Below are 72,089 nucleotides of genomic sequence, written 5' to 3'. Positions count from 1 at the left end.
AATGCGATCCTGGATACCAGTGTGGGGGTAGAGAGATAAGTCTTGCTCCAGCAGTAAGTCACCATCAATGAGCACTGCGGATGGCTAGAAGGCAGAGCTTCCCTCTGCCTTGGACTCTGACTTCACCTCTGGCGGAGGACTTTGGAAAATCAACTCTCCCAACAGAAGTCCAAGGAATTCTTCCTCAGGGTTTTGCTAAAGAGTGAATCAAAGAATGAGTGGGAGACTCCTTGTTTGATATACAAACGTCCACAGATGATTGTACTAAAGCACACATGCTTTAAGGGGTCCAGTCCCTGTCCTTGAGGCAAGTGGTTTTTGCCTTCTGACATCATACCCAAAATGTGTTGGGTTAACGGAAGTGGAAGAGACAGGAAGGAAGAGAAAATATAGAGAGAAACAAGATGGTGGAAACTTCCTCCAACTATGCTGTGATCCTTCTGTCTACACTAACTCCACCCCTTCCTTTGTCAATAGAATCAAAGGCAATTTTGGTATGCATCATACAAACCACATACACAGCATATGTTTCATGTGAGGCTAGTCCTTTTGGGATGGGTGTGCCCTTTCATTCATGTTTCCCAAGAAAGCTCCTGCTGCAGAGCGGTGTTACCAGACCTCACAAAGGGCCAAAAAGAGGACCACCAATTCAGTCTCTTGCCATCCAAGTGGCAGGGCCAGGATGTCTGACCAGAATACACACAATCGTTTCACAACTGGCCTGGGCTCATAGTGATGAGACATGTATTATATGTATTTGATGTGGATCCGTATAGTTATGTGAAGTATTATCCACCAAGCCCTAAACCCAGGTTTGGCTTTGTGTTTAAAGATTAAATTGCCGGACGGGCGTGGCGAGGCATGTCATCAGCAAAATGGCTCCCTAAGAGCCTCCAGTGAAGTGGGGGCGAGAACTGCAGCGCGCCCCTCTCCCGTCACCCCGACTTGACAAGTAAATGCATATATGAGCAGCGCATAGACTAGCGCTCCATGTGGTTCCTTTTCCGACCTTTGTCGATGACAGCAATCCTTAGATTGAGCCCATTGATGTCCGGGGCGCTCATCCAAAATGGCACAGCTTCTACATGTGCGGTGGGACGTGCCCTGCACTCCTCCTCCTCTATATTTCCTGACTTCCTGTCTGCTATTTGGGTCTTAATGCCAGTAAGACCGAGATCCTTCCTATTGGGACATATGCTCCCCGTTTACCTCCTGCACACTGGCTGCCCTCTATGGGCTCACCTCCCTCTCCTTCCACTGAGGCCAAAAACCATGGGGTCATCTTCGACCCCTTTCACTCCTTTACTCCTCACATCTTGAACCTTGCCAAGAAAGGCCACTTTCAACTTCACCTCCTTAGAGGCATTCTCCCTTTCCTCACCTTCCCCCAGAAGCTTAATGTCTCTAGAGCTCTGGTCCTCTCCAGGCTTCCAGGCTAGATTACTGTAATAGCCTCTTCCTCAACCTGCTTCTTTCTTCGCTCTGTCCTCTTCAACTAATACAAAATAGGGCTGCAAGACTTATCCTTGACCTCAAGCCCTGGGACCATGTCTCTCCAGCTCTAAAACCTCCCCACTGGCTCCCGATTGTTGCAAAGATCCAATTCAAGACCCTTTGCATCATCCACAAGGCAGTATGTGGCCTGTGACCACGCTACCTGCAACTCTTTCTCACTAAATACTCTCCTTCCAGATCCCTTCAATCTTCTTGCTCCAACTCTCTGCTGATCAAACGCTTCTCCAAGCAGAGAGCTGGGGGTAGATCTCTCCCCTCAGCTGGCTCCTTCCTATGGAACAGTCTCCCTCTCTCTCTCTCCATCTTGAACCGGACCACCTCAAGTTCTGCAAACAACTCAAGACCTTTCTTTTCTCTTCCTCCTTCCCTCTTCTCCTCCCATGCTAACCATCCCCTCTGTCAATGCGATTGGCAGCTACTTCCCTCAAGAGTTCAATAGGGTCCTGGCCTTCTGCCCAATCGCCCCCAGCACTCCCCTGAACTGCCCTTTGGGCCCACACACGCCTGTCGGGTGGCTTGCCTCTCCCTGCACTTACTTGTCAGGGCAGTAGACCGTCTTCTAAACCTGGGATGTCTCCGCCCTTGCACTTACCTGTGGCCTCCCCCCAACAGGCACCCCCGGTACTTACTTCCCTAGGGAACCCTAATAGCACTTACCCCCACACCCCTTTTTTCATTTTTCTTTTCACTGCACTTGCACACGCAGAAATGCGCAAGGCTTAGTAGGACAGCTGTTCTTTTCTATTTTATTTCACTGTCATTCTCATTGTTTATGTGCTCCCTTGTTCCCTTCCCTTGTGCCTTGTGGAACACTGTCTTGTTGTATAAGCGCCTAATAAATATCCAATAAATAAATAAAATACCAGCATTCAGCCTACTGTGGAACCCATTACCAGAAGGCTGTAACGCACCGGCTTCACCAGGGTTGCGTGGTTCCATTCTTTGTCTCCCCTAGCGCTTAAATTGCCTGATTGAGGGATACTGGGTCGTGCTTTGCCAGTATCAGGCACAAGACCCTCCTGCCTGCTGTTTTACACCTCTGGAGCCTCGTTCGTCATGACAACCTCACTGCAGCAATTCTTTGGGGGCTTCCTGGGAAATAAGCCTTGGTGTGTAACGGCTTGGTGTTGTGGGGGTCTGTGCTCTTTTTGATATTGGCGCTCTACTATTGCAAGCAGCTACTATGTTGCGGGCGGTTTTCTGCTGCTCAACTATGGCTGAGCCCTGTTGTGGGGTGTCTTCAGAGCTGGTGGCCTAAGCCACAGCTGTGGGGACGGAGCACATTGTGTGGGGCTCCTGAAGATTCCTTCCTGGATTCTACGGACTCCTGTAGGTACTATGGCTAAAACATCCCAAGGTGAAAGCAAGCGGCCATTTCCGCTATGCTGCAACCAACTGCCAAGAATAGGCACAGCAAGGTGGTGACAGCTCAGGTCCATGGTCTGATCCACTTTCAACTAACCTCACGCAGATGTCCCCAAGACGGATTTGCAAGAATTATAAGCAGAAATTCAGAAAGAAACTCACAGAAGTACAGAGGAGCTCTTCCACAAGATCTTGGCATTAGATAAAAGTCTTGGAAACGGAGCAGCGGGTCTCTGAGGCGGAGGACACGCTAATGTAACCGTTGTATGCAGTGGGGGAATGCTCCAACAGGTTAGAAGCTCTAGAGCAAGGTTGTCCAACATGCGGCCCGAGGGCCGGAATGCGGCCCTCCAAGCCATTTTATGTGGCCCTCGAAGCCCAAGAGCACAGACAAAGCATTAGGATTACTTTTGTACGTTTTGTGTTTATTTTATACGCCGCGAGCGTTGTGGCTGCAGTTTCAGGGTAGGAATTTTAGTCCACACGCATTACGATTTCCATTGGCTGAGAAACTGGTTACCATGCAAGGCACGTTGTAGTAGTGGAAATAAATAAAATAAATAACTGCCTTGAATGGTCACAGTATTTCCATTGGTTGTTTCTCAGTCAATGGAAATCATAATCATGTAATGTGTGTGGGTGGAGTGACGGAAACACAGCTCCACCTTCACACATCTGCATTGCCGAGCCCAGGGCAGAACCTGCGTGAGCCAGCAGCTCAGCCCAGCCCAGGTTCACAGTGCTACGTGCTGTGCATACCGAGGTCTAGTTCTCCTTGCCTCCAGCAGTGGGAAGTACTGCCGGACATATTTTCCAATGCATGTTTGCGGCATGCAGTGCTTTTGAGCCTCCGAGCCTCCGAGATACTGCTGGCCAGATGCACCAAAATACAATTATCTGACCAGCAGTATCTCGGAGGCTCAAAAGCAGCGTGGGCTACCTTAATGCTTGAACATTCCGCCTCGGGAGGGAGGGTACAATTTGCATCACTTTTTGAAAAAAAACTCCCCCTTGGGTACTTTTCAAATTGCGTCACAAAAGTAATGAATTCCCACATGATTTTACTGCATGTGCAAATTAATTCCTTGCCAAAATGGCTAGGCAACACAATCACGCCATACACACAAAAGCAGAACAGCAGGTAAAATGCCTGGGGCTCTATCCAGTTTTTGTTTTTGCAACTGACAAGTGCTAACCTGGCGAGGCAAAACAGCCCTTGGGAGGTGTCTGTGCCCCTGTCAGAGGAAGGCCAGCTGCAGGAGTACATTTTCAGAGCGCATAACACCGTAGCCCACCAGATCCAAGACACTGTGGGCTTTACAGCAGACACCATGAGGTCAATTCTCTCCCCGGTTCCTACAACATGGCCCTCAGCTCAGCTGGAGTGATCTGAGTACCGGTGCACCAGCCACCCCTGGGCGGTGGGAGAGGAGGGCACCCGGCCATGTCTAGTTCTTCATACTCTCCCTCACTTTGAATTAATGTTCAAAATCTTTAATTCTCCTCATGCAATCTCATTCCTAATCATCTACCGCCCCCTGGCCCTGTCGGCTCCTTCTATGAGGACATTGGCTATCTCCTCAGCCTCATTTCCCCCAGCCCCACTCCACTACTTGTACTTGCTGACTTTAATCTCCATCTCTCTTCTAACCCTCCCTCCTCTCCTCTCGTATCCATCCTTGACTCCTACCTTCTCTCTCCCCTCCCATCCCCTCCTACTCATCAATCTGGCTCCACTATTGACCTAATCTTTACCTCCTCTTTCACCGCCTCTCCTATTTCCACTTTACCCAACTACCTCTCTGATCACTGTTTACTCTCTTTTTCCCTCACCTTCTTCTTCCAGTGTGACCTATGCAGCTTTATCCCTTATCTATTCCTTGCATCCTGCTCCTCCTCCCTCCCCCCATCCCACTTCTCCTCCCTCTCAGCCTCCGACGCCTCCTCCATCTTAACTTTCTCTCTCTTCTACTCTCGATCTTCTTTACCCCCTCTCTTCATTTCGCCCTTCTCGCCGACCTGCTCAACCTTGGCTTTCATCTCATCTCTCCTCCATGTGCCGCCTCCTTAGGCGCCTTGAATGTCTCTGGCTCAAACACTCCACCCCCTCTAACCAATCTGCATACTTCTCCTATCATACCCACTACGACTCCTGCCTCAACTCCGCTAAACGCACCTACTTCTCTGACCTTCTCCAGTCTCAGTCCTCCCACCCTCGCCGCATCTTTCAAACCTTATCCCGACTTCTCTCTCCTGCTACCCCTGATCCTTACATCACCTCTCCTCTCTCTGCTACTGATCTTGCCTCCTTCTTTTCTAACAAAGTCCTCAATCCCCACCAAACTATCCTCTCCTCCCCCTCTTACTCTCCTCCTCCACCTCCTCCTCTTCCCCCATCCTCTTCCATGTCCTCTTTTACTCCTGTCACTCATTCCAAAGTTACCCTCCTTCTAACCAAAACTCATCCTACTGCTTCTCCCGCTGACCCCATTCCTACCCCCCTCATCCCTAAAATCTACCCCCTCCTCATACCCCATCTCACCTCCTTTTTTAACATCTGCCTCTCGACTTCCACTTTTCCTACTCCTTTTAAACACGCGACCATATTCTCAAAAAATCTCCTGCTAATCCCCACCTTGCATACAATTATCGCCCCATCTCTCTCCTACCCTTCCTCTCCAAACTTCTCGAATGTATTGTCTATTCTCAACTCTCTTCCTTCATCTCTAACCACTCCCTCCTTCCCTCTGCCCAATCCGGCTTCCGCCCTCTACACTCCACTGAAACTGCACTCATCTCTGTTCTTCACTCTCTCCTTTCTGCACACTACTCTAATAACTCCTACATTCTTATTCTCCTTGACCTCTCCACTGCTTTTGATACTGTTGACCATCCTCTTCTCCTCAACTCCCTCTCCTCATTTGGCCTCAAAGCCTCTGTCCTTAACTGGCTCTCCTCTTATCTTTCTAACCGCACCTTTTCTGTCTCCTGGGGTGGCTCCACCTCTGCCACATATCCTCTCAACCATGGCATCCCCCAAGGTTCTGTCCTTGGCCCCTTTCTTTTCTCACTCTATACTTCCTTCTTAGCTCCTATCATCTCCTCATTTGGTATCTCGCACCATTTGTATGCTGATGATACCCAGCTTTACCTCTCCTTCTCCACCTTCACTCAAGACATTCACGATAAACTCTCTTCTTGCCTTTCTGCTATTAAATCCTGGATGTCCTCTCACTTCCTTCTCTTAATGCTGAAAAAACTGACCTCCTTTTCTTCACTGCCAACACTCTTCCTCCTCCCTCTCCTCCCCCTTTCATTCTCTTTCCCCCTCCCAACTCTCCTTCTCTCCCCATGCCCTTAACCTTGGTCTTCATATTGACCCTTACCTCTCTCTATCTCACCACATTTCTCTTACTGCCAAGTCTTGTCGCTTTCACCTTTACAACATTTGTAAAATTCGACCCCTCCTAACCTGTCATGCTATTAAACTCTTCATTACCTCCCTCATCTTCTCCAGACTTTTCTACTGTTCCTCCAATTTCTTTGGACTCCCCTCCTCTCACCTCTCCCCACTCAAATCTCTCTACCATTCCGCCATCCGCTCCCTCTGCCTTCTCTCACCTCTTGATTCATCTCCTCTTCTCTCACCTCCTTAGCCTGGCTCTCATTTCACTTCCAGCTCAAATTAAGTTCCTCTGTCTTGTCTTCAAATCACTCTATGGTCTTGCCCCCCCACCTACCTTTCCTCCCTTCTTTCTATACCCCTTCTCGTTCTCTCCACTCTGCTGATCTTTTCCTACTCTCTACTCCACCACCCTGCGCCCCCTCCCGTTTCGGCTCTTTCCAACTCCTCGCTCTTCTCTAAAATCTTATCTTTTCCATTCCCTTCCCTAACACCTTTCGCTTCCTCTCCTATTTCTCCCACCACCTCATCACTCACCTCCTACTCCCTCTTACTTCTGTACTTCATCACCCTCTCCTTCCTCTCTACTCCCTCCTACCGTATCTCCTGCTTTCCACTCTTCTCCCTCACACCTTCTAGCCTCCCCTCTTACTTCTGCTTCTAACTCCACTCATACCTCCCATTCCCTCTCACACCTCTGTCCCTCTCCACTCTCTCCTTACCTCAGCAATAATGTAAATTGGTCCTTGTACTGTTTTCTAGTTGTGATTCAATTGCCATTTTATGCTTGTTGTATATTTCTTGTTACTCATGTAAAGCACTTTGGATTAAAGTGCTATATAAATTCAATCAAATACAAATACTTTAAGATTGTGCTCACTTTTCATTTCTTCAAATAGGTTCACCTTTGGGTGATCGCTTTTCCCCATTTTATCTGTTGAATGGGATTCTGCTTCTTTCCTTAACACAGAAGTAATGAATGTGTGTTACAGAGATAAGCTGCCATATGTATTGGGCACAACACTGCACCGGAAGCATCAATCATTACCACAGAAGTAATGAATGTGTATTACAGAGATAAGCTGGCATATGTATTAGGCACACTGCACAGGCAGCATCAATCATTAACACAGAAGTAATGAATGTGTATTACAGAGATAAGCTGCCATATGTATTAGGCACACTGCACAGGCAGCATCAATCATTAACACAGAAGTAATGAATGTGTATTACAGAGATAAGCTGGCATATGTATTGGGCACAACACTGCACCGGAAGCATCAATCATTTACACAGAAGTAAGGAATGTGTATTACAGAGATAAGCTGCCATATGTATTGGGCACAACACTGCACCGGAAGCATCAATCATTTACACAGAAGTAAGGAATGTGTATTACAGCGGTAAGCTGGCATATGTATTGGGCACACTGCACATGCTCAGGCAGCATCAATCATGCTTTGTAAAGGACAATGTGGGCCTACATTGGGAACAGCTAGGATAGACATGTTGCTACAGAGGCATATTTTGGGCACAACAAGCAGGACAGTGCTGTCTTACACTGTGGACACATATATCATTAAAATGCGCACAACAAGCAGGACAGTGCTGTTTTACACTGTGGACACATATATCATTAAAATGTGTTGTGTTGTAAAATGTTCTTGTCTGCTGTTGGTGACATGGAATTTTCATGTTCCCCTTTAGATCTGATTATGAAATTATGGCTTTTGGTCAGTTTTTCTGGTGTAAAATGCACCGTTTCAACCCCATATTTGAAAATAAATTCTTGGAGAGGGAACCCCCCAAACCCTCTCTAGATCCTTATAGCTCCCTCGGTCACCCCCACGATTTCAGGAAAATATGAACACATACACACTGAAAGAAATCACAAGCACCTGACCTTGTATCATTTGATGGAGGGGCTCCCTAAAATACTCACTGCCCCTGACACCAAAAGCTATTTTTGGGACTGCATTGCCGCATCACTGCCTGCTATTGCGTCAAAGGTCACACAATATCGCTTTTTAATAAACTGCTTTCGGTGAGGTTGTTGACATTTGGCTCGCCGGCCCACTGGGTGACAAAAAATTAATGCTTCGGCCCCACAGTCAAAAACGTTGGACAAGCCAGCTCTAGAGGCACGCTGTGATGCCTTGGAAGATAAACAGGAGGATGGGGAGAATCGCTCGCGCAGGAACAACATTCTGATCTGAGGTATCTCTTCAACTGTACGGGATGATGAACTACCAGACTTCGTGGTGGACCCTTATCACTTCATCTTGACTCTTCCTGAAGACTTGGCTATCGAATTGGACAGGACTCATCCGACAAGGTCCCGAAAGTCCTCGTCCCAGGACAGGCCTCCAGACGTGCTCTCCCGAATACACTTCTTTAAGTTAAAGGAACGCATAATGACTGCAGCTAGGCCCTTGCCGGCCATTGCCTTCCATAACATGTCCCTTTCCTTATACCAGGACTTGGCCTCCACCACTTTGGCGAAACGGAGGGCACTGCGCCCATTGGCAGAATGGCTACGGAGCAAGTAGGTGAACTATAGGTGGGGGTATCCTACTGCACTCTGCTTCTCGTACTAAGGCAGGAGAAGGGCCGTTCAGATGCTAAAGGAAGGGCAGTGCATGTTGAGGTATCGGGAAGCGGCTGGAAGGGAGTCTGAGGCAGAAGTGATGAATTTGGGCCTTAGCCAGGAGGCTCACAGAAATGGCTGAAGGTGGGCAGAGGGAGGAAAGTGAAGTATCTGGTCTGGAAGACCTGAGGAGAGTTGAAGCCAGCATCGCTGGTGGTAAAGGTTATGGTTGATTTTGCAGCTGGGTTCTTTTGGTTCATTTTGTGGGTGGGCTTTCTTGGCTGATGGTGGGTGTTGATGCTGGGTGATTTGGGCCTAATAGATGGGGTAGCTGGGAGGGTTGTACGATTTGAAGGTGCTTGAGTTGCCTTACAAGTCGGGATCCCATACCAGTTATCTGGTTGGTGATTTTATTCTTTCAGCTGAGAAATATTTATTGTTTGTATGGGGTATGGAGAGGGGCAGTGGTTGTGGGGGCAAGTTGCAAAGGGTTACTGTGGGCTTGGTGCTGAACAGGCACTGCACATGGGTGGATATCTTTGCACAGGATGGTGGGGTGGGAACAGGCTAGCCCTGGGATGAGCCATGACTGAGGGCGTACTGGATCAGGAGGTTAAGGAGTATGTCCAGCCGGATAAGTGGAATGTGCAAGGGCTGAACTCCCCAGTGAAAAGGAAATCAATCCTTTGCAAATGAGCAGAGATGTCCTTGTTTATAGTCTTCCTGCAGGAAGCTCACCTGCTCATGCAGGATGAGAAGTGGCTGCGTACAAAGACATTCCCGAAACAGTTCTTCGCCGCAGGGGTGAGAAGAAGCAGGGAGTGGCAATATTGCTGGGTGAACAGATCCCTCTGTCTAGGGTTAAGGTTTTAAGAGATCCCCAGGGGAGATATGTGTGTGTTTACGGAGCTGTTCTGGGAGCGCATGTTTACTCTGATATCGCTATATGCTCCAAACAGGGGCAGGATGTTTTCTTGGAGGATTTGCTCTTACATGTGTTTCCCTTTGTAGAGGGACACATTTTGTTAGGGGGCGATTTTAATTTGGTGCACAACCCTCTGTCGGATAAGTCCCTGCCCGCCACCAGGCCAGACCTTAAGCACACTATATATCTTGTGTCTATTCCGGGAATCAACAAAGCTGCAGCTTACACCAGGGAGCGACAGCTTGGCCGGATAGGGCTAGATGGTGAGGTGAAAAAGGCTGATCGAAATCCCAAAATGACTGGATCACGTGCGGCTCTGCACGCGTTCAGGGTAGCACGCAAGAAGTTGGAAGAACACCTAGCAGATAAAACAGCCCAAGCAATGTTAAAGACCAGACAATATTACTATGCTAACGGAAATAGGACCAATCGGCTCCTGGTATCCAAATTGAGAAAACTTCAAAATCGGAATACAGTACTGGCCCTGCGAGATAGCCAGGGAGTGATGAGGCGGGGTGAGGTTGAAAAATTGGGGTTATTTAAGGCCCATTTCAGAGCAGTGCCCCAGGAGGAGGCCAGTCGGCCGACGCCTAAGTTCACAACTCTGAGTCTGTGCACTTGCTGAGGCTGTTGGTGGAGTAGTGTGATGCCCTAGAGGGCCTGATCTTGCCGGGTGAGATAGAATGGGCCATTAAGTCACTGAAAAATAAGACTCTTGGTCCGGATGAGTTCACGGCTCCATTTTATAAAACGTTTTGCTCTCTTCTGGCCCATCCCCCCCTAGTGGAGCTCTTCAGTTCATTCTTGGCTATGGGTAGGACTGCTCCCTCCATGTGTATCTCCACTACTGTTCTGATCCCTAAACACGGGGAAGGATACAATGCTTTACGATTCATATCGCCTCATGTCTCTTACCCACATAAATTCGAAGATATACTCTAGAGTCTAGCACGTCGTCTGATGGAAGTTCTCCTTAGTATTATAGACAGTAGACAGTGACAAACAGGGTTCATCACTGGGCGCAGCACCCATGACAATATAAGGCGAGTCCTGAACCTTTTGGAAGTGGAGCAGTTGTCAGTGGCTGATGTCGGGATATTCACGCTAGATGCCCAAAAGGCTTTTGACAGTGTTGACTAGCGGTATCTACGGTGTGTCCTGGAACAGGTTGGTTTTGGGCCGGGGTTCATTGAATGGGTCATGGCCATCTATCAGGACCAGTCAACCTATCTTTAATGGGCGACACTCATCTGGCCTGTCAATAGCCAGGGGTACAAGACAGGGCTGCCCGTTGTCCTCATTAATGTTCGATTGAGCATGGAACTGCTGGCTTGTCACATTAGAAATAATGTGCCAATAGTAGGGATTGTGGTTGGGGGGTAGACTATAAGGTTTCTCTCTATGCGGACGACGTTCTGCTAACCCAGCGGAACCCCTATTCTTCCTTGGCTGCAGGGTTGCGTGAACTGGCGAATTTTGGCCTGGTCTCAGGCTTCAAGGTCAACTATGACAAATCACATGTGCTGGATATCTCCTTGCGGACGCAGGACAGATTCCTTGTGTCTGCTCTTGCCCCGATACAGTAATCCCGGGAGTCTATCCCCTACCTAGGGGTGCAAACTCCAAACAAAATTTAAAGGTTTTTCATCATAATTTCCTGCCTCTATTTCAGGAGCTGACTGAAGACTTAGCTAAATGAGGGTTATGTCGGGGGCGGGGGAGGAAATATTCTGGTTCAGCAGGATTGCTGCAGTTAAGATTAACCTAATTCCATGGTTGCTTTATCTATGTTTGGCGCTGCCTTTCAGGCTCCTGGACTCTGAGCTCCGTACACTACAGGGGAAGATTCTCAAATTCATATGGAGTAACGAGCGGGCCCCAATCTCTAGGAGGGTGTTGTTGAAACCCATAAGGGTGGGTGGCCTGGGGTCCCAGATGTTTTGTAGTTGGCCTGGGGGTCCCAGACGTGTTTCGTTATAACCTTGCCGCTCATATCTCACATGTGGTTACTTGGGGTTACACTAGCATGCAGCCGAAAGTGAAAACGATTGAACAGGCCTGCTCGCTGGCAGAGCTGGCGCATCTCCCATATGTGGAGAAGGTGACCATGACGGGTGCCTATGGTTTCTTTTTGCTAACTGCAACCAGGAACACACTTTATTACATGGGGAGGGGGCGACGCAGATGGGGCACAGGGCTGGGTGTAGGGCCACTTACACCTATATGGAACAACCCACGCTTCAAACGAGGGTGTGATGAAAGGCAGTTCTGGAGCAGTTATATAGGGATGAATGGCCGTTGACCGTTGAGTGTAAGGAGGCTTTTGCCTTGTCTGAAAACAAGAGTGCTCGCTACACTCAACTGCAGCATTGGGCTACTCACCCCCACAAAGCGGGGGGGGGCACTAGGCTGTTGAGTGCACTTGAATTGAGGGGTCGGGTATCTCACATATATAATTTATTGGACACAGGGGACACAGTAGTGTGACTTCTATATATGTGTAAGTGGGAAGACGACCTGTGTGGGGCAATAGAGGATGATGATTGGTTGAGAATATGGCTGCTGGTGCACAAATCTTCTAGATGTGTGACAGACTGAGAATGCTCCTAAAAACGTTGCTACAGATGGTACCTAACACTGGAAAGGTCACACCACATATCAGCTAAATATTCAGCGAATTGCTGGTGGAGATGTGCTGCAGTGGGCTCACTTTATCATATGGTGTGGGAAGGTGGGTCTCTTTTGGAAGGAGGTGTTGTCTAAAATAAAAGATACTACAGGTCTCTCATGACCAATGCATCCCCAGGTAGTATTGCTGGGCGATGTGAGAGATGGGGCATTTCCTTTGTCGGGTCCCATGACCATTCTGAGTGGGCACCTTCTCCTAGTGGCCAAACTGACTATTGCCCGTAACTGGAAATCGATAGAGGGTCCGGTAGCACAGATATGGTGGGTCAAACTATGGTATATTTTGGTGGCAGACAAAATCACTGCATTATGTGAGGGGAGATGTGGCAAGTTTGTCACTACCTGGAGGCCTTTCATTGACTTGGCAGAGAAATACCCATGCGTTGTGGCAAAACCTAGGCTTATTCAGCAATTCTCATTTTTGTTATATGGACTATGTGGGGGTGGAGGGAGTGCAGTGGGTGTCTATGATGCTGGGGGGCCGTGGGCTGGAGGGCCTTGTATCACAGACTATGAATATGAAGTTCTGTATATCCTGCCATTCTGCTTGTGTAAAATGTGCCTCATGTTTTCTTGCCATTTCCCACAGTATGTTAAATAAAAGTTAAAAAAAATAAAAAGATTAAACTGCCATCAGAATAGTATGTTCTCGTGACTATATGATTTTGGAACGGAGGTGCAGACATCAAATGTGATATTTCTGCTGAAGTGAATTGGCTGTCAAATGGGCACATCTTTAACCCTAACCTGCTCTGTGCCACTGGAGAGCATGTGCTGGTGATCAGGATACTGATTCAGCCGGGCACATGTGTACACTAAATTATGAAAGAGCGTTCAGCCTGAACAACTGTTGCGAGCTACCTTGGTGCTTTTTTGTAAGAAATGGCTGCACTGGTATTGTGCTATTTGTTTGCTGCATGTGGAACTTGGGACATTGCGGCTGCCCAATGTCAAGAATAGACTCCCTGAAAATAATCACAAGTCTTCCACTTATGCGCTCCAAAAATAAATTTTATATGTTGCACAAATTGTTCAATACATTATTTCATGTGGATTTTGTGACTGTACATGACAAGAAAAAATAAAGAAAGAATAAATCATAGTTTCCACTTTTGACAAGAGGAGCTTTTGATTGTATTTGCAAATTCCTCTTTGCTTTTCAATTTTTTTTGTTCTATAGGTAAGTAGTTATGCAAGATTGTATCGATCTTCTGGATTGTTGTGAGGGTTATAAGGTTCACCCTCTGCCTTCAAAGTAAGGTTCACCCTCTACACATGTTTCACCCTGCTTATGTTGGCAAGGATCTTCAGGAGGGATTTATAAAATACAATTGCGCTAATTGAACCTAAAGGAGAAAGGAAACAGAAAGAAAAAACCAACAGATAATTGTTTGTAATACTGATTGTCATCAGGTTCGCCCTGTTATTGGTTTTTAGTTTGGTACCAACTTACATGTCTTGGGATTCCCTTGTTTAAGCTGTCTTCTAGTGTTGGATAAAGTTTCCTTAATCGTCCTATTTTTTAGACAAGTTTGCTGCATATGCCCAAAGTTTTTTAAACAGTCTACGAAAAAAATAAATATATAAATGATATAAGCGTGGCTGATTGACTATTTGGGATAGGAGTTTCCTCTTCTTAACCTAAATAGGTTTAGATGTGCAAGGTTCCTAATACTAGGCTCACCTGAATTTATTGCTTGGTCTGGAATCTTCTTCGCGGTCGCTTTCGAGGGTGTGCATCGGATCCGATTGTCCGGTGAACACTATGCTTTTGGCTTGGAGCTTATGGAGGGGATCAATCGTATTAGCAGATCACTCTTTCTGAGATGGAATTACATGCATCATTTTATTAACTAGCGGTACCATATGGTGTTGCACGGGTCTATAACTGACATGCACATTGGGTCTGCTATAGCCTTGTGTATGTTTTATTGTGTCATAACTTCCTATTTTTGAAAAAGTGCAAATCACCAATCTCCCGAAATCACCTATACTGCTAACACAGGGCCAGACCGCACTCCACCCCTTGGCAGGGCGAATGGATGGGGTGGGTCAACGTTCACTATCGCCAGTGCACCCCCAGACTGGTATGCCGACCTTGTGTCCTAACTTCCTATTTTTGGAAAAGTCACAAAATCGTCAATCTCCCGTAATTGCCCAAACTGATAGCACAGGGCTGGACCCCGGCCTGTGGAGGGCGAATGGATGGGGTTGGTCAGATTTCACTATTGCCAGTGCACCCCAGACTGGTACGCCAACCTTGGGCTAAAATCTCAGCCCACCAACTGTTGTGGGGCTGGGGCCAACAATCGCAAAATCGGCAATCTCCCAAAACCGCCTATACTGATAGCACAGGGCCAGACTGCGCCCTGTGCAGGGCGAATGGGTGGGGTTGGTCAAATTTCACAATCACCAGTACACCCCAGACTGTTATGCCGACCTTGGGCCAACATCTCAGTGTCACCAACTGTTACAGGGCTGGAGCCAGCCCCGAACATACAAACATACTTTCACAAATATATAAATAGATAAAAAAAAGAAAAGCCAGGACTTCTACACCATTGCCAGATGGCAATTCCTCACAGAGCTGAAACCCTAAATGACCACTTAAAAAAGCTGCTAAGCTTCAGATGTCCGAGTGACAGCCCCCACTCCATCAAGCAGTGGTAGCCCATTTCCATTGAAGAGGTTGAAAGGCCCTGGCTAAGGGACGGCTATTTATTTATTTATTTTTAATTTACTTGTGTGTAATCGCTTAGCAATTTTTACAAGGTAGAAGCTGATTTTTGCGCTGGTCAATGATCAATGAACTTTGGCAGGACGATAGGCCGATGGTCTATGAGACAAAAAACAGTCTTGTAACCAGAAAGTGATCAGTTCAGCAGGTTTGACGATAAGATGATTTTTTGGAAAGCAGTTTCGAATAATTTCTTTGCGGCAATGGTCCATTTGATGTTTTCTCCAGACATCAGCCTGTTCCACCAGATAGATTGTTCAGCGACTGGGAGGTCACACATAGCCGAGACAAGTACGCTGCTCTTTTCTGCCTCAGCTTTGAACAGTGCACAAGGAGGTGCCTTAAAGTTTCAGTTTGATATGACAAGGCGCACAATCTGCACTCCTTGTTATTTGTCTGCAACCTGATAGCTAGAATTTCCTGGGTAGGGAGCAGATTCAAGTGTACCCTCATGAATGTTTTTCTTAACTGTTTGTCTGGGAATTTAATGCAGTACGCCTCGGACAGCTTGGCTTTTTGATTCTCTACCCAGACGTTTAAAGTGTTTGAATGCTGACTTGCTATTTCTGTAGCAATGATCTTGTATATTGGGAGTGTGTCCGGAAGAAGTGTTTTCCTGAAAAATTGCATCGAGCAATTGCATCAAGCTTTGTTCTACTGTTGATGCCAGGGACAGCAAACCCAGGCCACGCCTTATGGTCGCTATCGAGAACGAGTTGGGCAGGCAAAGGACTGATTTCCATATGTACCCTTCAAGTTTGTGCCAAATTGAAACCGGCATGTTGAGAGTCGCGCCCATTCTCTAGGATAGGGTAGGCACTACTTTTCCTTTGTAGAATTGAATAGCTGGCACTAATGAGAATTTGCCATATCTTTTTGTCCATTGCTCTCATTTGTGCCGCGAGGTTCCTTGTTTTTTCCCATAGTGTCTCCTGCATTTTTAGCTCTTTCGCGGAATCATCAATGTCCTTGTTTATAGTCTTCCTGCAGGAAGCTCACCTGCTCATGCAGGATGAGAAGTGGCTGCGTACAAAGACATTCCCGAAACAGTTCTTCGCCGCAGGGGTGAGAAGAAGCAGGGAGTGGCAATATTGCTGGGTGAACAGATCCCTCTGTCTAGGGTTAAGGTTTTAAGAGATCCCCAGGGGAGATATGTGTGTGTTTACGGAGCTGTTCTGGGAGCGCATGTTTACTCTGATATCGCTATATGCTCCAAACAGGGGCAGGACGTTTTCTTGGAGGATTTGCTCTTACATGTGTTTCCCTTTGTAGAGGGACACATTTTGTTAGGGGGCGATTTTAATTTGGTGCACAACCCTCTGTCGGATAAGTCCCTGCCCGCCACCAGGCCAGACCTTAAGCACACTATATATCTTGTGTCTATTCCGGGAATCAACAAAGCTGCAGCTTACACCAGGGAGCGACAGCTTGGCCGGATAGGGCTAGATGGTGAGGTGAAAAAGGCTGATCGAAATCCCAAAATGACTGGATCACGTGCGGCTCTGCACGCGTTCAGGGTAGCACGCAAGAAGTTGGAAGAACACCTAGCAGATAAAACAGCCCAAGCAATGTTAAAGACCAGACAATATTACTATGCTAACGGAAATAGGACCAATCGGCTCCTGGTATCCAAATTGAGAAAACTTCAAAATCGGAATACAGTACTGGCCCTGCGAGATAGCCAGGGAGTGATGAGGCGGGGTGAGGTTGAAAAATTGGGGTTATTTAAGGCCCATTTCAGAGCAGTGCCCCAGGAGGAGGCCAGTCGGCCGACGCCTAAGTTCACAACTCTGAGTCTGTGCACTTGCTGAGGCTGTTGGTGGAGTAGTGTGATGCCCTAGAGGGCCTGATCTTGCCGGGTGAGATAGAATGGGCCATTAAGTCACTGAAAAATAAGACTCTTGGTCCGGATGAGTTCACGGCTCCATTTTATAAAACGTTTTGCTCTCTTCTGGCCCATCCCCCCCTAGTGGAGCTCTTCAGTTCATTCTTGGCTATGGGTAGGACTGCTCCCTCCATGTGTATCTCCACTACTGTTCTGATCCCTAAACACGGGGAAGGATACAATGCTTTACGATTCATATCGCCTCATGTCTCTTACCCACATAAATTCGAAGATATACTCTAGAGTCTAGCACGTCGTCTGATGGAAGTTCTCCTTAGTATTATAGACAGTAGACAGTGACAAACAGGGTTCATCACTGGGCGCAGCACCCATGACAATATAAGGCGAGTCCTGAACCTTTTGGAAGTGGAGCAGTTGTCAGTGGCTGATGTCGGGATATTCACGCTAGATGCCCAAAAGGCTTTTGACAGTGTTGACTAGCGGTATCTACGGTGTGTCCTGGAACAGGTTGGTTTTGGGCCGGGGTTCATTGAATGGGTCATGGCCATCTATCAGGACCAGTCAACCTATCTTTAATGGGCGACACTCATCTGGCCTGTCAATAGCCAGGGGTACAAGACAGGGCTGCCCGTTGTCCTCATTAATGTTCGATTGAGCATGGAACTGCTGGCTTGTCACATTAGAAATAATGTGCCAATAGTAGGGATTGTGGTTGGGGGGTAGACTATAAGGTTTCTCTCTATGCGGACGACGTTCTGCTAACCCAGCGGAACCCCTATTTTTCCTTGGCTGCAGGGTTGCGTGAACTGGCGAATTTTGGCCTGGTCTCAGGCTTCAAGGTCAACTATGACAAATCACATGTGCTGGATATCTCCTTGCGGACGCAGGACAGATTCCTTGTGTCTGCTCTTGCCCCGATACAGTAATCCCGGGAGTCTATCCCCTACCTAGGGGTGCAAACTCCAAACAAAATTTAAAGGTTTTTCATCATAATTTCCTGCCTCTATTTCAGGAGCTGACTGAAGACTTAGCTAAATGAGGGTTATGTCGGGGGCGGGGGAGGAAATATTCTGGTTCAGCAGGATTGCTGCAGTTAAGATTAACCTAATTCCATGGTTGCTTTATCTATGTTTGGCGCTGCCTTTCAGGCTCCTGGACTCTGAGCTCCGTACACTACAGGGGAAGATTTTCAAATTCATATGGAGTAACGAGCGGGCCCCAATCTCTAGGAGGGTGTTGTTGAAACCCATAAGGGTGGGTGGCCTGGGGTCCCAGATGTTTTGTAGTTGGCCTGGGGGTCCCAGACGTGTTTCGTTATAACCTTGCCGCTCATATCTCACATGTGGTTACTTGGGGTTACACTAGCATGCAGCCGAAAGTGAAAACGATTGAACAGGCCTGCTCGCTGGCAGAGCTGGCGCATCTCCCATATGTGGAGAAGGTGACCATGACGGGTGCCTATGGTTTCTTTTTGCTAACTGCAACCAGGAACACACTTTATTACATGGGGAGGGGGCGACGCAGATGGGGCACAGGGCTGGGTGTAGGGCCACTTACACCTATATGGAACAACCCACGCTTCAAACGAGGGTGTGATGAAAGGCAGTTCTGGAGCAGTTATATAGGGATGAATGGCCGTTGACCGTTGAGTGTAAGGAGGCTTTTGCCTTGTCTGAAAACAAGAGTGCTCGCTACACTCAACTGCAACATTGGGCTACTCACCCCCACAAAGCGGGGGGGGGGGGCACTAGGCTGTTAAGTGCACTTGAATTGAGGGGTCGGGTATCTCACATATATAATTTATTGGACACAGGGGACACAGTAGTGTGACTTCTATATATGTGTAAGTGGGAAGACGACCTGTGTGGGGCAATAGAGGATGATGATTGGTTGAGAATATGGCTGCTGGTGCACAAATCTTCTAGATGTGTGACAGACTGAGAATGCTCCTAAAAACGTTGCTACAGATGGTACCTAACACTGGAAAGGTCACACCACATATCAGCTAAATATTCAGCGAATTGCTGGTGGAGATGTGCTGCAGTGGGCTCACTTTATCATATGGTGTGGGAAGGTGGGTCTCTTTTGGAAGGAGGTGTTGTCTAAAATAAAAGATACTACAGGTCTCTCATGACCAATGCATCCCCAGGTAGTATTGCTGGGCGATGTGAGAGATGGGGCATTTCCTTTGTCGGGTCCCATGACCATTCTGAGTGGGCACCTTCTCCTAGTGGCCAAACTGACTATTGCCCGTAACTGGAAATCGATAGAGGGTCCGGTAGCACAGATATGGTGGGTCAAACTATGGTATATTTTGGTGGCAGACAAAATCACTGCATTATGTGAGGGGAGATGTGGCAAGTTTGTCACTACCTGGAGGCCTTTCATTGACTTGGCAGAGAAATACCCATGCGTTGTGGCAAAACCTAGGCTTATTCAGCAATTCTCATTTTTGTTATATGGACTATGTGGGGGTGGAGGGAGTGCAGTGGGTGTCTATGATGCTGGGGGGCCGTGGGCTGGAGGGCCTTGTATCACAGACTATGAATATGAAGTTCTGTATATCCTGCCATTCTGCTTGTGTAAAATGTGCCTCATGTTTTCTTGCCATTTCCCACAGTATGTTAAATAAAAGTTAAAAAAAATAAAAAGATTAAACTGCCATCAGAATAGTATGTTCTCGTGACTATATGATTTTGGAACGGAGGTGCAGACATCAAATGTGATATTTCTGCTGAAGTGAATTGGCTGTCAAATGGGCACATCTTTAACCCTAACCTGCTCTGTGCCACTGGAGAGCATGTGCTGGTGATCAGGATACTGATTCAGCCGGGCACATGTGTACACTAAATTATGAAAGAGCGTTCAGCCTGAACAACTGTTGCGAGCTACCTTGGTGCTTTTTTGTAAGAAATGGCTGCACTGGTATTGTGCTATTTGTTTGCTGCATGTGGAACTTGGGACATTGCGGCCGCCCAATGTCAAGAATAGACTCCCTGAAAATAATCACAAGTCTTCCACTTATGCGCTCCAAAAATAAATTTTATATGTTGCACAAATTGTTCAATACATTATTTCATGTGGATTTTGTGACTGTACATGACAAGAAAAAATAAAGAAAGAATAAATCATAGTTTCCACTTTTGACAAGAGGAGCTTTTGATTGTATTTGCAAATTCCTCTTTGCTTTTCAATTTTTTTTGTTCTATAGGTAAGTAGTTATGCAAGATTGTATCGATCTTCTGGATTGTTGTGAGGGTTATAAGGTTCACCCTCTACCTTCAAAGTAAGGTTCACCCTCTACACATGTTTCACCCTGCTTATGTTGGCAAGGATCTTCAGGAGGGATTTATAAAATACAATTGCGCTAATTGAACCTAAAGGAGAAAGGAAACAGAAAGAAAAAACCAACAGATAATTGTTTGTAATACTGATTGTCATCAGGTTCGCCCTGTTATTGGTTTTTAGTTTGGTACCAACTTACATGTCTTGGGATTCCCTTGTTTAAGCTGTCTTCTAGTGTTGGATAAAGTTTCCTTAATCGTCCCATTTTTTAGACAAGTTTGCTGCATATGCCCAAAGTTTTTTAAACAGTCTACGAAAAAAATAAATATATAAATGATATAAGCGTGGCTGATTGACTATTTGGGATAGGAGTTTCCTCTTCTTAACCTAAATAGGTTTAGATGTGCAAGGTTCCTAATACTAGGCTCACCTGAATTTATTGCTTGGTCTGGAATCTTCTTCGCGGTCGCTTTCGAGGGTGTGCATCGGATCCGATTGTCCGGTGAACACTATGCTTTTGGCTTGGAGCTTATGGAGGGGATCAATCGTATTAGCAGATCACTCTTTCTGAGATGGAATTACATGCATCATTTTATTAACTAGCGGTACCATATGGTGTTGCACGGGTCTATAACTGACATGCACATTGGGTCTGCTATAGCCTTGTGTATGTTTTATTGTGTCATAACTTCCTATTTTTGAAAAAGTGCAAATCACCAATCTCCCGAAATCACCTATACTGCTAACACAGGGCCAGACCGCACTCCACCCCTTGGCAGGGCGAATGGATGGGGTGGGTCAACGTTCACTATCGCCAGTGCACCCCCAGACTGGTATGCCGACCTTGTGTCCTAACTTCCTATTTTTGGAAAAGTCACAAAATCGTCAATCTCCCGTAATTGCCCAAACTGATAGCACAGGGCTGGACCCCGGCCTGTGGAGGGCGAATGGATGGGGTTGGTCAGATTTCACTATTGCCAGTGCACCCCAGACTGGTACGCCAACCTTGGGCTAAAATCTCAGCCCACCAACTGTTGTGGGGCTGGGGCCAACAATCGCAAAATCGGCAATCTCCCAAAACCGCCTATACTGATAGCACAGGGCCAGACTGCGCCCTGTGCAGGGCGAATGGGTGGGGTTGGTCAAATTTCACAATCACCAGTACACCCCAGACTGTTATGCCGACCTTGGGCCAACATCTCAGTGTCACCAACTGTTACAGGGCTGGAGCCAGCCCCGAACATACAAACATACTTTCACAAATATATAAATAGATAAAAAAAAGAAAAGCCAGGACTTCTACACCATTGCCAGATGGCAATTCCTCACAGAGCTGAAACCCTAAATGACCACTTAAAAAAGCTGCTAAGCTTCAGATGTCCGAGTGACAGCCCCCACTCCATCAAGCAGTGGTAGCCCATTTCCATTGAAGAGGTTGAAAGGCCCTGGCTAAGGGACGGCTATTTATTTATTTATTTTTAATTTACTTGTGTGTAATCGCTTAGCAATTTTTACAAGGTAGAAGCTGATTTTTGCGCTGGTCAATGATCAATGAACTTTGGCAGGACGATAGGCCGATGGTCTATGAGACAAAAAACAGTCTTGTAACCAGAAAGTGATCAGTTCAGCAGGTTTGACGATAAGATGATTTTTTGGAAAGCAGTTTCGAATAATTTCTTTGCGGCAATGGTCCATTTGATGTTTTCTCCAGACATCAGCCTGTTCCACCAGATAGATTGTTCAGCGACTGGGAGGTCACACATAGCCAAGACAAGTACGCTGCTCTTTTCTGCCTCAGCTTTGAACAGTGCACAAGGAGGTGCCTTAAAGTTTCAGTTTGATATGACAAGGCGCACAATCTGCACTCCTTGTTATTTGTCTGCAACCTGATAGCTAGAATTTCCTGGGTAGGGAGCAGATTCAAGTGTACCCTCATGAATGTTTTTCTTAACTGTTTGTCTGGGAATTTAATGCAGTACGCCTCGGACAGCTTGGCTTTTTGATTCTCTACCCAGACGTTTAAAGTGTTTGAACGCTGACTTGCTATTTCTGTAGCAATGATCTTGTATATTGGGAGTGTGTCCGGAAGAAGTGTTTTCCTGAAAAATTGCATCGAGCAATTGCATCAAGCTTTGTTCTACTGTTGATGCCAGGGACAGCAAACCCAGGCCACGCCTTATGGTCGCTATCGAGAACGAGTTGGGCAGGCAAAGGACTGATTTCCATATGTACCCTTCAAGTTTGTGCCAAATTGAAACCGGCATGTTGAGAGTCGCGCCCATTCTCTAGGATAGGGTAGGCACTACTTTTCCTTTGTAGAATTGAATAGCTGGCACTAATGAGAATTTGCCATATCTTTTTGTCCATTGCTCTCATTTGTGCCGCGAGGTTCCTTGTTTTTTCCCATAGTGTCTCCTGCATTTTTAGCTCTTTCGCGGAATCATCAATGTCCTTGTTTATAGTCTTCCTGCAGGAAGCTCACCTGCTCATGCAGGATGAGAAGTGGCTGCGTACAAAGACATTCCCGAAACAGTTCTTCGCCGCAGGGGTGAGAAGAAGCAGGGAGTGGCAATATTGCTGGGTGAACAGATCCCTCTGTCTAGGGTTAAGGTTTTAAGAGATCCCCAGGGGAGATATGTGTGTGTTTACGGAGCTGTTCTGGGAGCGCATGTTTACTCTGATATCGCTATATGCTCCAAACAGGGGCAGGACGTTTTCTTGGAGGATTTGCTCTTACATGTGTTTCCCTTTGTAGAGGGACACATTTTGTTAGGGGGCGATTTTAATTTGGTGCACAACCCTCTGTCGGATAAGTCCCTGCCCGCCACCAGGCCAGACCTTAAGCACACTATATATCTTGTGTCTATTCCGGGAATCAACAAAGCTGCAGCTTACACCAGGGAGCGACAGCTTGGCCGGATAGGGCTAGATGGTGAGGTGAAAAAGGCTGATCGAAATCCCAAAATGACTGGATCACGTGCGGCTCTGCACGCGTTCAGGGTAGCACGCAAGAAGTTGGAAGAACACCTAGCAGATAAAACAGCCCAAGCAATGTTAAAGACCAGACAATATTACTATGCTAACGGAAATAGGACCAATCGGCTCCTGGTATCCAAATTGAGAAAACTTCAAAATCGGAATACAGTACTGGCCCTGCGAGATAGCCAGGGAGTGATGAGGCGGGGTGAGGTTGAAAAATTGGGGTTATTTAAGGCCCATTTCAGAGCAGTGCCCCAGGAGGAGGCCAGTCGGCCGACGCCTAAGTTCACAACTCTGAGTCTGTGCACTTGCTGAGGCTGTTGGTGGAGTAGTGTGATGCCCTAGAGGGCCTGATCTTGCCGGGTGAGATAGAATGGGCCATTAAGTCACTGAAAAATAAGACTCTTGGTCCGGATGAGTTCACGGCTCCATTTTATAAAACGTTTTGCTCTCTTCTGGCCCATCCCCCCCTAGTGGAGCTCTTCAGTTCATTCTTGGCTATGGGTAGGACTGCTCCCTCCATGTGTATCTCCACTACTGTTCTGATCCCTAAACACGGGGAAGGATACAATGCTTTACGATTCATATCGCCTCATGTCTCTTACCCACATAAATTCGAAGATATACTCTAGAGTCTAGCACGTCGTCTGATGGAAGTTCTCCTTAGTATTATAGACAGTAGACAGTGACAAACAGGGTTCATCACTGGGCGCAGCACCCATGACAATATAAGGCGAGTCCTGAACCTTTTGGAAGTGGAGCAGTTGTCAGTGGCTGATGTCGGGATATTCACGCTAGATGCCCAAAAGGCTTTTGACAGTGTTGACTAGCGGTATCTACGGTGTGTCCTGGAACAGGTTGGTTTTGGGCCGGGGTTCATTGAATGGGTCATGGCCATCTATCAGGACCAGTCAACCTATCTTTAATGGGCGACACTCATCTGGCCTGTCAATAGCCAGGGGTACAAGACAGGGCTGCCCGTTGTCCTCATTAATGTTCGATTGAGCATGGAACTGCTGGCTTGTCACATTAGAAATAATGTGCCAATAGTAGGGATTGTGGTTGGGGGGTAGACTATAAGGTTTCTCTCTATGCGGACGACGTTCTGCTAACCCAGCGGAACCCCTATTCTTCCTTGGCTGCAGGGTTGCGTGAACTGGCGAATTTTGGCCTGGTCTCAGGCTTCAAGGTCAACTATGACAAATCACATGTGCTGGATATCTCCTTGCGGACGCAGGACAGATTCCTTGTGTCTGCTCTTGCCCCGATACAGTAATCCCGGGAGTCTATCCCCTACCTAGGGGTGCAAACTCCAAACAAAATTTAAAGGTTTTTCATCATAATTTCCTGCCTCTATTTCAGGAGCTGACTGAAGACTTAGCTAAATGAGGGTTATGTCGGGGGCGGGGGAGGAAATATTCTGGTTCAGCAGGATTGCTGCAGTTAAGATTAACCTAATTCCATGGTTGCTTTATCTATGTTTGGCGCTGCCTTTCAGGCTCCTGGACTCTGAGCTCCGTACACTACAGGGGAAGATTCTCAAATTCATATGGAGTAACGAGCGGGCCCCAATCTCTAGGAGGGTGTTGTTGAAACCCATAAGGGTGGGTGGCCTGGGGTCCCAGATGTTTTGTAGTTGGCCTGGGGGTCCCAGACGTGTTTCGTTATAACCTTGCCGCTCATATCTCACATGTGGTTACTTGGGGTTACACTAGCATGCAGCCGAAAGTGAAAACGATTGAACAGGCCTGCTCGCTGGCAGAGCTGGCGCATCTCCCATATGTGGAGAAGGTGACCATGACGGGTGCCTATGGTTTCTTTTTGCTAACTGCAACCAGGAACACACTTTATTACATGGGGAGGGGGCGACGCAGATGGGGCACAGGGCTGGGTGTAGGGCCACTTACACCTATATGGAACAACCCACGCTTCAAACGAGGGTGTGATGAAAGGCAGTTCTGGAGCAGTTATATAGGGATGAAAGGCCGTTGACCGTTGAGTGTAAGGAGGCTTTTGCCTTGTCTGAAAACAAGAGTGCTCGCTACACTCAACTGCAACATTGGGCTACTCACCCCCACAAAGCGGGGGGGGGCACTAGGCTGTTGAGTGCACTTGAATTGAGGGGTCGGGTATCTCACATATATAATTTATTGGACACAGGGGACACAGTAGTGTGACTTCTATATATGTGTAAGTGGGAAGACGACCTGTGTGGGGCAATAGAGGATGATGATTGGTTGAGAATATGGCTGCTGGTGCACAAATCTTCTAGATGTGTGACAGACTGAGAATGCTCCTAAAAACGTTGCTACAGATGGTACCTAACACTGGAAAGGTCACACCACATATCAGCTAAATATTCAGCGAATTGCTGGTGGAGATGTGCTGCAGTGGGCTCACTTTATCATATGGTGTGGGAAGGTGGGTCTCTTTTGGAAGGAGGTGTTGTCTAAAATAAAAGATACTACAGGTCTCTCATGACCAATGCATCCCCAGGTAGTATTGCTGGGCGATGTGAGAGATGGGGCATTTCCTTTGTCGGGTCCCATGACCATTCTGAGTGGGCACCTTCTCCTAGTGGCCAAACTGACTATTGCCCGTAACTGGAAATCGATAGAGGGTCCGGTAGCACAGATATGGTGGGTCAAACTATGGTATATTTTGGTGGCAGACAAAATCACTGCATTATGTGAGGGGAGATGTGGCAAGTTTGTCACTACCTGGAGGCCTTTCATTGACTTGGCAGAGAAATACCCATGCGTTGTGGCAAAACCTAGGCTTATTCAGCAATTCTCATTTTTGTTATATGGACTATGTGGGGGTGGAGGGAGTGCAGTGGGTGTCTATGATGCTGGGGGGCCGTGGGCTGGAGGGCCTTGTATCACAGACTATGAATATGAAGTTCTGTATATCCTGCCATTCTGCTTGTGTAAAATGTGCCTCATGTTTTCTTGCCATTTCCCACAGTATGTTAAATAAAAGTTAAAAAAAATAAAAAGATTAAACTGCCATCAGAATAGTATGTTCTCGTGACTATATGATTTTGGAACGGAGGTGCAGACATCAAATGTGATATTTCTGCTGAAGTGAATTGGCTGTCAAATGGGCACATCTTTAACCCTAACCTGCTCTGTGCCACTGGAGAGCATGTGCTGGTGATCAGGATACTGATTCAGCCGGGCACATGTGTACACTAAATTATGAAAGAGCGTTCAGCCTGAACAACTGTTGCGAGCTACCTTGGTGCTTTTTTGTAAGAAATGGCTGCACTGGTATTGTGCTATTTGTTTGCTGCATGTGGAACTTGGGACATTGCGGCTGCCCAATGTCAAGAATAGACTCCCTGAAAATAATCACAAGTCTTCCACTTATGCGCTCCAAAAATAAATTTTATATGTTGCACAAATTGTTCAATACATTATTTCATGTGGATTTTGTGACTGTACATGACAAGAAAAAATAAAGAAAGAATAAATCATAGTTTCCACTTTTGACAAGAGGAGCTTTTGATTGTATTTGCAAATTCCTCTTTGCTTTTCAATTTTTTTTGTTCTATAGGTAAGTAGTTATGCAAGATTGTATCGATCTTCTGGATTGTTGTGAGGGTTATAAGGTTCACCCTCTACCTTCAAAGTAAGGTTCACCCTCTACACATGTTTCACCCTGCTTATGTTGGCAAGGATCTTCAGGAGGGATTTATAAAATACAATTGCGCTAATTGAACCTAAAGGAGAAAGGAAACAGAAAGAAAAAACCAACAGATAATTGTTTGTAATACTGATTGTCATCAGGTTCGCCCTGTTATTGGTTTTTAGTTTGGTACCAACTTACATGTCTTGGGATTCCCTTGTTTAAGCTGTCTTCTAGTGTTGGATAAAGTTTCCTTAATCGTCCCATTTTTTAGACAAGTTTGCTGCATATGCCCAAAGTTTTTTAAACAGTCTACGAAAAAAATAAATATATAAATGATATAAGCGTGGCTGATTGACTATTTGGGATAGGAGTTTCCTCTTCTTAACCTAAATAGGTTTAGATGTGCAAGGTTCCTAATACTAGGCTCACCTGAATTTATTGCTTGGTCTGGAATCTTCTTCGCGGTCGCTTTCGAGGGTGTGCATCGGATCCGATTGTCCGGTGAACACTATGCTTTTGGCTTGGAGCTTATGGAGGGGATCAATCGTATTAGCAGATCACTCTTTCTGAGATGGAATTACATGCATCATTTTATTAACTAGCGGTACCATATGGTGTTGCACGGGTCTATAACTGACATGCACATTGGGTCTGCTATAGCCTTGTGTATGTTTTATTGTGTCATAACTTCCTATTTTTGAAAAAGTGCAAATCACCAATCTCCCGAAATCACCTATACTGCTAACACAGGGCCAGACCGCACTCCACCCCTTGGCAGGGCGAATGGATGGGGTGGGTCAACGTTCACTATCGCCAGTGCACCCCCAGACTGGTATGCCGACCTTGTGTCCTAACTTCCTATTTTTGGAAAAGTCACAAAATCGTCAATCTCCCGTAATTGCCCAAACTGATAGCACAGGGCTGGACCCCGGCCTGTGGAGGGCGAATGGATGGGGTTGGTCAGATTTCACTATTGCCAGTGCACCCCAGACTGGTACGCCAACCTTGGGCTAAAATCTCAGCCCACCAACTGTTGTGGGGCTGGGGCCAACAATCGCAAAATCGGCAATCTCCCAAAACCGCCTATACTGATAGCACAGGGCCAGACTGCGCCCTGTGCAGGGCGAATGGGTGGGGTTGGTCAAATTTCACAATCACCAGTACACCCCAGACTGTTATGCCGACCTTGGGCCAACATCTCAGTGTCACCATCTGTTACAGGGCTGGAGCCAGCCCCGAACATACAAACATACTTTCACAAATATATAAATAGATAAAAAAAAGAAAAGCCAGGACTTCTACACCATTGCCAGATGGCAATTCCTCACAGAGCTGAAACCCTAAATGACCACTTAAAAAAGCTGCTAAGCTTCAGATGTCCGAGTGACAGCCCCCACTCCATCAAGCAGTGGTAGCCCATTTCCATTGAAGAGGTTGAAAGGCCCTGGCTAAGGGACGGCTATTTATTTATTTATTTTTAATTTACTTGTGTGTAATCGCTTAGCAATTTTTACAAGGTAGAAGCTGATTTTTGCGCTGGTCAATGATCAATGAACTTTGGCAGGACGATAGGCCGATGGTCTATGAGACAAAAAACAGTCTTGTAACCAGAAAGTGATCAGTTCAGCAGGTTTGACGATAAGATGATTTTTTGGAAAGCAGTTTCGAATAATTTCTTTGCGGCAATGGTCCATTTGATGTTTTCTCCAGACATCAGCCTGTTCCACCAGATAGATTGTTCAGCGACTGGGAGGTCACACATAGCCGAGACAAGTACGCTGCTCTTTTCTGCCTCAGCTTTGAACAGTGCACAAGGAGGTGCCTTAAAGTTTCAGTTTGATATGACAAGGCGCACAATCTGCACTCCTTGTTATTTGTCTGCAACCTGATAGCTAGAATTTCCTGGGTAGGGAGCAGATTCAAGTGTACCCTCATGAATGTTTTTCTTAACTGTTTGTCTGGGAATTTAATGCAGTACGCCTCGGACAGCTTGGCTTTTTGATTCTCTACCCAGACGTTTAAAGTGTTTGAATGCTGACTTGCTATTTCTGTAGCAATGATCTTGTATATTGGGAGTGTGTCCGGAAGAAGTGTTTTCCTGAAAAATTGCATCGAGCAATTGCATCAAGCTTTGTTCTACTGTTGATGCCAGGGACAGCAAACCCAGGCCACGCCTTATGGTCGCTATCGAGAACGAGTTGGGCAGGCAAAGGACTGATTTCCATATGTACCCTTCAAGTTTGTGCCAAATTGAAACCGGCATGTTGAGAGTCGCGCCCATTCTCTAGGATAGGGTAGGCACTACTTTTCCTTTGTAGAATTGAATAGCTGGCACTAATGAGAATTTGCCATATCTTTTTGTCCATTGCTCTCATTTGTGCCGCGAGGTTCCTTGTTTTTTCCCATAGTGTCTCCTGCATTTTTAGCTCTTTCGCGGAATCATCAATAAGCACTCCCAGGTATTTAAAATGCGGAATGACTTTGATGCTCACATTATCCAGAAACCATTTCTGGTTACGCTTGTTCTTTGAGTGTTGTTTTTCAAATATCATTATATTTGTCTTTGATTTATTTATTTCCAAGTTGTTTATTTCCATATAGTGTGCCAGGTTGGTGAGTTGGCGCTGCAGGCTGATTTGGGTCTGGTCCAACAGGATCATATTGTCTGCGTATAGTATGCGCGACACGTTGACATTTCCCAACTTGGGCGGGAAGGACCTGATGGCTGATTCAGCTTCTTTGTAGTTACCCAAGAAAGCAACGAACAGAGCTGGTGCTAGGAGACACCCCTGCTTTACCCCTCGTTCAGATGGAATTTCTTTTGATAGTAAACCTTGGCGAGTTAGGCGGACTCTTAGTTTGGAGGTCGTATGGAGAGCCATCGCCGGATCAATTTCACTCGGGCACTTCCATCTTTTGAGCTTTGTCCAGAGGATTTTTCTGTCCACTTTGTCAAATGCCTGTGCTGGGACTGCTATTGTCACATGGATCGTCTCACTATCCAAACCTTACCTAAACTCTAGGAACATCACATCTGTCAAACTCTCAACGGTTATGTGACAGGGTCAGGAGCAAGACCCTGAAGGAGGGTGGGGTGGGGGCAATCCCTAACGCCCCCTGTGGGTGTCATGAATGGGATTACAGGTCCACCTTCCTGTCACCCATTGCCTTCCAGTGCTGTTTATGACCAGTGTTTTCTCTCTTCTGTTTCAGAACTGCAACTCAAAGAATACACCATGCAAGCAACCAAGAAAACCTGGACCAGAGTCAGAGGAATGGAAAGCTGGAAATGCTGCAACTAACATTAATTTTGAATCTTCACTGCAGCAGAGAATCCATCAGAGACTAATACAAAAACCTTTCTGGAAAAGGAAGAGGGCATTAGCTAGGCTTTTAAAGGCTTTCCCCAGTGCAACCCAGCCCCTAAGGAAAAAGCAGGTACAGGGTGGGCCAGAGTCAGGTGAGCACTGGAATTAGTGCAGTGGGACTGGATAGATGCAGAAGACACACAGTATAAAAGGGAAGCAAATGAACGGCAGAGTGCAGGGTGCAGGGGTGAAGTCATGAGGCATGAAGGTGGACAGAGAGAGAAGGGGGGATATGCAGCAGAACTGAGGGCTGGGGAGTTGCTGCCAGAGTTGGTGTGGAGTGAAGGTGAAGTACTGGTAGTAAGAGAGTGGTACGAGCTAGTGATAGTGAAGCAGTGAGTGAGAAAGTGTTTGTGAAAGTAAGGGTAGCAGTGAGTCAAGAGTGGGCGATAGAAGTAAGGTATGTGAAGGCATCATTAAGTATGATACAGACAACAGACTTAAAAATCAAGCAAAGGTATTCATTAATTTAAATGTCAGGAAGGTCAAAGGCCTAACTTGCCCTATGCTAAAGTGGGATTTCCCTACCTGAACGAAACTAAGGAGAGTCTGAGTCAAATAGTTCAACTTAAAAGTGTGTCTGTGTCCAAACCCTATCCTTGTCCTAACAACTACAATCAACCAATGTGTAGGGATATCAAAGTCAACAAAAATAGTGCTCTCTGCTTTCTTTCAGCTCCCCTTTCACCAAGCACAGGAAAGTTCTGTGAAAACGCACCTTTCTTAAGTTCAAAATGTTATAGTTGAAAATCATTCAGGGTTCCTTTCCCCAAGTGTCAAATAACCCAGTTCAAAACAAAAAGGGGTCTTGAGACTCCGATCTCAAGACAACAGCTGTTGTTAGTCCATATATAGAATAAAGGCACAATAACCATATGTTAAATGACACGCCAGTCGTGAGGTTCGAATTCCAAACAGGTCTGGTTTATTAGTCAAAGTATCTCAGTCGGCCGACTGTGTCTCAACGCCTCACGGCGTGTGTTCCCAGACCCCGTGAGATGAGAGAGAAAGAGCAGCGCTAAAGCAGTCATATATATATATATATATATATAATACATCATCCTTTACAATACCATTCGGCCCACCCTTATACATGACGAACAAGCTAGGGTTCAGTAATGGACAGTTATGAAAAGTCTTCATTCAGTCTAAACATTAGTATTCTAGCAAAGGCTGCAGAGACAGTTTTCTGTTATGGGGAACACGGGGCACTGGTGCAGGGGAGGATATCATGTTCTAGCAGGGAGACAGTCCAACTAACGTTAACTAGTCACTCTGGCTCATGAGCTAAGGGTCAGACAGTTCTGAGGCAGAGAAAATACTATCCTCCGTGAAGGAGCAGCGTTAGTTGCATATAATTCACATTTAACTGCCTTTTACAACAGCGCTTGCAAGACAAACCAACACCTGGGTTACTGAATAGGCGCAGCTCTTTGCACAGCTTCAAGGCCTCAATGAGAGGAAAACAATGTATTTCTGTATGGCTCTACATTCCTGTCTACGTTAGCATTTCAGAGTTCAAGCTGTGGCCTCACACGTGTGTGGATTTGAAGCATAGAATATATTTGCAAAGTGTTACAAAAACAAAAACGGCTGGCATTTACAAAATGGACTCCAAATGGTCACATTCAGGTTTCACGGTTTGCAATGTTTGTCACATGATGCGATTTGCTTCTGGCCAACATACTATTATATCATTCGGGCTATGCATTTGCATTTTCAGTATAACAGTGTGGTCCTTTTTAGTTTTAGGGTGCCCTTCCCCAAGGCTTCAATTTCAACAATTAAACTTGTTTTAGTCTTTTCCAACAAAAAGTCTCAACAAAACTCCAGGTCAACTTGACACTTCCTCTGGCTTACTTTGCCAGCTCCTCTGCAGTGGTTTCATTAGGTTGTGGCTCAGTGTCCTCATACGTCACCATGCATGTCCAGGCGCAGTTGTTAGATGGCATGGTCCACCCATTACAGGTTGCACAACCAGGGCCCGGGACTCCTCAGCTCACACAAACAGGTTCCTTGACACGTGATCCTGTGCACATACTGACCCACACTTAGTTCCTTTCATTGGTCTTTTGGCTTGGTGGTTATTGTTATGCTTCTCTGGCTTCCCTTTGTTAGCCTTTTGACCCCGCCAACAAATGGCGCATACCCCCTGACAAGCCAATGCCTTGCCGCAATGCATTCACTCAGAGAAGTTCACTTGGTGGCTCTCTTTAGCTTTTGGTATGCTTAATTTCAAAGTTCAAGTTAAATCACGATGCAACACACATTTTGTCTTGTTTACTTTTAATTCAGTGTCCCATGTGCACTTGTTTGCTCAATTGTAAGATATCATTCAGTTCGATATTTAACATGCACTTATTTGCTGCAAAGTTAAGTTTGTTTGTTTGTTTAGAATTTATTGTGCGCACCGGACCCTGAAGTATAAGGGCGCAAAAAGTAAGAATATGTACAGCTTAGAGCATAGGTTACAGGTTACAGTTACAAGTTACAGACATTACCAGTTACAGAAATTACCAGTTACAGGTGCAAGTTTACAATACAGGTTTACAATCGTATGATGCAGATACTGTGTAGCAAACAGGCGTGAGCATTATCATGGGTTCAATTAGCAGTTGCTGTCGTTAGCCAGTTAATTACAATTTGCCTGAATTTGGAAAAGGAGTGTTCTAGCCTCGCAGTAGTGGGTAATTCGTTCCACAATTGAGCAGCTTTGACTGGGAAGCTAGCTCCGCCTATGGTGGTCAGTTTAAAGCGTGGTACTTGTAGGCGATTGGTGTAGGCAAGTCTGGTTTGTCTTGTGGGGTGTGTTCTGGTGAATCTGTCCTTAAGGTATTGGGGGGCTTTGTTGTGTAGAGATTTGTATGTGAGAGATGCCGTTTTGAGTCTAATTTTCTCGTGGGTGGAGAGCCATTTGTGTTTCCTTCTTATTACTGTAATGTGTTCTCTCCTGGGGATGTTCAGTGCCGCTCGGAGGGCCTTGTTTTGCTGTATCTGGATTTTGTTTATGATAGATTTATTGGCTCCTATGTACAGTGCGTTACAATAATCTAGTTTGGAGATGATAAGGGCTCTGGCTAAAGTTAGACAGCTGTGCTGGGAAAGGAATTGTTTTCCTGCTCTAATGAGCTTACATGTGTAGGCTGTCGAGGAAGCTAGGGAGTTTACCTGTTTGGAAAATGATAGGGTAGAATCAAGGTAGATCCCTAATGTTTTAACTTCTTTGGCAACTTGTATGCAGTTCCCATCTATGATAAAGGAAGAGTAGTTTGTGCTTAGTTTTTTGATGAGGGGTGCGGTGCCTAGGATAAGAAGCTCAGTTTTATCATCGTTCAGGCATAGGCCATGGGTTGCCATCCATGCCTGAACGATGCTGTATATTTTGTTCACCATTGCTAGATCTTTTTCGTAAACCCCTGTGAGTGGGAGGAGGATCTGGGTATCGTCAGCGTAGTTGGTATACGTGATACCCAGAAGGTCCAAATCATCAAACAGAGGCTTAGTGAATATGTTATATAGCGTTGGTGAAACGCATGATCCCTGTGGCACGCCGCAGGTAATAGGGATGGGGTCTGCAGCTGCTATAGGTGAGAAGACCCTCATGGTGCGGTCACTGAGGAAGGATTGTATCCATGCTATAGCCTCAGTGGAGAAGTGTGCTGCTGAATCTAGGTGGTTACATAGGACTTTATGGTCCACTAAATCAAAAGCGGCCGATAGGTCTAGTAGCAGGAGGAGTGCTGGTTTTCCAGAGTCTCTTACTTTGTCTATTTGGGCTTTCAGGTCAATCAATGCAGTTTCTGTGCCGTGGAGAGGGCGGAAGCCAGATTGTCGGGAGCCTAGTAGTTGGTTTTGTTCCAGGAAACTCTGGATTTGTATATATGCCACTTTATCCAGTATCTTCAGAAGGAATGGTACCGTAGTAATAGGTCTATAGTTAGTGGGTATGGTGGGGTCTAGAGTAGCCTTTTTTAAGAGTGGGAGCACCCAGGACTCTTTTAAGTTACTGGGGATAATGCCTGTGGTAAAGGAGGCATTAATTAACTTGGTGATAAATGGTGCTAGATCTCGTGCGGCATCTTTGATGAGTTGTGCTGGACATAAGTCTCCTTTGCAGTTGGACGGTTTTAGACCGAGTATTACTTTCTCTACTTCTAGTATGGAGACTTTGGAGAAGTGGAATTGCGTAGTGGGTTTGGAGTTAGGAAGTGTCTTGATAGGCGGTAATATGTTGGGTGCTAGGGTCTCACGTTTTAGTTCTATTTTCTTTTGGAGGTTTCGGACTTTGTTAGAGAGGGCTTGCTGGATTTCGGAGCACCACTTTTTATCTTTAAGACAGTTGTCTTGAGGTGTTATTGGGTTTTCCAGTTCTCTGAGTATGGCGAACAGTTCTTTAGTACTTGATTTGGCTTGTGTGATTCTGTTATTGTAGGTCTCTTGTTTAGCTAAGATGATTTCTTTTTTGTAATGAGAAGAGATTTTAGCTAGTTTCAGTTTATTTTCTGGGCTGGGGTTAATTTTCCATGTATTTTCCCATTTCCTTTTTTCTAATCTCAGATTTTTTAAGAGAGGGGTGAACCAGTTGTTCAGGTGGTTCTTTGGCTTGCTGTTTCTGAGCTTGAGTGGTGCGATGTTGTCAAGAGTTTTGTTCATGATATTGTTAAATTCTTCCACTAGGCTGTTAGGGTTAAGGTTGTCAGGTAGAGCGACCAAAGTGGGCATGATGCCGGGGAGTAGTTTGTCTAGTGTCATGTTTTTTTTATTTCTGGTAAGTGCAGGAGGTGCACATGGTTGTTGCAGTTTGGGGGTGGCAGTGTCCAAGGAGAATGAGATTAGATGGTGATCTGACCAGATTTGGGGTGAGATGGTGAGAGTGGTTATATTGCAATTGTGGTCAGCAATCCAATCAAGGGTTCTCCCTTTGATATGGGTAGGCTCAAGCACTCTTTGTGTGTAGCCCAGTTCTGTTAGGGTGTTGGAGGCTGCTGTGGCTTGTAAGTCGTTGATATCATTGAAGCCAATATTGAGGTCGCCTAGTAATATTGATTGAGTAGTATCTTTAAGGTTTTCTGATAGGATGGTAGTTAAGTCTTCTATGAAATTCTTGATTGGACCTGGAGGTCTGTATATCAAATGAATGTTAAGGGTTTGTGAGTTAGCTGTAGGTGTCTTGGTGGACATTATCTCACAAGATTCAATGGTTGGTGAGGGGGTGAGTCTCATCTGGAGTTTAGTTTTGACGATGATGGCTAGTCCTCCACCTCGAGCTCCGCACCTATCTGATCTGAGGATAGTGTAATTATTGGGCACAGCTAGGGATAGTGCTGGGCCTGATGTCTCATGTAGCCAAGTTTCTGTAATGGCTAGGAAGTCGTAATCTTCTGTCAGGATAACTTCCGATATTTCTATGGCGTGGGCGACTAAGGATCTAGCGTTTATTAAGGCTCCTTTGAGTTTAGGTGTGCGGTTAAGATGTGTAGCAGTATTTTTTGCAGCATTGGGAGTGGCAATTGTTTCTTTATTAGTTTGGTAGTTGTTGAGCTTAACGTGGTTATGGGTGAATGGTTTGCGAGTAGGTTCTTTTTTGGTTCGAGTAGTGTTAGTTTCGTATTTGATGAGCGGATCAAAGATTCTGGGTAGTCTTGCTCGTAATCTTAGGTTTCTGTCAGCTATGTTATATTGTGTAGTGGAGTGTTGTATTGTAGTTGCTATAAGAGGCGACATGGTGAGATGTTCCCATGGGGCGAGTGAGGAGGCCAGGTATACTAGGTAGGATAGTATAAGGAGCATTGTGTAATGTGTAAGCGTCCTGTGTCTGGATAGATGGCTAGAGTTTTAGTTATGGTGTAGTGCAGGCAAAGTAACTGCTAAGTCTGCTATGTTGTTATCTAGAAAATGAGGTCAGGCACATAGTGTTAAGTTGCAGTAATCATAGGGCTCGTACAGATGGCAGTGTGGTGAATATATGACCATGGGCAACACAATTGCTATAGTCTATGAGCGACCAAAGGGCACAACACAATTACTGTGGTCAATGAGCGACCAAAGGGCACAACACAGTTACTGTGGTCAATGAGCGACCAAAGGGCACAACATGATTACTGTGGTCAATGGGCGACCAGAGGGCACAACACAGTTAATGTGGTCAATGAGCGACCAAAGGGCACAACACAATTATTGTCGTCAATGAGCGACCAAAGGGTACAACATGATTACTGTGGTCTTCCACCTCGAGGGGCGAGGGCAGGAGCCCCCCCAGCCCCACAGCCCAGCAGAGGATCCTGTCGAGGAGCGAAGCGTGCATCGGACCAGGGCCTGCCTGACCCTGTCCATATAAGTGCCTGACTCGCCCATGCCGGGCGCATCGCGGCACGAAATCGAGGCTAATCCTCGATTTGACCAGGAAGAACCGCCGGCAGGCGGATCGCCGGCCAACCGAAGGCCATACTAAGGCCCTGTTTTGCCCCAGGTCCCCCACTTCCAGCATCCACCTCGAGGGGCGAGGGCAGGAGCCCCCCCAGCCCCACAGCCCAGCAGAGGATCCTGTCGAGGAGCGAAGCGTGCATCGGACCAGGGCCTGCCTGACCCTGTCCATATAAGTGCCTGACTCGCCCATGCCGGGCGCATCGCGGCACGAAATCGAGGCTAATCCTCGATTTGACCAGGAAGAACCGCCGGCAGGCGGATCGCCGGCCAACCGAAGGCCATACTAAGGCCCTGTTTTGCCCCAGGTCCCCCACTTCCAGCATCCACCTCGAGGGGCGAGGGCAGGAGCCCCCCCAGCCCCACAGCCCAGCAGAGGATCCTGTCGAGGAGCGAAGCGTGCATCGGACCAGGGCCTGCCTGACCCTGTCCATATAAGTGCCTGACTCGCCCATGCCGGGCGCATCGCGGCACGAAATCGAGGCTAATCCTCGATTTGACCAGGAAGAACCGCCGGCAGGCGGATCGCCGGCCAACCGAAGGCCATACTAAGGCCCTGTTTTGCCCAGGTCCCCCACTTCCAGCATCCACCTCGAGGGGCGAGGGCAGGAGCCCCCCCAGCCCCACAGCCCAGCAGAGGATCCTGTCGAGGAGCGAAGCGTGCATCGGACCAGGGCCTGCCTGACCCTGTCCATATAAGTGCCTGACTCGCCCATGCCGGGCGCATCGCGGCACGAAATCGAGGCTAATCCTCGATTTGACCAGGAAGAACCGCCGGCAGGCGGATCGCCGGCCAACCGAAGGCCATACTAAGGCCCTGTTTTGCCCCAGGTCCCCCACTTCCAGCATCCACCTCGAGGGGCGAGGGCAGGAGCCCCCCCAGCCCCACAGCCCAGCAGAGGATCCTGTCGAGGAGCGAAGCGTGCATCGGACCAGGGCCTGCCTGACCCTGTCCATATAAGTGCCTGACTCGCCCATGCCGGGCGCATCGCGGCACGAAATCGAGGCTAATCCTCGATTTGACCAGGAAGAACCGCCGGCAGGCGGATCGCCGGCCAACCGAAGGCCATACTAAGGCCCTGTTTTGCCCCAGGTCCCCCACTTCCAGCATCCACCTCGAGGGGCGAGGGCAGGAGCCCCCCCAGCCCCACAGCCCAGCAGAGGATCCTGTCGAGGAGCGAAGCGTGCATCGGACCAGGGCCTGCCTGACCCTGTCCATATAAGTGCCTGACTCGCCCATGCCGGGCGCATCGCGGCACGAAATCGAGGCTAATCCTCGATTTGACCAGGAAGAACCGCCGGCAGGCGGATCGCCGGCCAACCGAAGGCCATACTAAGGCCCTGTTTTGCCCCTGTTTGGCGCATGTGAGCGTAACACCCACTCTACATCCCACCATAAGATTCTGCTGTATTGAGGCCTCCTGACAGACCCACTGAAAGAGTCTAGTCTAACCGTGGGACAGCCTCCGTGATGCCGAGGAGGAAGCAGTACTTTCTAATTGCACTATCTGGACTCAACCCAATGTGAGTAAGCATAACACTTTTAGCTGCTTAGTCTACCCACGATCCGCATGTGAATGTCTACTGCCTACTGCTAGAATATACACACACCTTGGTGAATTTACTCTTGCTAACTATTTGTTACTCATGTGCATCAGCCTATTGCTACTGTTCTCGTGCAACACATCGCGCCACGCCTACTAGTGCCGCTGTAATCATGTTGTACCCTCTGGTCGCTCATTGACCACAGTAATTGCGTTGTGCCCCTGGTCGCTCATTGACGACAGTAATTGTGTTGTGCCCTTTGGTCGCTCATTGACCACAGTAATTGTGTTGTGCCCTCTGGTCGCCCATTGACCACAGTAATCATGTTGTGCCCTTTGGTCGCTCATTGACCACAGTAATTGTGTTGTGCCCTCTGGTCGCCCATTGACCAGCATTTAGTTCAGTATTCAATATGCATATATTGGCTTCAAAGTTAGATTTCCATTTAGTTTGGTATTCAATATGCATATATTGGCTTGAATGCTAGATTTCCATTTAGTTTGGTATTCAATATGCATATATTGGCTTGAATGCTAGATTTCAATTTAGTTTGGTATTCAATATGTGCCTATTAGCTTTAAAGCACGGACCGTTATTCACATATGGTCCCATAGGAGCGCCCCGGTGCGTGTACACTCTCCCGACAGTCACCAGTATGCCTCCTCAGTGGTTCCCGCAACTCCCTGCTGGCTTCTGGAGTCTGGAAACCCACCAAGTCCCGCTCACCGGCAGTATGCTTCGCTCTGCACGCCGGCTCCGTGGCTTCTTTCTGGGCGTGTGCAGCGTCCTCTCTGCCCTGGGCTTTACTTCTGCAACTCCTGCTTCTCGAACATGCAGACGGAGGCTTCTAGACCTAAACCTGGGGAAGTTACACTACCCACTCATTTTGGGTCCCACAAGTCCTTCGGGTAAATTGCTAGTTTTCCTTGTTCTGCTCCTGATCCCACCACGGCTGCCTCTGGCTGCCTCCTCATAAGGGTCTCCTGCTCCTCTGGTCTTTGCTTTCTTCCTTGTTGCTCTTGGTTCCTTTTATACACCTATAGCCCCTGGACAGGCTGTAGGTGTCCAATTAGCCCTGCCTGACCACAATCAGAGAGACATGCCTGATCCTCACAGCTCCCAGCAGGCATCTTCCTCGTCCCAGTTCCAGAGTGGTAAAAGGGTGTAGTCTTCATTGTTCCTAGATGCCTCTTCTTTGTCCCAGTTCTAGAGTGATGAGAGTGTGTGGTGTTCATTACACTCAGTCTCCTCTTCCTCGTCTCAATACTGTCAGGTGGCATATGTGGGAAAATAAAAGGTGCTGACTTACAATAACTTATAAATGTCGGGAAAGGGGATACCATGTCTCGCCCAAGGGCACCTTATTCTTTACCATCCTCCTTCTGGGTCTTCAAGGCTTGTCACTTCTCCTAATGTTATTCTGACCAGAGTGAATGGGGGTGACAATATCCCACCAAGGGTTCATCATGAAATGGAAAGGGAAAATACTGCTTCTCACCTGAGGACCCTTTCTTCCCATTCCCCAAGAGCCCTCCACACAGGTGATCCTCCCTCGCTTCTCTACCCCCAGCGTCGGGATCCAATAGCGATAGCCTTTGCCTGGCCACCTTTGTAGAGGCTCCAAGGAAAATAGATGTGAGGATGCCCTCAGGTTTCTCACATACCCTTCCCCTGTGTAAACTGCCTCCCGCTGTCATTATGACTACCCCCGGGCATCCGGACCCAGCCCAGCAGCCTTGGGAGCAGGCATCCAGACATTTATTGAGACCCCAGCAGCCCCGGCTGGGGGCTATCTGGGTTCAGTCCTGGCGGCTTAGGCACCAGGCTCATAATAGACATCAGTCCTGGCGCCATAGGCGCCAGGCTCATAGCCATTACTTACCTCCTGCAGACCATGCTGCAAATGAATCAAAGCCCACGTGAGGCCTGGATGGGACTATTTTATTACAGGGACTATTTTCTACTTGGGTGTGGTTCTGGGGAACTTCTTACCTTGGACTACTTTGCAGGCTATTTAAACCACGCCCGAACAGCAGCCCATGCTTCACTTTATTCTGCACTTCAGCAGTGTGACACTCACCGTGCCTGTAGCATCCAGTCCTCAGCCACGCCCGCCTGGAACCTGGACACCAACCTAGAAGAAAGAGAAATAAGAGCAAGAACTTACCTTTTAATCTTCATCTGTTCCCGAATTCGCAGCACTTCAGAATTGGAAAAGACACGTCGGAAATAAAAGCATCGCATCGCATCGCAAGCAGGCGCGCCGCGCCATACTTACCAGTCTGCATCTCCCCGGTTCAGTGCTGCAGCCATCACTTCATCACGGCATCCGTAGAACCTGGAAGGGACGAAGAGAACAAGGTGAGCCGGGTGCCAACAAAGACAATCAAAGCAACCATATTATACTCACCAGAGTTACTGCTCCCCTAGGCATCTTTCATCGGCGTTCCACCTCTTTAACGCCGCACCTGTGGGAGGAAAGAACACTTGTTAAAGACATTTATTTTGCTTTTATCGGACAACGCTGGGTAATACAGACTCTTACCCACACGCAACCTGCAGCACTTCAGGTGAACTCTTCTAGGATTAAGCTGCAATACAAAAGGGATAAAAACGAGTGAATAACAGACAATTGAACTCTATAGACATTATACTTACGGCTCCTTGCCATTTACCACGGAGTCCAACGCGTCTGGAACTCGCCCAAACTCTTCAAACCAGTGAACCAACTGGTATTCTACGCTCCCCTGCGCTCGGTGCAGGATGGAGAGCTCATCATTACAAACAATAAGGTGAGACAGCAAAAGGGGAATATCGGGGCGCTTAGAGGGAACAAATTAAACAAGTGTTTCCTTGTATCCACTGGGTGGCTAATTCCCCTCCCCCTGCTTTTAGGAAACTACTTTTACGAATCAAGCAGATGAAGCTAGGAAGGCCGGCCCAGTCAGCCGTCTCTGCACTACGAATAATGCTGGTGGAGACCTTAGCAGTCCAGTTCCGATCGACGCCCCCGTGGGAATCAGGTGAGCGTTACACCTGCACAAGGGACTGATCTTGTAGGGCTTTGAGGGGTTGGGTCATGTTGTAACTTGCAACAGAATGTTAGTTGGGTACAGGTCTGCGCCATGACAAATTGGAATCAAAACAAGCATATATGACCAAAAAGATTTTTTATTCTGGATTAAAAAAGAACTTAAGGTCCTTAGGTACAATCCTAGGTTGTTCTAGGTTCTGCCTAAAGTTTCCTAAGCCAACATTAGCCAAATGGTGGCATGTGCTAATGTTTCACCCCGGTGCGGGCTTTGTCAAAGCGTAGCAGTATTTATACAACAATAGAAACAAAATACCTGTTCCAAATCACAGGTAATTGTGTGTTAGTAACATTGTGTATAACATTCCATTAGTTATCAGATTATCCTGATATGGTTAATACACACTATTCGGCTGTTAGCAACCTTGGTTAATCAGAGTTTTTAGCACTTGGTAAACTTTTTCCTGCATTAGTAACATGCATTAGTATCCCAATGGGCCTCATTACGACCCAGGCGGTAAGGGGTTTACGGCAGCGTTAACAGCGCCGACCCTTACCGCCTGAGTACGAGGTCCCTTAGCGCCATGGCGCTTTTAACACCTGCTTTTAGCAGGTGTTAAAATCCATGGCGCTAAGGGACCATGGAGTTAATTACGCCACCGTAATTTACGGTGGCGTAATTAACGCCTTCCCCACTCCCATTATGCCCTATGGGGCAAAAATGGGAATGGGGAAGGGTAAATGGGGATTGGGGACTTACCGCCCCGCCAAGGTCGGAATGGGGCGGTAAGTCCGCCAACCACCATGGCGTATACGTAGTTTACACCATGGTGGTAAAGTCACGGCCCAGGCGGTAACTTACCGCCTGGGTCGTAATGAGGCCCCATGTTATTATGTTGGTACATTAGTAACTTGTTATTCCTTACAATATGTTCTGGTTTACATATACAGTGGGCCACTGCCCATCTTACAAATAATCCTTTGTGAAGAGAAATAGAGGAGGAAAGAAGAAAAGAATGAAGTGGAGTGTTAAGACGCATTTAGTTATATTAGCTGTTTAATAATAAATGGGAGTGTTGTGGTGACCAAGTAATCATTCAGATAACCAAGTTCGCATTGGTAACGGTATCCAAAGTGATCAGTCTTAGTAGATATACATAGATGTATGCCTCTTTGCCAGTGTATAATGGCTTAGGTCTAGTTACAAGGGTGGGTCCCATCGTGGTTGGCCATTCAATGTGATCAATGATGATGAGATAGCTAGTAGTGCAAGGGTAAATTAGCTGGATGGAAACCTTCAAAGGGTAGGTGCCCCACTAGTTGCATGCTGTGACTAAAAAATAAGGTTTTCCTAGTACCTGGAGAGGTCTCATGTACAGCGTAGTACAGGTTGGATCCTATGGTCACTGCGTGTGTCTTCTTGACACTGAAAAGAATTAGATCTGTGGGAACAGTTGTAATATAGTAGAGTCACAGGCTTCCATCAGCATACATATATTAAGTACTGAGTGGTAAACTACAGGCTATGGTGCAACCTAAATTTAAGGTACTTTGAATAATCCTTGCGTGAAGCTTATTCTTGAAAAAAGGTTTCAGTTGCTTGTGTATATAATCTCCTAGAGGGAGAATGGGAACAGTTACTGGAGTGGCCTGGTAATGGTGAAGGTAGTAGCTATAAAACTGACCTAGTGCACAGTGTGCCTGGTGCACTCTTACCTCATTAGGAAAGTAATTTGCTCAAAATTCGGATGGCGGTGCTCTGCTGGTGTCTGTGATTCTGATAACTTTGCCATAATTGGTGGTATGCAAGTGTATATTGTTCAATACATATCAAGAAAATAAAAATGGTTTGGGAGGCACTCCAAAATATAATTAAAATTCACTGTAAGTAAATAACCCCAATGGGTCTTGAGTACTGTGTATAGTTTAAGTATATAATGCTTCAGGTGCAGCAGGGAGAAAACTTGAGGCCACTCGAGGTTCAAAATACTGAAAAACAAAACACAAACCGACGGTTGCCTGCCGGTAACCCTGTGTTGCACTCCTAACAGGAACTAGTCCCAAGTGGTAGTTTCACCTTGCAGAAACCAAAGGCCAACAACTCCCTGCTGGGAATATTCGTTCTACAAGGATTGATCTCAACAACATTCAAAGCGGTATGCTTGGCTTTATCTAATGTTCAAATTGCAAACTGGGTACATGAGGCTCTGTCAATCTGTGAATCTACAGACAAGAATAAATCTGGCTGAGAACAGACAGATATGAGACAGATCCAATTGTCATTATATCAACACACAATCAGATTTAATTTACATCACACTGTTGCCTTAATTCAATTCGCAAATTGATTCATTCAGGTCAATTAACAATTCAATAACAAGAAACAGAAAATCAATTGAGCTGAGAAAATGCTCAAACAAATCATGTTTAGTAAAGATAACAAAAGTGGAGTAAACTGTGATTCAACAAAGGTAATAAGATAATTCATATGCAGGGTGGTCACCACATTTGTGTTTCCCTGCTTCTGAGCAGTCACATTCACTCTACTCAGAGATTTCCTAAAGACACTCCTATTAAGTAATCAGTGCCAAAGTGTTTCGGATTATTGGAAATCCATCTTCAAGGCAGGACATGTTTTAGTTTCAACAAAATTTGGTTGGAATTCCTAAAAAGTATAATAATACTCTAATTAGATATTTAGAAAGTTTAAGAGACTCAGCAGGTAAATCTCATGAATGGAGGTTCACTGACTTGCTTTTCCTGGTAAGCAGAGACGATTCATAATCACCTGTAAGGTTAAAGTGACATAACTTACAATTTGTAAGTGTTTGATCCTAGGCGCAGGGTCATACTCTAGAATGCGATTGAAGTAATTCATAGTTGCTCACCCGGTCAAAAGACACAAATGTCTCGCCGGGTGCAGTGGCAGTGTCAGGCTGTGACTCCCAATATGAGCAGCTGGAGGCAAGGAGAGAGAAGGAGTAATATTAATTACTGCACACTCAGGCCAAGAGGCTATGTGAGCCTGCAGCTTTCGTTTGAGTTGTTTGAGGTTAGTTTCATAAACAGTACTAGTTAGACATAGAGACTATTTTCACGATTCTGCAGTCGGGCCATAAAATGTCAGAACGTGCATCCATTTCTTCACAACTTACTAGAAGAGAATCGCCCTCGGTACACCAAACGAAGCAGCCCATCACTAGGACACGCTGCACAGCTCTCCCAAGCAAAGTAGGTTGGCATAGGAGCAGCGCACACGCGCTTCCCCGTGTGGGGCACCATCTTCGTGTGGGACACCGTATCTCTGGTGCAGTCATAGTCGGCTGAGTGATAAAGTATCTATTTACTATTTTACTGTGGCTCTAGTAAATTATGCACTATCTAACGGTCTTCTTGGTCCGTGAAGTGGCTGCATATAGCAGCCAAACTGATGGAACATTTATTGAGTAAAATCGCCGTGCTGCGTGTGCGCACCACGGCGACTGTTGCTAGGGACGCACACAGGCATGCGCAACGCCCTCAGCACAATGTAGTGTAGGCGGATCCCAACCCGGGTCCAAACAAATGAGTCAATAAAATGTCCAAATGGTATTGTGCGGCAATTCGATCTGCTAGAGCTAGACTAGTAGAATTGCCTAATGGTAAAGTATATTAAATTAGGCGTTTGGGCCAACAATATTCATTCATTGAGTGAGAAGCGGGGGTAGGGGCAACACGGCAGTAAAAGACTGCTTTGTGCCCCTGCCTCCCGCTAAATTTCAAATGATTGACAGACATCATCAGGGGGACAATGCTGAGGCATCCGCCCGCATCCTCCCTACTAGACTGTCATTCTAGTTCTCAACTGCGCGACGGCGACTGTTGCCAGGGACGCGCACGGGCATGCGTAACGCCCTCAGCACCATGTAGTGCAAGCGGATCCCAACCTGGGTCCAAACAAGTGAGTCGAAAATATGTCCATATAGTATTGTGCGAAAATTCGGTCTGCTAGAACTGGTAGGATTGCCTGATAGTCAATTATAATATATTTAGCGTTTGGGCCAACATTATTCATTAATTGAGAGAAAAGCGGGTGGAGGAGCAACACGGCAGTAAAAAACTGCTGCGTGCCCCTGCCTCCCTCTAAATTTCAAATGAATAACAGACATCATCAGGGGGTCAATGCTAAGGCATCCGCCCGCACCCTACCCTACTAGACTGTCATTCTAGTTATCAGCTGCTATTTAGATTTTATTCAATTTCATCAACCTCCGCTGCCCAATGCCCATTAAATTACGGGCATCGCAGTAATCAATATTTCCTATTCAAACCTCAAAGAGGAGTCAACTGTACTCCCGGCACAAGGGCCGTTCACATTCTTAGTTGATTTATAAAACTAAGTGCAAGTCACATTCCATCATCAGACATCAAGCCAATTATGTAACTAAGTTGTACAATAAATTAAAATTAAAAGCTCCCGTTGCCAAATCAGTTCACATTCTGCAGGGTCACAGCCTGAATAAGATCATTGGGTTATTTACACCGGGATCAATCGAATCCTCAAACAATAATAGGTGTATGTTAAAAGCCATTAGTCTTACACACTCTTGTTGTCAGAAGCACAATGTACCAGAAACCTACTTGTAAGCATTACACTGTTAAGAACACTGCTAAAAACGCTAGTACAGGATCCACATGGGATATATTAGAGAAAACACATTAGGTCAAATTCACAATTCATGCCCCTTGGGCTGAGACAATCCAACAGGTCAATCCAAAAGATCTCCCTCTGTAGTAGTCTCTTTTGTACATCTCCCCCTCTCGGCCCCACTTTCACTTGTTCTAGAATCATACATTTCAGTTGGGCAATTGAATGTCTTGCTTCCAGAAAGTGCATTACCACCGGTGATCTAAGGTTTTTAGTCCGAATGTTACACTTATGCTCAGTCCAGCAAAGTTTTGCCTTTCTTGTAGTGATCCCCCCATAATAATAGCCACAGGGACACTTGAGAGCGTAGAATACATATGTTGAGTCACAGGTGCATGAGTGTTTGAGTGTAATGGGTTTACCTGTATGCGGGTGCGAGTTTATATTGCCTGGTAGGATGTTACTGCAATGCTGACAGTTATGACATGGTTGAGTTCCCTTGTACTTAGTGGGTGCCCCCTGAGTCATAGACAGATCCGCTCTGACTAACCTAGTCCTAAAAGCATTGCTATTTCTATAGGCAGAAATCGGAAGATGTTGGAAGAGTGGTTGTGTCTGTGGGTCCATTTGCAACATTGGCCAGTTTCTTTGGATGTTGTTCCTGATTTTCTTGCTCTGTGCGGAATATGTGGTAACGTACATCATGGAGTCATCTTTCTTTGTGTTCTTAGGTCTGATCAAGGTGTCCCTCTCAATAGTGGCTACTTTCTCCTCAATTTGTGATAATGTGGTGGAATTTCTGACATAAGGATGCTGACTGTCTCTGGTATTCTGTGCTTTCTGAGATATTCCTGTGATAATGTAGAAACTGGCTTAGAGGGACGCTGTCAATCGTCCTCCGAGGATGAAAACCTGTTGCTAGTAAAAGGCTATTTCTATCTGAAGCTTTGGTGAAAATTCTTGTCTCTAGACTGTTTTCTTTAACGTAGATTTCAACATCCAAAAAGTTGATCAATACTTTGCTCGTCTGAGTAGTAAATTTGATCCTCGGGTGCATAGCATTCATCATGGTAAAGAATTCCTTCAATTCATCATCTGGACCTGACCAGATGCCAAAAACATCATTAATATATCTTACAAAGATGGTCAGATGACGTAACCATCTTGCGGATGTTAGTAAGTGTTCTTCTTCCAGGTGGTACATGTATGTATTTGCGTATGGCGGGGCCATGGCGGCCCCCATACTGGTCCCTGAAACTTGAAGATAAAATTTGTCTTTGAATCGAAAGAAATTATTCATCAGCACCAATTTAAGCAATGTCAGTACGAACAGCTTGTCGCCTTGACAGTTATCGCTCCTTAGAAGTAGCCATTCAACTGCTTCTAGTCCAGCCTCTTGTACGATGTTGGTGTAGAGGGAGGTCACATCCATAGTAAAAAGGGTATCCCTTGTGTTAACAAATTCAACCTCTTTCAGTTTTGTTAAAAAGTGAGTAGTATCCTTGATGTAGGTAGGGGTTTCTTGTATGCGGGGTTGTAGAATTTTATCCAAGTACTTTGCCAATGGCGCCAATAGGCTGTCAGTTGCCGCTATAATGGGCCGCCCGGGAGGATCTATTAGTCTTCTGTGAATCTTCGGGAGAATATATATCACCGGAGTAATCGGGTGAGTCTTTTCCAGGAATCTACGTGTCTTCTCGGAGATCACCTCTCTTGCTTCAGCCTCATCCAATACTTCCTTGATCAGGTCTCTAACCTGTTCGGTAGGGTTGTAGTCGATCTCCTGATAAGTTTCTCGATCCGCCAGTTGTCGTTCGATTTCTGCGATGTATTTCATTTTGTCCATCAGGACTAGGGCTCCTCCCTTGTCTGCTGGTTTGAAGATAATCTCACTATTAACGAGTAGCTTTTTAAGGGTTTGGTGTTCATTCTTCGTGAAGTTCCCTCTCTCCTTCGTTCTAAAAGAAATTTTCTTGAATTGGTCCAGGACTGTTTTTTCAAAGACCGCCAGTACATGGTTGCTATTCGGGGGATGGGATACACGTTTAGGTGTTAGTTCTAGGTACCTTGAGGGTTCCATGATGTTCTCTTCTTCCTCAAGATTATTGAAGAAAACTTTCAACTTTAATTTCCGCATCAATTTGAAAAAGTCGATCTTTTCCCTCAGTAGACTGGTGTTGTAGTGAGGTACAAATGAGAGGCCCTTATGGAGAACTTGTGATTCCATACGGGACAATTGATAAGATGAAATGTTGACGACTATGTCCTTTTCCCAGTTTGTTTCTTCCTCTCTGATTTTTTTCTTCCCTTGTCCACGTCTGGTCGGTCTTTTTCTAAAAAAGGAACGGTTCCAGGTGTAGTTTCCTCACCCCCTGGGGTAGAAGGTATAGATACTCCGGTGTCTGTAATAACTTCAAGTTCTATGCTGGAGGCTTCTGAAGAGGTGGCGTCAGTGTTCACAGTTCCAGTTCTTGGCGTGCAGGGTTGGGGAGGTCTAGTTGGACGTTGACCATAGTATTCCTGCCAGGTATATACTATGTCTAGCTTATAATCCTGGGTGTTGCATCTAAACTTGCGAACTTTCTTGGTTTCCAGTTCTTGTTTATACTTGGCTAGTTTCTCGTTGGTATCGTCTAATACTTGTTTCAGTTGGTCTGCTGTAAAACTCTTGCTCAACATATTTTTGATAGTGTCAATTTCTTCTTCAAGGGATGTCAAACTGTGAGAGAGTTCTTCGACTGCCAGCAAGATGAGGTCAAGCGAGCACTTGTTGAGGATCTGTCTCCATTTCTTTACGAAACTCGGATTCTCCTTACACAGTGTTGGCTCTAGGTTCACTCTTAACCCACGTGGAATCCTTTGTGCTTTATAGTAGTGTGCCAGTGTAGTCGCATGAAGTTTCAAATGTATCTCCCTACGTATCTTCCACTCTAACTGTTTAATTAATGCTTCAGGTTTGTCTGAACTAATCAGCTCGTCTCCCGTTGTTCTAATGAGGCTTAGAATCCTCTTTGCTTCTTCTTCGCTAAATGCTAGCGATTCAGCTCTATTGTTAGTAGTAGCATCAATTTTTGCAAAGGACATTGTCTGATATACAATGTATTGGAATCAGGGATGTTCCAGAGTAAATAGTAGGTAGTAATTAAATAGTGTGTGTGCACTCCCTGGTTGTGGCCACCGTAGTGATGAAGAAAATAAAAATGGGTTGGGAGGCACTCCAAAATATAATTAAAATTCACTGTAAGTAAATAACCCCAACGGGTCTTGAGTACTGTGTATAGTTTAAGTATATAATGCTTCAGGTGTAGCAGGGAGAAAACTTGAGGCCACTCGAGGTTCAAAATACTGAAAAACAAAACACAAACCGACGGTTGCCAGCCGGTAACCCTGTGCTGCACTCCTAACGGGAACTAGTCCGAAGTGGTAGTTTCACCTTGCAGAAACCAAAGGCCAAAAACTCCCTACTGGGAGTATTCGTTCCACAAGGGTTGATCTCAACAACATTCAAAGCGGTATGCTTGGCTTTATCTAATGTTCAAATTGCAAACTGGGTACATGAGGCTCTGTCAATCTGTGAATCTACAGACAAGAATAAATCTGGCTGAGAACAGACAGATATGAGACAGATCCAATTGTCATTATATCAACACATAATCAGATTTAATTTACATCACACTGTTGCCTTAATTCAATTTGCAAATTGATTAATTCAGGTCAATTAACAATTCAATAACAAGAAACAGAAAATCAATTGAGCTGAGAAAATGCTCAAACAAATCATGTTTAGTAAAGATAACAAAAGTGGAGTAAACTTTGATTCAACAAAGCTAATAAGATAATTCATATGCAGGGTGGTCACCACATTTGTGTTTCCCTGCTTCTGAGCAGTCACATTCACTCTACTCAGAGATTTCCTGAAGACACGCCTATTAAGTAATCAGTGCCAACGCGTTTCGGATTATTGGAAATCCATCTTCAGGGCAGGACGTGCTTTAGTTTCAACAAAATTTGGTTAGAATTCCTACAAAGTATAAGAATTCTCTAATTAGATATTTAGAAAGTTTAAGAGACTCAGCAGGTAACTCTCATGAATGGAGGTACGCTGACCTGCTTTTCCTGGTAAGCAGAGACAATTCATAATCACCTGTAAGGTTAAAGTGACATAACTTACAATTTGTAAGTGTTTGATCCTAGGCGCAGTGTCATACTCTAGAATGCTATTGAAGTAATTCATAGTTACTCACCCGGTCAAAAGACCCAAATGTCTCGCCGGGTGCAGTGGCAGTGTCAGGCTGTGATTCCCAATATGGGAAACTGGGGGCAAGGAGAGAGAAGGGGTAATAGTAATTACTGCGCACTCGGGCCAAGAGGCTATGTGAGTCTGCAGCTTTCGTTTGAGTTGTTTGAGGTTAGTTTCATAAACAGTACTAGTTACACATAGAGACTATTTTCACGATTCTGCAGTCGGGCTCATAAAATGTCGGAACGTGCATCCATTTCTTCACATCTTACAAGAAGAGAATCACCCTCGGTGCACCATACGAAGCAGCCCATCACTAGGACGCGCTGCACTGCTCTCCCAAGCAAAGTAGGTTGCCATGGGAGCGGTGCGCACGCGCGTCCCCGTGTGGGGCGCCATCTTCGTGTGGTACACCGTATCTCTGGTGCAGTCATAGTCGGCTGAGTGATAAAGTATCCATTTACTATTTTACTGTGGCACTAGTAAATTATGCACTATCTTACGGTCTTGTTGGTCCGTGAAGCGGCTGTATGTAGCGGCCAAACTGATGGAACATTTATTGAGTAAAATCGCTGTGCTGCGCGTGCGCACCACGGCGACTGTTGCTAGGGACGCGCACGGGCATGCGCAACGCCCTCACTACAATGTAGTGTAGGCGAATCCCAACCCGGGTCCAAACAAATGAGTCAATAAAATGTCCAAATGGTATTGTGCGGCAATTCGGTCTCCTAGAGCTAGACTAGTAGAATTGCCTAATGGTAAAGTATATTAAATTAGCCGTTTCGGACAACATTATTCATTCGTTGAGTGAGAAGCAGGGGGAGGGGCAACACGGCAGTAAAAAACTGCTTCGTGCCCCTGCCTCCCGCTAAATTTCAAATGATTGACAGACATCATCAGGGGGACAATGCTGAGGCATCCGCCCGCATCCTCCCTACTAGACTGTCATTCTAGTTCTCAACTGCACCACAGCGACTGTTGCTAGGGATGCGCACGGGCATGCGTAACGCCCTCAGCACCATGTAGTGCAAGCGGATCCCAACCTGGGTCCAAACAAGTGAGTCGAAAAGATGTCCATATTGTGCGACAATTCGGTCTGCTAGAACTGGTAGGATTGCCTGATAGTCAATTATAATATATTCAGCATTTGTGCCAACATTATTCATTCATTGAGAGAAAAGCAGGTGGAGGAGCAACACGGCAGTAAAAAACTGCTGCGTGCCCCTGCCTCCCTCTAAATTTCAAATGAATAACATACATCATCAGGGGGTCAATGCTAAGGCATCCGCCCTCGCCCTACCCTACTACACTGTCATTCTAGTTATCATCTGCTATTTAGATTTTATTCAATTTCATCAACCTCCACTGCCCAATGCCCATTAAATTACGGGCATCGCAGTAATCAATATTTCCTATTCAAACCTCAAAGAGGAGTCAACTGTACTCCTGGCACAAGGGCCGTTCACATTCTTAGTTGATTTATAAAACTAAGTGCAAGTCACATTCCATCATCAGACATCAAGCCAATTATGTAACTAAGTTGTACAATAAATTAAAATTAAAAGCTCTCGGTGCCAAATCAGTTCACATTCTGCAGGGTCACAGCCTGAATAAAATCACTGGGTTATTTACACCGGGGTCAATCGAATCCTCAAACAATAACAAGTGTATGTTAAAAGCCAATAGTCTTACACATTCTTGTTGTCAGAAGCATAATGTACCAGAAACCTACTTGTAAGCATTACACTGTTAAGAACACTGCTAAAAACACTAGTACAGGATCCACATGGAATATATTAGAAAAAACACATTAGGTCAAATTCACAATTCATGCCCCTTGGGCTGAGACAATCCAACAGGTCAATCCAAAAAATCTCCCTCTGTAGTAGTCTCTTTTGTACATCTCCCCCTCTTGGCCCCACTTTCACTTGTTCTAGAATCATACATTTCAGTTGGGCAATTGAATGTCTTGATTCCAGAAAGTGCATTACCACCGGTGATCTAGGGTTTTTAGTCTGAATGTTGCACTTATGCTCAGTTCAGCGAAGTTTTGCCTTTCTTGTAGTGATCCCCACGTAATAATAGCCACAGGGACACTTGAGAGCATAGACTACATTTGTTGAGTCACACTTACCACATATACCGCGGAATATGTGGTAAGTACACCATGGAGTCATCTTTCTTTGTGTTCTTAGGTCTGAGCAAGGTGTCCCTCTCAATAGTAGCTACTTTCTCCTCAATTTGTGATAATGTGGTGGAATTATACCCTCTCCCTCTGAATTTCTGACGTAAGGATGCTGATTGTCTCTGGTATTCTGTGCTTTCTGAGTTATTCCTACGATAACGTAGAAACTGACTTAGAGGGACGCTGTCAATCGTCCTCCGAGGATGAAAACTTGTTGCTAGTAAAAGGCTATTTCTATTTGTAGCTTTGGTGAAAATTCTTGTCTCTAGATGGTTTTCTTTCACGTAGATTTCAACATCCAAAAAGTTGATCACTGCTTTGCTCGTCTGAGTAGTAAATGTGATCCTCGGGTGCATAGCATTCATCATGGTAAAGAATTCCTTCAATTCATCATCTGGACCTGACCAGATGCCAAAAACATCATCAATATATCTTACAAAGATGGTTAGATGACGTAACCATCTTGCGGATGTTAGTATGTGTTCTTCTTCCAGGTGGTACATGTATGTATTTGCGTATGCCGGGGCCATGGCGGCCCCCATACTGGTCCCTGAAACTTGAAGATAAAATTTGTCTTTGAATCGAAAGAAATTATTCATCAGCACCAATTTAAGCAATGTCAGCACGAACAGCTTGTCGCCTTGACAGTTATCGCTCCTTAGAAGTAGCCATTCAACTGCTTCTAGTCCAGCCCCGTGTACGATGTTGGTGTAGAGGAAGGTCAAATCTATAGTAAAAAGGGTATCCCTTGTGTTAACAAATTCAACCTCTTTCAGTCTTGTTAAAAAGTGAGTAGTATCCTTGATGTAGTAAGGGTTTCTTGTATGATGGGTTGTAGAATTTTATCCAAGTACTTTGCCAATGGCTCCAATAGGCTGTCAGTTGCAGCTATAATGGGCCGCCCGGGAGGATCTATTAGTCTTTTGTGAATCTTCGGGAGAATATATATCACCAGAGTAATCGGGCGTGTCTTTTCCACGAATCTACATGTCTTCTCGGAGATCACCCCTCTTGCTTCAGCCTCATCCAATACTTCCAACAATTCAATGCATATCAACACATATTACAATTAGAACATTTGTAGAATCCAGCTATCGGGTTACCTGTTATAATGCTTGTCTGCCCCCGTCTTTTGTTAGCTATGAAGCTGGGGCTGAGTTTCATTCCCAGTGTGGGTGCCTTGGTATTGACAGCGTTGGGCCTTTCAGTGATGAGATGTCTTTTAGATCAGGATCCAGCCTCAGTATGTGCCAGTTGCTCTGGAAGATTTTCCTAATGGTATGGTTGTCATTGTAGTACTGGGTTATCAGTATGACTGGATTGAGCTTAGGTTAATTTGTCCTGTCTCTTGGTTTCAATAGTTCTATTCTGTTTCTGGATGTGACTGTTTCTCTGGCCTTTTTGATAATCTTATTAGAGTATCCTCTGACTAGGAACCTATTCTCAATAAGTTCACAGTTCATTGTCTCTGTACTGCAGTTTCTTCTTGCTCTTGTGAATTCGCCAATAGGTATATAGGCAATAGTGCTTCTGAGGTGTGAGCTATCAGCGTGCAAAGTCGCATTTGCCTCAGTTTTCTTCCTATAAGTTCTGGTCTGTATTTCCCCTTCTTCAGTGTAAATGCATAAGTCTAGGTAAATGATTTTTTCTCTACTAAAGGGAAGCTTAATCAAAAGCAATTCTCATTTAGGTATTCACAGTAGTGGTCAAAGTGGTCAGCATGACTATTCCATATAATCAAGACATCATCTATATACCCAAGCCATTTAATCACATTCTTGGATAGGGTTGGATGTGTCGTAGAATATTTGTGTTCAAATTCCCCAAAAAATAAGTTTGCCATAGATGTTGCAAAACATGTTCCCATTGCAATTCCCTTTGTTTGCTGATATAGCTTGTCATAATATAAAAAAACATTTTGAAAGGTGTAATCAATATTATTAAGTGCCAGAGTATGATCAGTAGACGTGTACAAAGCCTTTACGTCCATGGTTGCTAGCATATTAACTATCCTTCCACTCTATTGTAATTTTCTAAAATATGCATAGTATGTCATGTGTGAGAATCCAGTTTGTACACTTAAGACCTCAGAATAGTGTCTATAAATGTAGACATGTTTTTCAGAGATCCATCCATTCCCGCTCACTATCGGTTTTACTGTGCATAGTCTTTGTGAATTTTAGGGAGGAAGCATATAGGATTTTAGGTCTGTCTGTGCACAGAAAAGATCTAGCGTCGTCATTCAGCTTTTGTTTGTTTTGTCATTTTATTATCAAGTCATTCATTTCCTTGATTATGTCAGTAATGTACTCTTTATTGATCACCTTGTAGCATCCCAAGGTGCTCAGGTGTTCAGCTCCCATCTTGATGTAGTCTATTTTATTCAGTATAACAATTCTACCCCCTTTGTCAGCTTCTTTAATAATAATGTCCTGGTATGAGGCTTTGTTTTTTAAGGCTAGCTGTTTCCTGATGTCTAGCTTTTTGAAACGTTGGTATTCATCTTGGTATGCAGCATCCATCTTTTATTCTATATCCATGGTTACTGCTTTATAAAATACATCGATGCAGTTGTCCTGCGGAATCACCAGGATACCTTTCGTTTTAGGTTTCATATTGCCCTCAACCGGTGTATTGGTGTGAATGCCTAAATGGTCAATAAGATCTCCATGTGGGATCTCTATGTTTTCCTCAATGGAAAGAAGTGTCTGGGTGTCCAGAATATTCCTGATGGTCAGGGGGGCTAATGATGGGGGCTGTCCTTTCTTCCTTTAGGATGGGATCCATCTTCTGAAAGAATTTCTTCAATTTCAGGTTACTGATGAACTTAAAAGGTGTCTATTTGTAGATTAGTGTAATCAGCTCTTATGTGTGGTGCAAAAGATAATCCTTTGTTTAGTACTTTGATCTCTATCTCTTCTAGGGACCGGCCAGACAGATTGAGAACCAGATTTGCCTCCTTCCTGATTGGTCTCTCCTGTATTCCCAGTGGGTTCGCCTTCCTACTCTGTTCCCTGCGTCTCCTGTTCCCTCCTCTTCTCCCGCCCCCACTACCTCCTTGTATGGGCCTCGTGGTTGAAGCACCTGGGTTTGGGTATTATAAAGCTTGCTTCTGGTTTAATAATTTGTTTCCACGTGGGGTACCTTTTTATTTGTTCTAAAAAACTTTTTTCTGTGGTCAGTGTGAGAAACCAAAGGGTGTCTCACCTTCTAGTCCCTGGGAATCTCTCTCCCAGGTGGCTAGGGCATGGCCATCGCCTTTGGATCCAGACCCTGGTTATAGACCAGTGCGGGAGGATCACCTGGGTGAGGGGTCTTTGAGGAGTAGGGGTGAGATAACCGATGGTGATACGTGGTATTCCCCCCTTTCCCGCACCCATGGCCCATCCTATTTTATAGGATTCTTCAATGTTACAACCCCTGCCCCCTTCTGCACAAACACTGGGCCGAGGAAGAGGGCGACAGAGTAAAGAGACTAACCCTTACATATCTCACTGGGCATGTCCCACTAATCAAGTCAGGCAAAGTCAGGCACTTGACTTTAATCACATACATCTGATACCCATTAGCTCTCGCCCTACGGATAAAAGGCGGAACATAGACACACACTCCGAGCAAGGTGGAACACAAGAAGGAGCAGAACTTCCGGGGCTAAGGCGAACCTACTGGAGCAGAGCGACCAACAGAGGGACGAGAACAAATAGTAGAGAAACCCAGGAGATCCCTGCAGGAGGTTGTTGCCTCCGAAGAGCCATGAAAGATACACAGAGATGATCAAATCCCAGACAAGAAGACTGCATCGTGTTTCAAGGGCGCCAGCAATCCTCCCGAGTGAACGACAGAGTTGGGGAGGCGAGGCCAAGATAGTGGTATTAACATTGATTCGTGAATTAAAACCGCAAAGAGAAGAAAGGAATGCACACAGCAGTGATTTGGCGAGCGACATGAAAGGCCGGTGTGTGTTAAGAAAAGGTTGAAGTTACAACAGTATATCTAACAGTTGAAGGCTGCATGCGTATGGATAAGACGCGAAGGAAGGTAGACCTCTGCTGAACTTTAAATTACTGATAACTGTGAAACCAGTGATACAGAGTAGCGGAGCGGTCCAGCTCAAGGAAGTAGCCCACTCGAAAGTCTCTGTGAAAGGTGAAAGGTTTTGTTATAAAGCAACACAGTGAATGAACTCTAAAATGCGTAATGATGAAGATTAACCCCGGCAAAAGGGGAAGTGAAAAGGTGAATGTTAAAATGCGTGCTAATGATACTGAACTACCCCGACCAAGAGACACTGAGGCAAATAACATAAGAGCCTGAGCTGAAGGGAAAGTCGAAGTGGTCCTGCTGAGGTGTATAGTAAAAACCTTGCACATTTTGAAAGTCTTTGACATCAGGAAAAGGCCTGAGCCCGACTGAGGGAGACCTGCTTGAACTTTTGTTGAATTGTGAAAGAACTTTTGAAAGCTGGAATTAGAAACTTTAACGTGAAAGGCCAGACAGGCCTTGATTCACGTTTTGGACTGCCTTTGTTTTGAGAACCTGAGCCAGAGTTTGTGATCCTGTCTATGGGGGCCACCTTACTCCATGCTGTCCAACGTGGGGAGGAGAGCCGAATGAGCCATTTTGATTCTTTATGTTATAACACTGATTTTCCTTTGCATACACATTCCCCTTTATACACATTTAGTATAAGAGAAAGGGCAGGCATTAGGTTTTGTTAGTATAGGCCATTTTGATTTGACAGAGACTGACTAAGACTGTGTTTCCTCCATTAATTGATGGTAGAGACTACTCACATCCTAGCTATAGGGCGGAGCAGGAGTTTTTCCAAACCCCGGAAATTGAATAAAGGTTTTGAAATTGTACCTCTTGTGTCAGTGTCATACTTGTGATACCATCATTCCCGTACATCAGGTTATCCGCTTGGATGGCTGTCAGGCTTTCTCCCCACCACTGTCAGCATCAGAGCTATTGGGTGATACACCTGGTGTGCTGGTTCTTGAGGATGTTCTGCCCTTATCATCACATTTCTGTTGGAACGTGTATAAGTATACCCTGCCCCCCCCCATCTGGTGATTTGTAACCACTTGGCATTCACTGCAGTCTGGAGTTCTGGCATAAATATTGATGTACTTATAAATGCATTGTCGTCTTTCCAAATAGTGTATGCTCATCTGGAATGCTGTCATAAGCTTTTATTGATTTTGCTGAGAAATAGTTCTCTCGTTTCAGCCAAAGAAGGGTTAGTGACCTTTTCTTTGTCTGATGTACATCCATTTCTGGAAAGCTTTCAATCTGAAGATCACTTTGGGGAATTACCAACACAGGAACATGTATGATTACTATAGAGCATATATCTCCACAATTCTTCGGCAGTTGCATATAAGGTTTAGATCCACAGGCCCAATAGTGGTCCATCAGCACAGCACTTCCTCCAGTCATTCCTGGAACATCAATTATCTGTTTACAGTCTTTATTTTCTCCAATTGTAATCAGTACTCTATTTCGGAAACATATAGTGGCATTCTTTATTGGTAGTATGGATACAGGCCCTGCTTCATTCTTCACCCATCTTAGTAGTTTAGAATACTTAGCCCATGACCTTAGGCATATGTCATTTACTATTTGCACTATGCTTAATGGTTCCTTCTTCAGTAAGTGTGCGGTGCAAGATAACATTCCTTCTTCTCCTCCGCTACTGGTGACACCTCGTCCATATACCAATAGCTGAGGTCCCTCCCAGCATTTTGGTACTCTAGGTTTTTCCTGTATATCTGAACATACCAGCCTCTTCATTACAACAATCTTTAGGTGCTCCCCAGTTAGGGATGAATATATAAGTATCTGGCTAGTCCAGTCTATCTCCTTTTCATCTTTTGTGTTTTCACATAAGCATCTTCATATGAAAATTATCTTCTTGATCGCCATCGTAGGGCTGCCCATCTTCCTCCAAACTGTCCTCTGGTTGTGCACACTGCTAGATAGCTGAGACACATCACATCATGTAAAGCTATTTTGCATGCAATAAATGTTCTGGCTGTGCTCATGGCATAAAGGATGAACACACGTAGCAGCTTTCCTCTGATGTTCTCCTCCCAACCTCCTTCATGTGTTGATACCACATATTATTCTTTAAATGGGCAGAATTATCAAGATATGAGTTTATATCCTCATTATCTTCTGCAGCATCTCTCTGTGCTCTGACAATTTAATGGGAAAAAATAGGGAAACTATTGCTTGTACCTTCACTAGGGATAATCATAGAAACATCATCACTTAACATTTCATCTGCATTATTAAAAATCAATTGTTGAAAAGCTATAATGATGAGGAGGAAAAGGCAAATCATTGTACAGAATGATAATATAAGCACCACTGGCATGATACCTCTTGTACTCTGAAACATTCTCATTCTCCCTTTCTTGCAAAATGTATTTAGTTCACTTTTATCAAATTCTTCCCCTTTTTACAACAAACATTGCAAAATGTAACCGCATCCACGTCTTGTCTTACTAAGGCTCGGTAAGACTGGAGAATATAAGTGAAAGAAGCATGCAAAAATGTACGGAATGTTACAGTTATAGGCAACATGAAGTGATATATATGTATATACATTGTCACTTTGTTTCTGCCAGGATTGGGGATGCCGCTCACCTGTGTCTTTCCTTGAGGGGTCTTGCTCTGGGTAGATCTCTTGCAAGTCTTGTGCTTAGTCCGTAGGTCGTAGAGATAAGGGTGAGACTCTCCAGACATCAGGCTGCCTGACTCGATAGTTCCCAGGCCATTTGACCTCTGGAGCAGAAAGCCAAGATTATTTCCCAGGAGAAAAAACCTTCCCCCAACGGGGAAGGAAAAACACCTGTGCAGTTCAGTGAAGTGCTCAGAAGTTCAGAGACCGATGGATAACCAAGAAGACCACTTAAAAATAGCCAAATTCCAGGAGCAAGGCAAGAAAATTTAAAAAGGAAAAATGCAGCTCAAAGGAAAAACTAGCAGCAAGGAAGACGAGAGGATCCAGGAAGAAACAAGACAAGGACAAAAACAAGGGAAGGCAAGAAAGGAATATAAGAACTCAGAAGGACTGGGGAATGGAGCAACGAAGGAGAGCGATGAGCAGGGAAAAATAATTGCCTGTGTTGAGATGCGCAGAGACTCGAAGGTCGCAGCATCTGTTAAACCCAACAGCCGGAAAAAGTAAAGGCAGCATATGACGGTGACCCAAACACTAGACCACAGCAAGTTCTTCTGAAGGAAATAGAGAGGACCATCTTGGAGGAAAAAATTGAGCCCGCGAATCGCGGAGAGTGCCGCCAGGCTGACCAAAAAGACCAGGCTCTGCAATTCGTGACAGCACGCCCCCTCCGAAAACTCGTCCCCCCTGGTTTAGCAGGATGCAGACAATGGAATTTTCTGAACAAAGCAGGGGTATGAATAAAAGAGACAGGGTCCCATGAATGTTCAGACAGTGGGTATCCTTTCCATTCCTCAAGGTATTGTAGGCACCCGCTGCGATATCAGGAGTCGCAAATTCGAGGGACTCCAAATTCAAGCTGTTGGGCAGCAGTGAGCATAGAAGAAGGTATGCAGGCTGTAGAAGGAGATACAACATAGGTTTTTTAAAAGGGACATATGAAAAACAGGGTGTATTCTTCTCCAGGGAGCTGGCAGATCAAGGCAAAAAGCCACAGGATTGATCTGTTTTACAATCACAAAGGGACCAAAAAAAGTAGAGAGGGCTTAGTAGGGCGAAGATGTCTAGGCAGGTACCTAGCTGAGAGTCAGACCTTGTCACCCACTGCTTACAGGGGACTGGATTTGCGTTATTTGTCCTCATAATGCTTGGTAGCTTCTCTTGCCTTTTCAAGATGTTCTGTGGCCTGTTTGTGCACCTGTGTAAGGTCAGCTACCTAGGTGTTGACTGAATGTACATCACAGGACTCAGGTCTGACCTACAATTGTAGGGTAAAAATCATAGGAACAAAAAAAGGTCTACTCTTCAAGAAGCGTGGTTGGTGTTATAATAAGCAAATTATGAAATGGGTATTAAGGTAGCCCAGTCTGCATCTACTTGCGAAGAAAAACATATGAGTAATTGCTCTAAGGTTTGGTTGACCGTCTCAGTTATTCCATTACTCTGAGGATGGTAACCTGAGGATAGTGATCTTTTAATCCGTAAGGGCTTACACAACTGAGACCAAATTCTGGATATATATTGACTACCTCGATCAGATATGATGATTGACGGTAGCCCATGTAAGCAAAAGATGTCCTGAAAAAAGATGGCTGCCATTGGTAATTTAGGCAAGGGACTGAAATGAGCCATTCTTGAAAAAGTGTCAATGGTTACCATTATGGTTGCACAACCCTTGGAGGGAGGGAGATTACCAATAAAGTTGGTGGCTATGATTTGCCATGGTCTTGTGGGCAACGATGTTTAATTCAACAATCCTACTAGTTTGTCTTTAGGGATTTTGTTCTGAGCGCAAACCAAGCATGAACGGACATGTTCGTTTACTAATTGTATCATTCTAGGCCATCAAAAGTGTGTTTGTTGATTCTGCAGTGTAGCAGTAATACCCCGGTGACCCGCAGATGCAAGGTAATGACACAATTGTACAGCAGTGGCTTGAGTATCATTTGAGGGTAGATACAGTAGTCCATGCCTGAAGAGTAAACATTATTTTTGTGGAGTCCCCAAAGGTTATGATTTGAGGTATCTAGACATTCTTGAGAATGAAGGGTTTCCTGTCATAGCTAGTCTAAGAATCTATCCACATGGCACAAAAGAATCTTTCTTTGTAGAACAGGTGGAAAGGTGCTCAGAAATATAGCAATGTGATTGGGTCACCTGGATAAGTCATTTGCAAGGGTATTCTGTGACCCCGGAAGATAAGTCACGTTGAAGTGATATTGAGCAAATAAATATGCCCAATGAGTCTGTTGACTATTGCGACATTCCATGGACTGCAATCCTTGTAGATTTCCACGGTCTGTCCTGATTTGAACTGGGTGAAAGGCTCTGAATAAGAGGTGTCACCAATCAAGGAAAGCCTGCCTCATGGCTAGCAATTCCTTTTCCAGGATGGAGTAATGCCTTTCACTGTCTGATAAGATATTGGACAGGTACGCTACGGGGTGTTCTACTCCATTCCCTGTGCTGTATCAACACTGCTCCAATGGCCGCTTCTGAGGCATCGGTCTCAACAATAAAAGGTTTAGTGGTGTCAGGCTGAGAAAGAATTGGTGAATCCGTATATAACTTTTGCAGATGGCAAAAAGCTGTATTCTGTTTGTTTGACCCAGAAGTGTCTGGGTGTCCAGGATATTACTGATGGTCAGGGGACTAATGTTGGAGGCTGTCCTTTCCTCCCCTATGATGGGGTCCATATTCTGAAAGAATTTCTTCAATTTCAGTTTGCGGATAAACTTAAAGGTGTCTATTTGTAGATTAGTGTAATCAGCTCTTATGTGGGGGTGCAACAGATAATCCTTTGTTTAGTACTTTGATCTCTATCTCTTCTAGTGACCTGTCAGACAGAATGAGAACCAGATTTAGCTCCTTCCTGATTGGTCTCTCCTGTATTCCAAGCGGGTTCGCATACCTACTATGTTCCCTGCATCTCCTTTTTCCTCCTCTTCTCCCCCCCCTGTATGGGCCTCGTGGTTGAAGTACCTGGGTCTGCGGGACCATAAACCTTGCTTCTGGTTTAATCATTTGTTTCCACGATGGTACCTTTTTATTTGTTATGAAAAAACCTTTTTTAGCTGTGGTCAGTATAAAAAACCAAAGGGTGCCTCACCTACTAGTCCCTGGGATTCTCTCTCTCAGGTGGCCAGGACACGGCCATCGCCTTTGGATCCAGACCCTGGGGGTGGACCAGTACGGGAGGATCACCTGGGTGAGGGGTCTTCAGGCAGTGGGGCTGAGACGACCGATGGTGACATTTTTGTATTCCCCCCTTTCCCGTACCCATGACCCATCCAACTTTATAGGATTCTCCAATGTTCCAACTCCCTCCCCGCTTCTGCACAAACACTGGGCTGAGGAAGAGGGCGACTGAGAGTAAAGAGGCTAACCCTTACATATCTCTTTGAGCACGTCCTGCTAATCGGGTCAGGCAAAGCCAGGCACTTGAGTTTAATCAAATACATCTGATACCCATTAGCTCTCCCCACACTGTCATGATTCACCGTTTCCGCCCTTTCTGGACTTTATGGTCCATCAAGCACCGCAATGTCGTATCCGCTATTCTACCAACATGGCCGACACCATTGAGAAGCCCGCTGTCTAGTGTTTCCGCAAGCCTGCCACTTCCTAGAAAACAGACACGCCCCCGCGGCTCTGCGCGTCTGAACGCTACCTTCCGAGTATCCGGCAAGTGTGTACCTAACTTTTCCCTCTACTGCTGTGCTACTCCCTTTCTAGTTAGCGGGTTCCTAATAACCCGTCCTGGTATCATTTGTGCCGCTCCCCGTGCTTCCGCCTGAGGACACGTTCTTCCCTCTTCCCTCATTCCGTACTTGCATTCTGCCTTCTGCACTGTGCGAGTACCTTGACTCCTCCCTGGTTCGTAGACCCATCCCAGACTTAAAACCATTACTCACCTGATCTTCCTGGAATACTGAACGTTTACCATCTCTCTGAGGCTGGTGTCCTGTCTACACACTGGAGACAGAGGATACCCGTCCATACCTGTACAACTCCCAAACGACCAGAAAGAAAGAAAGACCCCAGAGAAAAAAGACTTCAAAGGACAAGCAGGTGAGACAAGAGGCAGAGTGTGACACACACAGATAAAAGGCGGAACATAGAGGCACACACTGAGCAAGGTGGAACACGAGAAGGAGAAGAACCTCTGGGGCAAAGGTGCACCTACTGAAGCAGAGGCACCGACAGAGGGATGAGAGTAAAGGGTAGAGAAACCCAGGATATCCCTGCAGGTGGTTAGTGCCGCAGAACAGCCATGAAAGATAAGCTGAGAAGGTTAAATCTGTAAGTAAGGCATGGTATTAAGAATAGACAGACACAAGTGATCACAGTTCAAGGGTCTTTATCAAACTGTATAGGTATGTTGGAAAAATGACTAATCTAAACCTAAATCTAAGATGGGAGCAAGCTACGACCATCAAAAATAATTAGGCAGTCCTAGTGGCGTTGTGTCAAATAAAAGGGCCTATAATTTAAAAAAACATTGCCAATCCTTACGGTAAATGCAAAAAGAATATGGGATAGGGTTTCACAAGAAAGAAAAAGTGTTCACAAATGATAAGTCAGGATGTGTTAGCCGGGGGTTCTCCCTTCCCCATGTTTTAAGCATGGGACAAGGTGTGACTCCTGAGCACAGCACTCTCTCAAGTTTTCCCAGCACAAGACGACAGTTCTGCTTCATCTATCAGCACCTTCGGTGGTTAAATCTCTTTTCTACAAAAAGTCTCTTGCCTCTGAGCACCTGATGGGTTCCAAAAAATAACAAACAAAAAGTTCCTTTTGGATTTCAGTTGAGGTGATGATTCTTCACCCCAGGGTCCCCCTCTTACGGGCGCAGACCCCTCTTGAATATCAGCCTCCCTCCCGTTATGTTAACTCTGGCTTTTATTCCAAATAACTTCTCGGTTGCATTCACAAATTCTAATTTATTTTGAAACAGTTCACCATGGACATCCCTCTGCCGGGTTCACTTTTGTCGACACACTGTTTCTTGGGTCTTTATACTTCGCCCCTCTTTATTGACATCCCTCCGCCAGGTTCACCCTTGCCATTTCACAATTCCCTTTACTTTCTTCTGATGCAGGATTCACTTCCCTTGCATTCTCAATTTTCGGTCAAAGACTTTCAACTGTACAGGGATTTTGCAAGACCCCTGTATGACCACTTTCACCTAACTTTGCGGCTCCCCTTGCACCTTCTGGTATCAGTAGTTTCTTTCAAACACGGGATCAACCAGAGTCTCTCTCGTCAGCACCCATGTGGTGCCAGACCTCTTTGCAGCTGGTCTTCCCTAAAGAATGTACAGTTCTTTGAACTTTCATCAATGTGCCACTCTGAGATTTTCATTCAACACAGTTTGGTTTCTTTATCGGTTCCCCTTCAACTCACCAGCTGTGATGAACTGCTTGGCTTTTCACTCTATCTGGAGTCAAGGCCAGTACCACGGTAGCAGGCGTCTCCTTCTGTCCTGCTTATCAACATAGGCACACTCCGTGTACCGTTGACATCTGCTGCAACACACTTGGGCATTGTTGGCAGTCTTATGTTTCTGTCTGCGGAGGAGTCGCGGGTCTGGGTCGGAAAGGGCAAGGCCGCTTCTCTCCTCGTCATCCCTTTGGTTTTCTACGCCTTTCTCAGTGCCTTAAGTGGCACTACAAATCGAGCCGGGGCCCATCGAGGGGGCGTGGCCTAACAACGGGATCTTGATGGGCCGTTAGGCCACGCCCCCTTGACGAGCCCCGGCTCCATGGGCTACTGGCACCCCTGCCAGGCAGCCTTTTGTAGAGATTAGCACCCTCTCCCCTAGGGGGGAGAGGGTGCTGATCTCCGCATTTATTTTGTATAGGCTTGCCTGGCAGGGGACAGCGCCTCGCCTATTCAGCCTTAATGGTGGTGCTGCCCCTCGCCAGCTGGGGAGGGGCAGCCTCACCATTAAGGCTGAAAGGGTGAGGCCACTGGAAGCAGAGGCCTTTTTCCTAAAGACTGAAACTCCCGCGAATCCGCGGGAGCTTCAGTATTAAGAAAGCAAGGCCTCTGCTTCCAGCGGCCTCACGTTTCTCCATAATGGTGGCGCCGGCCCACGTGCATCCCTTGATTAAAGGGATGCCTCGCAGGTGCGGCGCCACCATTATAGCTGAAAGGCATTTTTTTCTGAAGCCTGAAGCTCTCGCACACGAGCGAGAGCTTCAGGCTGTAGAAAAAAATGCCTTTTCATGTAGTGGCCGGGGCTGCCCGGGGAGATTAGTGGGCCCCGGCAGGGCCCCGCCTCAAAACGAAATTTCGGAGCCTGCCGGGGCCCAGCCCCGGCAGGCCCCGGCCCACTTAAAGCCCTGGCCTTTCTCCTCCTCTTGAACTGTCATACATGGATAGCTCTCTCGTTGTGCAGTGTGCCTTTCCCATACTGTGCCCTTGTACTCCACCTTTTATGCCTGTGGGGAAGGGAAAGGGCTGTCAGGTGTGTGTGATTCTGGTTGATTGCCTGACTTTGCCTGACCCTTATGTTGGGACATGTTCTGGTGTTAGTCCGTTGTCTTTCGTGATGTGCGAAAGTGTTCTAGTAGAAAAGGAGGGGGAGTGTTTCTGAATGCCCTATGTGGTAGGATAGGGAAAAGGTGTTGGAAGAAGGGGGATACCGCGCCTCACCCATCGGTGTCCCACTTCTTCTCCCCTCCCCGAGGACCCCCCCATCCAGAAGATCCTCCCTCACTGGTCCACCCCCAGGAACTGGATCCAATAGTGATGGTCGTGTCCGGGCCACCTGGATGACAGATCCCTGGGGACCAGCTAGGGAGACATCTTCAGGTTTCTCCCAAATCCCAGGCAAGAAGACTGCATTGTGTTTCAAGGGTGCCAACAACCCTCCCAAGTGAACGACAGAGTTGGGGAGGCAAAGCCAAGCCAGTGGTATTAACCCTGACTCGTGAATTAAAACCACAAAAACAAGAAAGGAATGCACACAGCCTGTCAAGAACCAAGGGAGGAGAGGGTATCAACACTTTCCCCCGAACCACAGATGGGGAATAGATCGACCCTTCCACCGTGGTTGGCACAGGCACCTGGTTTTGAATAACAGGTAACCACATGAAAGAGGGATTAGGGAGAGGTTGTGGATAGGTAAGGGGAAGTAAGGAAAACCGAAAAGAGGAGATAGGGTAGCGTAGTTGGATAGGTGCGGGGGAAATTAGGAATAGCAACATGCAAATAGCAACAATCCTGTCCTACTCTCACCCTATTGCTGCCTAACATACATTCCTAGAACCAAAACCCAAATCCTCCTACCTAAACATGTATCCAGCTACAATGTATATGAAGCAGACACATCATAGATCTTATTGCAGCATGGAAGGACATAAAAAGGAAGCATATAACATGTGACTCAATGCAACATGAGCACATAGAACATAGACCTTATTGCACCATGGAAAGCAGACATGAACCTTGTAGCAAGCAGCATGGCAAGGGATGGCCCTTTCATGAAAAAACAAACACATGGCCCATTGGGTAAGCAAAAAGCAAGCATGACATGATATTACTTTCAGGCTCTTTATGCAACCTGTGGAGCAATGACCCCCTTTTCTTCATGTAATGACTTAAACCTGACACCCTCCCTCCTGAAGTGCCTACAGCGTGCTGCAGCTACGTGTAATCTCCCACTAAATGGGCTTCCTTAAAGGCAGAACAAAGCGGGAGCAGGCCGTCACCCTTATTGTTCAAGTAAACGTGCAAGCAGCACACATTCCGTAATCCCACGCCAACATCAAATTATGGCCCCACACTTATCTGCTTGTCCGGGTCCCCGCGGGGCAACCCGGACCTGAAGAGTAACAGCAGAGCACTCGCCGGGCCGTTCTGGATCACCGCTGCAGCCCGTGCTAGGTAGACTGCAACATTCCTCTGGCGTCTCTCACGTGTTCAAACTTTCTCGTAGAAACCGTTGTGACCGCCCGTGCTGGAAACACATTAATAATCTGCACCTGAGCATGGGCGGCGCATTAAGTATGCCCTCAATCACAGTCAGCTGGTGTAACGTGCAAAAGCCAGAGCTACGTGCTTTTCCGCAGGCTGCTGGGAAATGTAGTTCTTACAGCCATTCAGTCACCTTACATATACAGCATGCTTTTCCTGCCCCAGCCCCAATTTCTGACACAGCCGGTGAGTTGGCGAGCGACATGAAAGGCTGGTGTGTGTTAAGGAAAAATTGAAGTTGCAACAGTATATCTAATAATTGAAGGCTGCACGCATATGGATGAGATGCGAAGGAAGGCAGACCTGTGGTGAACTTTAAATTATTGATAACTTGTAAAGCCAGTGATACAGAGTAGCAGAGTGGTCTGGCAAAAGGAAGAAGCCTACTCGAAAGTCTCTGTGAAAGGTGAAAGGTTTTGTTATAAAGCAACAAAGTGAATGAACTCTAAAATGCGTAATGATCAAGATTAACCCAGGCAAAGGGGAAATGAAAAGGTGAATGTTGAGCTTTTGTGCTAATGATACTGAACTACCCAGACCAAGAGACACTGGGGCAAATGACACAAGAGTCTGGGCTAAAGGGAAAGTCAAAGTGATCCTGCGGAGGTCTAAAGTAAAATCCTGGCACATTTTAAAAGTCTACGACATCAGGGAAAGGTCCTAGCCAGACAGAGGATACCTGAAGTGTGATAAATTAGGGGAAGGGTACCTCTAAAGAATGTGAATTAAGCTTGGGGAAGGGAACCCCAGCAAGTGCTTTGGTTAAAAGGTCTGAGCCCGATCAAGGGAGACCTACGTGAACTTTTGTTGAATTGTGAAAGAACTTTTCGAAGCTGGATTTAGAGACTTTAACATGGAAGGCCAGGTGGGCCTCGATTCATGTTTTGGACTGCTTTTGTTTTGAGAACCTGCGCCAGAGTGTATCATCCTGTCTACGAGCGCCGCCTTACTCTGTACTGTCCAACGTGAGGAGGAGAGCTGACTCAGCCGCTTTGATCCTCTATGTTATAACACTGATTTTCCTTTGCATACACATTCCCCTTTACACACATTTTGTATAAGTAATAGGGCAGGCATTAGGTTTTGTTAGTATAGGCCATTTTGATTTGACAGAGTCTGACTAGTACTGTGTTTTCTTTATTATCTGATGGTAGAGACTACTCTCATACTAGCTATAGGGCAGAGCAGGAGTTTTCCAAACTCTGAAAAAGTAATAAACGTTTTGGAATTGTACTTCTTGTGTCAGTGTCATACTTGTGATACCATGCCTCCCTTACATCAGGTTATCTGCTTGGATGTCTGTCAGGCTTTCTCCCTCACTGTCAGCATCAGAGCTATTGAATGATACACCTGGTGTGCTGGTTCTTGAGGATGTTCTGCCCTTATCACATTTCAGTTGGAACGTGTATACCCTGTCCCTCCTATCTGGGGATTCGTAACCACTTGACATTCACTGCAGTTTGGAGTCCTGGCATGAATATAGATGTATTTATAGATGCATTGTCGCCTTTCCAAATAGTTTATGCTCATCTGGAATGCTGTCCAAAGCTTTTTTTGATTTTGCTGAGAAATAGTTCTCTCTTTTCAGCCGAAGAAAGGTTAGTGACCTTTTCTTTTTCTGATGTACATCAATTTCTGGAAAACTTTAAATCTGAAGATCACTTTGAGGAATTACCAACACAGGAACATGTATGATTACTATAGAGCATATTCCTCCCCAATTCTTAGGCAGCTGCATGCATGTAAGCTTTAGATCCACAGGCCTAATAGTGGTCCATCAGCACAGCAGTTCCTCCATTCATTCCTGGAACATCAATTATCTGTTTACATTATATATTTTCGCCAATTTTAATCAGTCCTCTATTTTGGAAACATATTGGGACATTCTTTATTGGTAATATGGATACAGGCCCTGCTTCATCCTTGACCCATGTTAGCAGCTTAGAATACTTAGCCCATGACTTTAGGCATATGTCATTTACTATTTGCACTATGCTTACTGGTTCCATCTTCAATAAGTGTCCGGTGCAAGATAACATTCCTTCTTCCCATCCTGTACTGGTGGCAACTCGTCCATATACCAGTAGCTGAGATCCCTCCCAGCATTTTGGTACTCCTGGTTTGTCCTGTATGTCTGAACATCCCAGTGTCATGATGCCTACCTCCAAGGAGCCAGGTCCGACCCAGCAACCCCAGAGGCAGGCATCATTTCCCCCAGGGGAGTGCCAACGGGCCCAAGCTGGGGCCCTTTGGACGCAGTCCTGGCACCTTAGGCGCCAGGCTCATGTTAGACCTCTGTCCTGGCGCCTTAGGCGCCAGGCTCATAAAGCTAAGACATGTGTTCAAGTGTTTTAATGTGCACTTACCTGATGCAGACCATGCTGCCACATCCAGGCCCTCTTGAGGCCTGAATAGGGACTACTTTACCTATGGGACTACTTTCCACCCGGGTGTGGTCGGGGAAGGATACATACCTGATCGGAGGAAGGATACACACTTGGAACTTCTTCCAAAGCTATTTAAACCACACCCGATCAGCAACTCACGCTTCGCGTTGTACTGCTCCTCGCAGCTGGACGCTCACCGTGTCAGCTCCTGCATCTAGACTTCAGCCACGCCTGTCAGCATCCTGGGTCACCTGCAAAGGGAGACAAGAGACCTACCAGCTAATCTGCACCACGGAGACATTACCGACGATCCTGAAAGGGAAGACATCATTTTTAAAAGCATTTCGTTACGATTGCTGCAGCGCTGCATTTCACTCACCTTTCCTGGGTTCCTCCATCTTCAGCAGCGATCATCCGGATACACAGCCACTTCCCAGAGCCTAGAGAAAAAGACAAGAATAAGAGGTGAGAGAAGGAAGGGAATAGGAAAAGCTCAGTTTCCTTCTAAGACTTACCTGTTGGGTCATTCCCATTTCATTTCGGGTCTTGCTGCTTCCAAGCAGGACCCCGGCCCCTATGGGGAAAAAAGACAAAGGGCCTCATTACGACTCAGGCGGTAAGGGGTTTACGGCGGCATAAACAGCGCCGACCCTTACCGCCTGATTCCGAGGTCCCTTAGCGCCATGGAGGTTTTAACACCTGCTTTTAGCAGGTGTTAAAATCCATGGCGCTAAGGGACCTTGATGTTAATTACGCCACCGTAATGTACGGTGGCATAATTAACGCCTTCCCCACTCCCATTATGCCCTATGGGGCAAAAATGGGAATGGGGAAGGGTAAATGGGGATTGGGGACTTACCGCCCCGCCAACCTCGGAATGGGGCGGTAAGTCCGCCAACCACCATGGCGTAAACGTAGTTTACGCCATGGTGGTAAAGGTACGACCCAGGCGGTAACTTACCGCCTGGGTCGTAATGAGGCCCAAAGACATTAGATGAGCGAATGCAAAAACATTACCTGAGCGCTCATCTAGGACTTACCAGATCTTTACTGGAACTGCACGTTTCACTTCGGGTCGGCGCCATATCTCCGGCATTCCGAACCCCGGCCCCTATGGGGAAAAGACATCAACATCAGCGCTTTGTTGCACGAAGTCTCCAAAGGAATCATCATTCATCACCTGAAAAAAAAGACAATGAACATTATTATTTAAAGCTTGAACTTTTGAACTTGCAACAGAACCTTTACAGCGCCTTACCAGTATAATCAAGCTTACCTGAACTCCCATCCAACCTCAATCCAGTGAAGTAACTGGGTTCAACGCGCCCCTGCGTCAGAAGCAGGATGGAGAGCTCGTCCTTTCAGACCCTAAGGTGAGACTTCACGGGGAATCGTGGAAGGGTATCGTGGAGGGTTGGAAGAGAGTGGGAGGCTTGAGCATAACTCAGTCAGTAGGTAATACTCCCTTTTCACGCACATGGGAATATTCCTGCGAGCCGGAGTAGAGGGCCCTTCCTGTCAATCTTCAGAGTCCTGCGCTTCACCATTGAAGAAGCATCAGCACTCGAAGCCAGACCTGCGCCTCCGTGGGAATGAGGTGACCGTTACACCCAGCCTCTTCATTTCAACAACCTTTACTTGTTCTCCGGTCAGGGATGAATATATAAGCATCTGGTTTGTCTAGTTTATCTCTTTTTCATCTTTTGTTTTTTGACATACTTATCTTCATAAGGAAATGATCTTCTTGATCACCATCGCAGGGTTGCCCATCTTCCTTTAAATTGTCCTCTGGTTGTGCATGCTGCTAGATGGCTGAGACGCATCGTATCATGTAAAGGTATTTCTCTTGCAATAAATGTTCTGGCTGTGCTCATGGCATAAGGGATTAGAGAACCCATGTAGCAGCTTTCCTCTGACGTTCTCCTCCCCATCTCCTTCATGGCCCTCATTACAAGTCAAGCGTTAAGGGTTTAACGGGCGCCGTCGGCGCCGTTAACCCTTAACGCCTGATTCACACTTTAACGCCTGCTTTTTGCAGGCGTTAAAGTCCAAGGCGCTAAGTGACCTTGGTGCTAATTACGGCACCGTAATTTACGGTGCCGTAATTAGCGCCTTCCCCATCGCCATTATGCCCTATGGGGAAAAAATGGGAATGGGGAAGGGCAAATGGTGAATGGGGAATTACCGCCCCACTCACCTTGGAATGGGGCGGTAATTCCGCCATCCACCATGCTGGACTCCGGCATGGACCATGGTGCTAATAGCACCATGGTCCAGCGCCGGAGTCGTAATGAGGCCCCATGTGTTGATACCACATATTGTTCTTTAAATGGGCAGAATTATCAAGATGTGATTTTATATCCTCAGTATCTTCTGCAGCATCTCTCTTTGCTCTGACAATTTGTTCGGAAACATTAGGGAAATATTGCTTGTAGCTTCACTAGGGATAATCATAGGAACATCACACAATATTTCCTTTGCAATATTAAGAATCAATTGTCGAAAAGCTATAATGATGATGAAGAAAAGGCAAATCAATGTGCAGAATGATAATATAAGCACCTACCTAAATGACCTTATTGGTCTTCTCACTGGCATGATACCTCATATACTCTGAAACATTCTCATTCTCCCTTTCTTGCAATATGT

This window comes from Ambystoma mexicanum, chromosome 7p, assembly GCF_040938575.1.
Source record: "Ambystoma mexicanum isolate Mex_15411 chromosome 7p, UKY_AmexF1_1, whole genome shotgun sequence".
Classification (NCBI taxonomy): domain Eukaryota; kingdom Metazoa; phylum Chordata; class Amphibia; order Caudata; family Ambystomatidae; genus Ambystoma; species Ambystoma mexicanum.
The sequence above is the reverse complement of the archived record's forward strand: the minus strand, read 5'-3'. Positions refer to the sequence as shown.